Genomic DNA, 72,089 nt, shown 5'->3' with positions numbered 1-72,089 from the left:
CCTCCCTGTATCCCCACCACTGGTTGGCACCCAGAAGCAAAACCCACAGTGCTAGAATTTGAGGGGTTGTGGAGGGGGTACCAAAATTAAATTTAACAACCTGATGCAAAAGACTTTGAAGCCAAATCCTCTTTCTATTGGATTTCTGTGCAGGAAATTTAGCAGGCCCAGGAGATGCATAAAGAAAAAAAAAAAAAAAAGGAAACTTGAAGTTGTAAATGGATGTTTGCAAAACACCGAACTGAATTTTGTGAAAATTACAAAATAAACATCAGTCATGGACTTTTGGCATCAAGACCTACAATCCAATTTTAAGATCAAAATGTAAATTTGTGAAAAGTACATGAAAATAATAGCTCAGAATGTAAATATGAGTTCAAGAAAACAGCAGAAGATGTGTTGAAAGGCAGTGTGTGACTCAATGTGAATTGAACTGTGCATATAATTATTTTGTAGAAATTCAAAAGAGAAAGATTTTACCTCTAAGTAAAACAGCCAGGAAAAATGTTTGATTAGAGGTGAAGTGCCCCCCCTCTGGGCCACAGAGGACAAGGTTGATTTGGATACACAATAGGAAGAGGAAGCAAATGTCCAAGACGGGAGAGACAGTGTGAGAGAAAGCAGAGGGGAGGTGCAGTGTCTTCAGGACGTGGAGGGAGAACGTGATTTGTATAAAGGCGTGGTAGGAAATGAGACTGGAAAACTCTGAGGGTTCCAATTAGAGAGCCGGCCCTAGAACGTCGATCTATGGATTGTGCATTTAACATGGAAGAAGACAGGCACATGTGCTCTTAAACTCACTTGTATCTATGGATCTGAAATGTTCTGAATGAGCAGCACACATACTGGTCCTCGCTTTCTGCCTCCTCCCATATCTTTGACACTCTCCATTGTTATTCACCTCCGTCCAAAGAGGGAGATCTGCCCCAGATTTCAGTAAAGACTTACCAATTAGTCATACTTTGACACTTTGATTTTCAATGTATTCTGTTTTCACAGATCGAAGACATTGTCTTGTACCTGTTTATTTCAGTATCTCTCCCATATTGTTTTGATGTTATTTTATAATGTGAAAAAACTCGATGTATTAGCTATTTAATGTGTGTATAATGCTGAAATTAAGAATAAGGTTTTTTAATTGACTTAATTAGAAACTTCAGCATCATGATATTTCTTTTTTTTTTCTCTCTCTCTCTTTTTTTTTTTTAATTTCTGAAGCTGGAAACGGGGAGAGACAGTCAGACAGACTCCCGCATGCGCCCGACCGGGATCCACCCGGTACGCCCACCATGGGGCAACGCTCTGCCCACCAGGGGGTGATGCTCTGCCCCTCCAGGGCGTCGCTTTTCCACGACCAGAGCCATTCTAGCGCCTGGGGCAGAGGCCAAGGAGCCATGCCCAGCGCCCAGGCCATCTTTGCTCCAATGGAGCCTTGGCTGCGGGAGGGGAAGAGAGAGACCGAGAGGAAGGAAGGGGTGGGGGGTGGAGAAGCAAATGGGTGCTTCTCCTATGTGCCCTGGCCGGGAATTGAACCGGGGTCCCCCGCACGCCAGGCCGACGCTCTACCGCTGAGCAAACCGGCCAGGGCCAGCATCATGATATTTCTTGATTTACACTCTCATATCTTTTTCTAGTTAACGTTTACTATGCTATTCCTAATATTAGCTCATGTTTCCTATTAGAGGAACACAGAAGAGCCACATACTATAGGTTGCAAAAAATCTCCAGTGCAACCCAGACAATGATGGAAACATTAGTGTCCAGAGTGATACAATGCAAATCACAAAGTAGAACATCTCCCTGTCTCATTCTCCTTTTGAAATTTTCGGATTCATTCTAAAATCTTCATTGTTTGGATCAATTCTATTTTTTGTTGTTTGTGCTTTTTTTATTTTATTTTTATTTGATTATTTTATTTTAGACTTATCCAGCCCTGGTCATTTCTCGCTATCAGTGGGGCATTTAAAAACGTTTGACTATATCAGTGAGCAAGACCATGCCACCAGGGGGCAGCACAGAGAACCGCAGGCACAGTCTTCGTCGGGAGGGAGCAGTTGTCAACCCCCCAAATATATTCATTTTTAAAATGATCGGCCCTGTCACATTAGACAAGTGGTTTTGAATCAATATCTTCACTGCAGAATTAACTAAATAATATTTGTATTGACACATTAAATGTTTTCAGGCAGAAATGATCAATGCATTAGAGAAAAACTTCCATGAGCTTGTGGACAGATAATATCTTCAAGTGACTTTTGCTTTCCCCATCTCACAAGCAGATAGCCTCAGCCCTGACAATAGTTTGTGTGTTCAAGCACCTACCGACCACAAAGGCCACTTTGTGCTTTACATAAAGCTATGTGTACAGCCGGAAGAGAAGGCTTTCTAGTTTATTAGGAAAATTTACCCTTTCTAAGCCAACTTTCAAATGCAAGCATTTCACTGGTTATAAAAGGCTTACGCATTCCCTCCTTCTTTTAAAAATATCTTCCTTCAATACATATCTGAGGGACCAATAGGTAGCAGGCGCTTGCTAGATACGGAGTGAATACTTAGGTGAGTAAAACCAACCTGTCTCTGTTCTCCTGAACTGTGTGGTGTGAGAGCAGAGTGCCAGGATATGGGGAAGACCAGGGAGGGAAATAGGGATGTCTGATAATCGGAGGTGGTGAGAAGTTCACATTAAACTTACATATGAATGCTGAAAAGGTGCCATTTCTGTGAAGAGCAAAGTGAAATAGTATCTGCAGAAATCCTGAGTTAGAAAAGAATTTAGCAAGTGTGTCCAAAGGAAGTCCAAGGAGCTATAGCAGAGTGAATGTGGAGCAGAGAGGCATGGGATGGAATTAGAAAGGCAGGCCTTTCCAAAGGAAAGGATCTATTGGCCAAGATATGTAAGTAAACCATAATTCAAATTGAAAGGGAAAATGTATAACAATTTTAAGCATGGATACAAAATGCTCAGTCAACTATTTAAAAAGATGACTCTGGTTGTTATGCAATGAATGGATTGGAGAAGCTAAGAATGTAAACAGGAAAAAGAGTTAGGAAACTTGCAATAGTCTGGGTGAGAGGTGATGGTGGTAAAATTTATTAATTATATTAATTTGAAATACAGATATGTAGACCCAAGAGGACATGAAGATTAATAGAGTTGGGTGATGAGAGAGAGAAAGCAAATTAAGCAGACAGCTGAATGGTGGTAGTCTTTCTGGATAAAATTTGGGAGAAAACAGTATGGGGAAAAAAATTGAGAATATTATTAGGATCTTCTTAACATTGTGATGTCTATAAGCCATCTGATTTGTGAAGAGTGGAAAGTTGTGGGGAAATGTGGCACAAGAAAAGGGTGTGAGCTAAGGGTAGTAAACTGGAGGAAATTTGCCAAGTGCTATTTGTTCAGATTTTTCTGGGCATCCCTCCATTTTCTGACATAATGATCTTCCTTCTTACTAGATAAACCATATTTTCACTCCATAAGATGCACTTTTTTCCTCCCAAAAGTGGAGGGGGAAATGCCCGTGCATTTTATGGAGCAAAAAATACGGTATTTTATTAAATATTTTAACACACCATTTGATTCAGAATATTTTTTTTCTTATTTTCCTCCTTAAAATCCTAGGTGTGTCTTATGGAGCAAAAAATACGGTAGGGAGGACATTTATTACAAGAAGGTATCATGACATGCTTCAGGGAAGACAGGAGAGGTCAGAGGTCCTTCTTGCACCTGCCCTTTCTCAAATTCCTTCTACTTATAATATTCAATATACCAAGGTGCCATATCTTGGGGTAGCACATCCGGAACCTTATCAACACCATTTAACAATAGGGCGATGAATGAGATGGCGTAGGGAGAATTGCAGAACAGAGGCACCAAGGATGAATACCAATGGTATTTTAATTTCTAGATGCTGAATAAAGAAGCAGGAACAAAAGGAGGCTGAGCAAAAAATAGCCAGAAAAATAGAAAGAAACTAGGAGTATGTAGTATCATAAAAGTAAAAAAGACAGGATTTTTTTTTTAAAAAGAAAAGTCATTTTGGGAGAATGTTCTATCAGTAACATAAAGTTAAAAAGATACAGGGGGTGCCCTGGCTGGTTGGCTCAGCAGTAGAACATCAGCCCGGCATGCGGAAGTCCCAGGTTTGATTTCCGGCCAGGGCACACAGGAGAAGCTTCTCCACCCGTCCCCTTCTCCTTTCTCTCTATCTCTCTCTTCCCCTCCCACAGCCAAGGCTCCATTGAAGCAAAGTTGGCCTGGGCGCTGAGGATGGCTCCATGGCCTCCTCCTCAGGCACTAGAATGATACAGGCTGCAATGGAACAATGCCCCAGATGGGCAGAGCATTATCCCCTGGTGGACATGCCGGGTGGATCCCGATCGGGTGGGGTGCATGCGGGATTTTGTCCGACTGCCTCCTATTTCTAACTTCAGAAAAATACAAAAAAAAAAAAAAAAGTTACAGAGAGCATAGGCTGCCCCTGATGTGAGGGTGGGAGCATAAGACAGTCTGCAGTGTCTTGAGGCCTATAAGTGATATTATGCAGTGGCATCATCTTAGCTTCAAAGTCAAACTGAAAAATGCTCCCAAATATACAGAGTTACTTTTCCTGTGGTTATAAAGTGTCCCAAACAATTGGTCTGTTGGTTAATTTTGTGACAAAAGTTCAAGCTGGTTGTTTAATTGAACTTCTCTGCCATTTCTACTTGATAATTTCTTTGTGTGTCTTAATATACACTCCAACACAGACTGGGGCAGATGTATTCAACAAACAAGCAAACAGAAAGAATTCAAGGAAGAGGAACAAAACATTCATTCCTGAAAAAGAAAGAAAGATTGAAATGTATTTATTTCATATTTTCATTATTCAGCTTTTTAAACATTATTGCTTAAATTCAGCAAATAATTGCGAAAGCCTGCAGAAGAGTAACCCTGTGGAGTCTCAGTGTGAAGCTGACCATCCTAACATGTGCAAAACACCCAAATAATGAGAGATTTACCTTTGTCTTTTGAACCTCTCACTCTGTCAGTGAATCCTCATCTTCAAAATAGGCAGGATTCTGAAAGTTAAAATATATACAGGCTGTGTACTTATAGAATATTTGAAACATAAAAGCAATTAAATGCCCCAACACACACACACAACTATGCATACAACACTTCACCCCCTAAGAAAGCCATTCGACTTCTAATAAAAACTTTTTGCCAATATGCAAGGTATGAAAGCAGTGCACATTGTCTGCATAAAAGCCTTCTTTTGACGAGAAAATGACTATTAATGAGAACATGTTCATTTCTGGCATCAGGCTTGAAGAGACACAGGTCATAAATCTTTTTGATCTTCTTGCTAAAGCTAGAATCAAGCAAAGAAGCAAGTTCATTCATTTTTTTTTTTAAAAAAATGCTTTTGATTGAAATGATTTCATTTAGTTACAAGTAATTTATCATGTTTTTCTTTCCCTTCCCAGGTTTGGTTTGTTTTCCATCTCAACCACGTCATCAAAGTTAAATCTCAGCTACAGTTCTGGCTGGGGGTTACGTTAGGGTTTCTTCTTTGAAGGGGGTCAGGCAAATCTTCCAAGAGAAATATGTGTGCAGGGGGGTATAGTTTGGGGGATGAGATAAACAACAATAAGAATTCATAAATTTTGAACAACAAAAAAAATGTCTCTCGTGGTTCAGCCCGGAAGCCTCCATGACTGCCTTAGATGTGCCAACACTGCCCTCTCTTGGTCGTTCACCGTCTACATGGAAACCTTGGTTTCTGAGCACAGACTTACAAATCCAGCCCTTTTCCTATTGCTTCCTGCAAGTCACCATAAATCAGAATGCAGACTTCTTATAAGGTTCTTTTCCAATTCACTTTGTTTTTAAAAATGTGTTTTCTTCCGTATTTCTGTTTCTTGCCTCCCTGGGTACCTGTTCTTGTCTTAATACAAAGCACCTCGAAGGAGCAAGCCTCTCGCTAGCAAAGTCCCTTTGGAGATGTAGTGCAAGCAGTCCTGGCAGGAGAATCGGCATGTCTCCTTCCTGTAAGGGGCCTAATTCTATGTCCAATACCCTCTGAGAATGCATTTACAGATTGCGCTCCTGGATGCAAGGTGAAATCAGGAGTCCTTTATTGGTCATCTCAAACAAACTTTCTTTCAGGCCACCTGAACTTCCCCAATGAGAAGGATGGGTGCCAAAGGTTCATTGTGCAAAGTCAGAGCAGTACCACATGCCTTTTACAACACAGAGATGGCAAAAAATTACCATACACTCCCATCTATGACCTCTCATTAGTCTCCAACAAGCAAAACTGAAAGGAAAAGATTTCTCTCAATTTCTGAAAAATTCCCCATAAATGGGAGATATCAAAGCTGAAGCAATTAACACAGTTATCCCTCCTACTCCCTTGCTTGGCATTTTGATTTGGGTCACATGGGTTGGAATCACCGGACAGAAAAAAAAAGTATTAAAAACAAAATGTTCATCTGAGTGATAGAGTATTAATTTTTTACATGCAAGATTTGGCATTCTCATTCTCACTCGTGGGTTGCATAGTACTGTTTTAGTGCTCCAGAGTATATTAATCCACGATGGGCTAGAGCTAGACTAAGAAAAGTAAAGCCTACAACAAACAGCTACTGCCTTGTAGGTCAAATATGTGGTTTGGAATTTGGGTGGGAAAGGGATTATGGAAAAATTCCCTACCTGCCCCACCCATAAGATATTTGGGTGAACAAGGATGTTAAACAGGTTCCATCTCTCTTGCCTCTTTTGATTAATTATTGGCAGCTGTCTAAACCACCTAGGAAAGAAGTAATCTGATACCCTGACTGAGCTTGGTAAGAGAAAAGAACTCTGGGATGCACTGATTGTGTATGCCATAGGAGTGAGAATAAGGGACGTCAGCATCCTTGATGGTGAACAGCCATAGTCAGTTTAGACTTGGCATTTTTCCTTAGGATGTCTGCACACGACCTGGAAGGCTAGGCTTCATATATCACCTTTAGAGTGGATTGGCTTATTTGGCTAGCAGAGTATAAAGGAGAGCTTTGATGAAGTAAAACATAGGACTGGCTTCTTCAAGGGAGAGAGAGGTGGGGCAAAATTTAACTCATTTACCTGAAGAAAGAGCAATAGATCTTTAGGCTCCTCAACAGCCAAGAAACAGCAAGAAGGTACAAAAACATCACTAGATGTTAAATGGTTGGAGGAAAGATTGGAGGAGGGTGAGGAGGGAGGGAGAGGCGGGTGTCTACTGATTTAGAATGTAACATAGAGAAGTATGTTTTCAATATTTCAGTTTCCATTTACTATCAACTTGCTCTCTTTTTCACTTGCTGTTATTCTTATATTTCATTGTCCAGTGATTTTCTGCTTCCTCTCTTTTTTGTTTATCTAAATCTGTTCTTGGGGAAATCTCTCATATTGGCCATTCCAGCTGAGATATTTTGCTACTATCATTGTCAAAATATACCTGTTTCACCTCTAGGCATTTGTAAATGGCCAGGGGAGAGAAAAACAAATTTGTCAAACGCATACTATATTTTCTTGCCTGACTCCATAGTATAGGCTTTTAGAACCAGAAGTGGTCAACAATGTCGCTGAATAGACATTATCAGCTTCTGTTTGCTTGTTGTAATGGAACAATTATTGAACTTGAAGTCCAAAGGTGTATATTCAAATCCTGTGATTCTGTTGCCTGCCATCCGGGTGACCTTGGCCAAGTCACTTAACCTTTCTGAGTCTAGTTTCCTATTCTATAAAATGAGGTTAATAAATCCTGCCTTGCCAACTTCACAATGTTGCTGTGAAGATCAAATGAGGTACTATATGTGAAAGTTCTTTGAAATACTACAAAACACTACATAGATGCAAGCTATTGTTACAAAGCTGAATCCCCTCGGGTTCTTGTGGTATTTGAGCCATACATGCACATGCTGAGACTAGTCTGTCATTATTTCTAAATATGGCTGCTCTATTGGCTTCCGAAGTTTCCACATGAAATATAGTCTGTGTATTTGCTTAAAGCCTCTGCTTATATCCTCAAATAATGGGCCATTACGTGATACATTCAAAACCAGCAAAACCAGTATCCCTGACTTTGCACCTGTGACCTGCAGAAGTACTATTGTATCTCAGAGATAAACGTACCCGAATTGCAAGGTGCTTAAGAGATATATTTAGTGTCTAGGTATTTCATTTGTCACTGAGCAATTTTACAGGTCTGATATAAGCTGGAGATTTTATGATCTATAATCAAAGGCTTTTGCAGACACATCTCCTTAATTTGGATTGGTGACTACTAAAAAAAAAAAAAAAACGGGACTTTCATCTTTGGATCTATTTCACTTACTTGGATGAAACAGCAAGGCATGCTTTCAAGTGCTAGTCACTTAAAATTTCTGACTGTCCTTAGTAACATAGGAACTCTTGACACAAACTTGTACTATGGACTTAAGGAAAAGAATATTCTATTTCCTGACCCTTTTGATCACCCTGGAATCTTCCTTGCAACTGGCTGTTTTCACTCTGTTAGACTCTAATAGAGTGTTAGACTCTAATATTTCTCTTTAGCCCTTACCCGTTTTACCAAGGGGTATTTCTCTTGCTGAATTCTGTATAGAAGCTCTATGACTGAAAGTCATGGTATTACAGAAGTAGAATCTCGGGATATAAAAGCCAGTCAAGTGCTTTCAAAGCTTTTCTGTAAAGGGTCCCATTTTACTTATGGAAAGCAGAGTCTCAAATAAATTCCCCCTTCCTTCCACAGCTGGCAAAACAAGCGCTAGAATCAATGCCTAGTTAAAGTATCCTTTCTACAGTATGAAACAACCTTTCTTTAATATGAGTAACATATACATCTCTTAAAATTTTTATAAATTCCTACAGGTAATTTAAGCCATGGAATCTTACAATATTGCATATATCACCTTTTCCTGTCCTATTGGAAATGTCAAGAAATAATGAAGATGCCTTTCTCCCTCCTGCAAAGCTGTTTGAAGAGGTTACATCCACATAAGGCCGCTACCATATATTTAGCACCCATTGTATGAATAGATTGAACGCATATACAAACAGAAAAACTAACAGACCTCAATCACAAGAGTCATTCTTCCTTCTCTCTCACAGTGTATTCCTTTAGTTGAGCTAAAATATAAGACCTTGTGATGTAATTAGTTTTGGTTCATCTACCGGCTTTCTAGGACTCTGTTACATGTTCTAAACCTTGCAAGGGGCTAGAAATTTTCTTTAGGTTTGGCCTTGTCAAAAGGATCACCCCTTCCTCTCCATCATCTCATCTCTAGTGGCTCTGGACTCACTTTCTTGGTTACAAATCTGTACTCTTATGGCTTCCCAATTCAAGGGAATTCAACTGTCAGTCAGTCATGTCCCCTATCCATACCCTCATACAAAGTGGAAGGGCACTACCCTAGCATGCAAATATGAGGAGATGAGGATTATCGGGGCCACCTCAGAGTCTGGCTAGGACAACTGACAAAGTTTATATACTGAGATTGGTAGATTCAAAAAATATTTAAGGAGCTTGTTTTCCAGACATCTGAAATACATTTTCTGGTTTGAAGACAAGCAGAGATGCTTTGTATTAGAGTCTGTACCACACTATGTTCTCCAGTCCAGCTACAATACTTTCTTTGGATTCATGTTGCCCCAGGATTGTGTCTAAAAACACCTTGGATGGGGAAATATGGCAGAAAAAGGAAGAAAAAATGGCAGGCACATCAAGATCAGCCCTATACAGGGGGGAGCCCTACAGAGCTATCACTGAAAAACAACTGGTACATAGTGTCACAGCAGATAAACACCTCCAGGCCTTCATATTCTTGGGCCAAGTGTCATCCACCAACACCTATGCCTATGCTGTGCTATCATTGGTGCTTATATGTGCTATCCTTGCCTGAGCAGTGATGAGCCTGGACCACACCCATGTCAAGAATCTCAGATGCCATTTTCTTTTTTTTATTTTTTATTGCAGCATTGTTTATTTTTATTTTTTTATAAATTTTTATTAATGTTAATGGGGTGACATCAATAAATCAGGGTACATATATTCAAAGAAAACATGTCCAGATTATCTTGTCATTCAATTATTTTGCATACCCATCACCCAAAGATGCCATTTTCCAACAGAGCTTTTCCATTCCCTCTGCATCTTACATGTCATCTCATTCCTTGGATCTTAATAATTCTTCTCTTAATATATATTAGACAAATCCAGGGTAAGACTGGCTGGCTTCATAATGACTCAGAAGCCAAGCTCTGTTTTCAGGCTTCCTGTATTTTATGTTATTAGCAACAGCATCTGAATTACTTGGACACAAAAGAAGTTTTCCCCTTGGCTTGGGTTCAAAATTGAGTCATGAGCCAGATTGTGACCAAGCTATGTTGTGTAGATGCCAACGACAAGAGATGGGATGGATCTCCTCTAAAAGGGATCAAGAAAATAAAATTAAAATGAGATTTGGCACAGTATACCCCATGCCTGAACAATTGATAAGCATTTTTATGGAAAACTGAACACAATGAAAGATGAGCTATAAAGACCAAAGAGAAACTCTTCAGGTGACCAGATTCTTTTAGAGTAGTTGGGAAGGTGAGTTGCTTAGAAGATTTTCATCCTGAGTATTCTTAGGTCCAAGATGATTGGATAAAAAAAATAGCAGAACAAAGAGAGAACTTATATAGATATATGTCAGAAAACATACTTCAACTGGCTTAATGTAAGTGGAAGTCTTGCCATGGATCAACCTGCAGGACTGGACTGATTTGGACCTGGCTCTGTTCTACCTTACCATTTGCTTTTATAGCACCAGACTCATCCTGGGACTAAATCTCTCAACGAGGCCAAATTTGTTGCTGCAGTTCCAGGGCTCACATCTATACACCAACCACCAACTCCAAAGAAATACAGAGAACATTTTCCCCCCGAGTATCCATTGTAAGAGTCCTGAAATTGACTCTGGTTAGATTGCTTAAAACAAATACTTAATGCGTGTGGCCAGGAGAATGGAATGTGCTGATTGGTTTGTGTCAACCAGGTTCCCCAACTGGAGAATGGCTGGGGCAGAGTTCTCTAAAACCCAGATTACAAGAAAAAAGGGAGACACCCCAATTAAAGTTTGGTTTATTTTCAGCAGAGATGATTTGGATTACTGGGAGAAGTAATAGATTCTGAGTAGGCAGCCAATAATATATATTTAATCTTACCTCTGTAGTTACTAATACATATAATAACCAAATAAAAATTAATAACAAAATGACTTATGTTGAAGGAAAGTTTGATACCTATATCAAGATTTAACATGTATTTTGCCACAATTCTACTTCTAGCTGTCTACCCTGCAGAAATACAAGTGCTCAGACATTTAAGTTCAAGACTACATCTTCCCGCTTTATGGAAGAGAATCCTGAAGGTTAGAGAAGTCATTTCCCAAAGCCACACAGGAGACAAGGTAAGAAAGTAAGGTCTGACCCCAAGTGTGTCATAAATAATCACCCTCTTCCTCCAATTGTTTTTTGTTTTTTGGAGGTTTTTTTTGTTTGTTTGTTTTTTTTTGTATTTTTCCGAAGCTGGAAACAGGGTGGCAGTCAGACAGACTCCTGCATGCGCCCCACCGGGATCCACCCGGCATGCCCACCAGGGGGCGATGCTCTGCCCATCTTGGGGCATCGCCCTGCCGCAATCAGAGCCATTCTAGCGCCTGAGGCAGAGGCCACAGAGCCATCCTCAGCGCCCAGGCAAACTTTGCTCCAGTGGAGCCTTGGCTGTGGGAGGGGAAGAGAGAGACAGAGAGGAAGGAGAGGGGGAGGGGTGGAGAAGCAGATGGGCGCTTCTCCTGTATGCCCTGGCTGGGAATCGAACCCGGGACTCCTGCACACCAGGCCGATGCTCTACCACTAAGCCAACCGGCCAGGGCTCCAATTGTTATTTTTAACTATATCATATGGTTTCCTGACCTTGACTTTACTGGCTCTCTTTTCCTATTTTGATTAAAGTGATGGCATTACATACTGTAATACTATTTTCTCTATAATAAAAAAGTGCTATTTTTTTGAAAAACTATACATTTCAGCAGTTACTGGTCTGATGAAATTACCAATATGTTTATGTTAGCTGAAGTCAGTAATTAATGCATCTAGGAAACAATAATAAAGGAACCTGAAAATAAGAATTTGCCTGAGATTCATTTATCAATCTATTCATCTATTTACAAATACTTATTGAGTGTCTATTATTTGCCAAGCAATATTCATTCCCACCACCAACCCCATGTGCCAGCACTAGAGTATAGAACTAATGAACTAAAAACCATAAGCACCAAAGACATGACATCAGGGTACTGGAGTCCTTTCTTTCTGCCTCCATACACTATAAAACCTGGACTGCATGCTTAACCCTGCCAGGAAGGGATGAGTGTCAAGCAATATTCCTAGAGGAAGGGAGGCCTTACTACAAGTGTGTTCTGTAGGACCAAAGGACCTGGCACCCCAAATCTAAATGCATTCTAAACAACATTGCCTGTTGATTCCTATGCAAATTAATGTCAGATAAGCACCCAAATCATTTTATTTAGGTTATATAGAAAAAATTCATTTATATACTTAGTAATATATTATAATATAACTATATTATAATTGGACTCATTCTCAACAATGTATTATCCATTTGGGGGACAACTGAACTGTTGGTTCTCTTATCATGAACATCTAAGATTCCTTGTTCATTCTAAACTGATCTTTCAAAATATTTAATTACTTCTTGCTTCTAAAATATATAAACATTTGGGGAGGTAGGAATGACCCTAGGCAATACATATAACATCTTAGAAACCATGACTAACTTTATCGGAAAGGATTGTTGGAAACCATTGCAGAGCTATTGATAGTGCCAGCTATTATGATGCTCAGGAATGTTATCTCTCATTTCTTATTTAAAGAACACTTTCTTCTGGCTTATATATGATAAGTTAAGCAGCCTCTTCTAGCCCTTCATAATGAGGCTTTAGATAGTTACATATTCTGGAATACAGCTGGTTAAATAAAATATTTATTTTTTTCTTTCAAAATACAGACTGGAAATATACCCAATGCCCACTGGGAAGTATCAAAGAAGATAAATTGGGAAAAGCAGATTTTGCCTTCTTCTTCTCTCTGGTGTCTACACTTTACAAATCCAAGCTCTCTTTTCCTTTTTCTTTCCCTTTGGGAGCACTTTAAGAAGATAAATACAGATTTATCATTTTCAGCCCAAATGAATGCTTTCAAAATAAGTTGTGGTTCTGTCTGCAAGCAGTAGGAACCCCCGTGTTCATTAGTAAAATTCTGCCAAACCCTTAGTCCTCATGGGCACCTTTGCACTCTAATTGCCAAAAAGGAAGGGAGAAAGGCCTCCCACTAAGTATGGCACCCATGGGATAGAAAAGCAAAGAATATGCACATGAACAGTGACATTTTTCAAAGAAGAAACATAATTTTCTGGAGCAATGATAGGTGAATGGATTTTTCTACAAATATTCTCTCTAAGCATTAATGACATCACTGCCCTGGCTAGAAGCTTTCACACATGGGACCTCAAAACAGTCCTAAGTGCTGATGCCCAGACACGAATCCTAAGATCAGCCCTAGGCAATTAAGCAGGGTGACCTTGCAGGTTGTGTCCTGCCCAGCTCCACTGCACAGCTCCAGGAAACACCATTCACATAGACTCTGATGTGAATGACACCTCCAGCTTGTGCAGCATGGCCACCTGGCACCTAAGGTCCCTTCTCAGCAAGTCCCACCGTTCATCAAAAAATCATTAGCACCTCAGTCCGACATTCCACCTCCTACCACCCTCCTGTCCTCACCAAAAGTAGCTCTAAACTGGGTGAAAAGATACAAAATGTCACAGTATAACTCTTTCATCCACTTCTTATTTTCGTCAAAGATACGTAAAATGTACTTCCAATTTTTGACTAAGTTGTCTCTCCTCTAGAATATCCACCCTCCTCGAAAAAAAAAAAAAAAGGAAGACATTAACATTTGAAAATATTTTAAAATTTTGGTTTTGAACTACAGTATAAATAGTGGAATAACCAGTGAATAAAAAGGATTCGCCTGGTAAACAATGGATGTTTTCTGGGCTTTCTACAACTCTCCACCGGTGGTGTGTATCTGCAAACAAGATTGTCTTGTCAGTTATAAATTCATGGGGAATTTCCTGTAGTGGTTGGGGGACTCTGCCAGAATGATAACAACACTGTTTATCAAAATTTCTCCCCAACTTACCCTAACTGAGAGACACACTATTAATATATTCCTTTCACTTTTATAGAAGTTATATTGATTTAAATATCTCATTGATGTGAATGTAGTCACTCCACGTTAAATAAACAATGAGAATAGGTACTTAGTTTTATTTGATGGACGAATAAGTGAATGAACAAATGAGTAATTGAGGCTGTGAAACCCTGTGCTAAGAGTTTGGAGGAGCAGCATTTACTGAAGGAAATTTTAAGACTTAATCTCAGTTACTGAGGCTTCTAACATTTAGTTGAGGTTTCAAAACTAGGTACAGTTAAATTAAGACCCAAGCTTATATCAAGGACCAAACAGATAGTAGACTGTAGACATAATGATGCCATAAGAATTCAAGGTGGAGATGTTCAAGTTCTAGGGACTGACTGGTCAAGAAGCTTCCCCTAGGTAGTAAAGTTTAAGTTAACTTTTGATAAATGTGTATAATTTGCTGTAAACCAAATTAATTTATACATACCCATTTATAAAAATGAGAGATCATAATGACTGAGGAATGTTCATTAATACAAAGGCTAAGAGACTCGGGATTTTTATATATAACCATAATATTTACCAACATAAGCACAGTATTTGCTTTCCAAACTAAGAGAAAAGATGACTCCAAAAGCAGATTATATTTTTACCATCGACCTTTGCTTTGAATTTGGAGACATGATAGAAAATTTGGTGGAAATTGGTGTTGAATACAACAACCTCTCCAGGCAACATTAAATATGCATTAAATGTGTGATCTAATTAGCAGAAGAGAAACCTCAGAAATGGTGTCAGCACTCAAGGAAGAGGGTAGTGCTATTGTTCATTGTTCTTAAAAATGGTAGAGTAATAGGCACATATGTGGTGGTCAGTTTAACATTCTTAAATGTAGCATTGGTATAAAACAAATGCATCTTCTTCCAAACCATCCATCTCTCTTCAACCCGTTTTAAACCTGTGCTTGATCCAGGTCTTCAAATAGTGATCTGATTGGATAAAGAAACAAATAAAGTACCTGATTTGAGCATATTTATTTCTTTAAAACAGTGGCTTTGAAGGCTCTATGGGTTGCCCAGGCAATACAAAAGTGTCTAAGTAGTCCAAATTCCAGTAAAATAAAACTGCACAATGTGTGTGCGTATGTGTCTGTTTCAAAACCCTGTCTCTTTAACAACAGTGCTTTTGTAATGATTTAATGATGGGTTCTGATGGTCAGGGATGCCTTTCTCCCTTAACAGTATGAATAAAGCAACAGGGCATCTGTGATATGCAGACTTATAAATCTCAAGACAACAAGGGCTGTTTGGGTTTCCCTATTGCTTAGAAAGCACCATTTATATTTTCCCTATGTTTTATTTATTTGTCTGAGTGTCTCATTGCACTTTTCTCTATTCCCCTTACTTTTGAGGGCATTGACCCATCTCTTTTTTGAACGCATAAAGAATGAGAATAGAGATTAAAAAATAATAATAACTCAACATTAGGCCCCTCACTTCCTCTCAGTTTTCGGTGAAGATTTAATAACATTTGAAACCTCATTCTGTCCTTCATATCAGGAGGGTGTCAGTAACTTACCCTTTTATTTCCCCATCCAATACAAATTCCTTCCTCGATAAGAAAGAATTAGCCAAGAATCAGGCAGAAACAATTGTATCCCACTTCAGAAATGGTCCCTGAAGAGCGCTCTAGGAGAAGCCTGCCGCAGACTGCTCCAGTCCTCCACCTGGTCTTTGGGAGTGAGATAGGGGTAATAGATAATCCCAGGGGTTACCATGCTCTCTATTACTGAAACCTTGAATTCCTGAGAATTCAAGCATATCTTCTTAAAATTTTTTTTTACTTAAAAATTGAATTCAGTGTGGTGACACTAGCTCATAAACACGCATAGGTTTCAGGTAAACATCTCTACAACATTTGAACTGTTGTCTGTTTCCCTTGTTGTCCTTTACTGTTTCTATTCTCATCCTTTGCTCTCTTGGGATTTTAATGATGTGGTCATTATTTGTTGACCAGGATCTCAAGCAGGAGAGACCAGCAAAACTGCTTTACTGATAAATAACACCCTCACAGTAAGTTTACGTGAGGAAGCTGCCTTGATCTTGGTCCTCTGAGTTTCCTCCTGTGTAAAATGGTGATCATACTTGCCCATATGGTTGTGTGGTTGTTCAGAGGGCCTCTGGGCCTGGTAGATATAAAACCTATAACAGATCGTGATATTTATTAAACCCTCAAAAACTTTTGTTTCTTCCCTTCCTCGGGCCCTGTTGTATTTTCACCATAATAGTAGCCATGAAAATCCATGCAAATGTGGGAAGTTCTTTGGAATTAAAGGAAAGTGTTAATATTGCTCACGTGTGACTAATGATACCCCTTGAGCCAAAGCTGAACTCTAAAACCCTTTCAGAACTGTTTCCTTCCTTTTCCATTATTGCAGCAGCTCATATCAGAGCATCTGTCAAAAACTGCAGTGGGACACATTCAGCAGTCTCTTTCCCCCTTATCCACTTAATGTTATCAATTAAGGGGCGACCACAATCAAAGAAGCAGTGGTATAAATAAAGATATTGAGCCAAGTGAAGTTTAAAAAAAAATTTTTTTTAAATGTAAAATCTATTGCCTGACCAGGTGGTGGTGCAGTGGATAGAGTGTCGGACCGGGATGCGGAAGACCCAAGTTCAAGACCCCGAGGTCGCCAGCTTGAGTACAGCTCATCTGGTTTGAGCAAAAAACTCACCAGCTTGAGCCCAAGGTCGCTGGCTCAAGCAAGGGGTTACTTGGTCTGCTGAAGGCCTGCAGTCAAGGCATATGAGAAAGCAATCAATGAATAACTAAGGTGTTGCAACGCGCAACAAAAAACTAATGATTGATGCTTCTCATCTCTCCATTCTTGTCTGTCAGTCCCTGTCTATCCATCTCTCTGACTCTCTCTCTGTCTCTATAAATAAATAAATAAATAAATAAATAAATAAATAAATAAATAAATGTAAAAATTTATTTTGATCATCATTCAGTGTCTATGAGATAAGGCTCGGCGTTAGGGGATGCACTCAAATGTGTGGTCCAGTGGATTTATCATGAGTCCCTGAAATGTGATTTCATTACTAGAAGTAAGTACTAGAGAACGTGTAATACCATGGGATTAACTGTAACTAGGTCATAAAGCGTGAACCCCAAGGATAGTTTTGTAAATAGAAATGTGCAAATGAATGTCCCTGTTTGTGATGCATTAGATCAGCCTTTTCTGTAGTATTTTAGCAAGTCTGCCATTTTGTTGGGAAAGGGCATTTCAGACCATCCACATTCTCTGATCCCCAAAGAACACCCCGCTGTGTTCTGTGAGTGAGTCTGTTCTCACACACGATAGAGCCAATAAGGGCAATGACCAAAGAAAGCATTGCTACATCAGATATCTGGGTATACATATATTAGACTAGTGAGAGGGAGCAGAAGTCACATCAGATTCATTTCACATCTGTTGTACTTCGCAGCATGGATACCAGCAGCACAGTGAGGAAAAGGTGATGGTGCGTGCCAGCCTAGGAGCTGCGTGGGGTACCACCTAACACGGGAGCCCGGGCGTCGGAAGGCAGCCTTGTGGTATGCCTCGTTCTCTTTCCGAGGCTGCGCTCTTCACACGAACAGCACCTCAGCACTAACTCAGAGGGTAAATAACGCTGCCTCTGCCCTGCATAATCAAATGGCAGAAGGAACCTGGCACCAAGAAGTCCGGGCATAAGGAAGTAATAAATATGTTTTGAGATGACAGTTTCAAGGAGCCTGAGTCTGCACGGCAGAGTTGAAGGCAGACAGCTCCAGATGGCGAAAGCTGCGGAGGAGACGTCTCGGAGACCAGCAGTGTCTGAAAGGAAAGAACAGAAAGCGGGCCACGTCGGGATCAGAGGAAAAGCCCCCAGAGACGTACTATGAGACGCGCCTTTTGAAACAGCAGGAGAGAATAAGAAATAAGGAAGGGACGGAGCCAGTTCAAGTATTTTTGTAATAGGAAGAGGTTGCTTTATTTCTGGAGCTAAAATCAGTTCCCTTTCAGCACGTTTCCTTTTTACTCTGCTTTGCTTTCACCCCCGCTTCCTAAGTCCTGTTTCATAGTGCACCAAAGCCGCATGAATGAAACCACTTTGGAAACTCCCTCCTCAGTCATCTCGGTGGCACACATGAGAGGCAATGTTGGTATAACTCAGCCTTTTATATATTTTAAACTACCTGACATAAACCCAGATTTAAATGTCACCAGTAGCAAAGCCAAGAATAAATTCACAAGCATGCCTGCATTTGAGCACAGTAGCATAAGTGTGTGTGCTTGCAAACCCACACACACACACACACACACACACACACACACGTACTGAAAACAAACTTGCCAATTTGCAAATAGGATGTCAGAATTCACTGGGACAAAGGTGGCCCTATGGTTTTAAAAAAAAAGTAAGTAATTGGTTTCTGTCTTGTGTCATGTTTTAATTAAAGATAGCAGAGCAATCTACAATATATCTGGAAATTATTAGAAACCTTTTTTCCAGAGGCAGAAAGGATCAATACCTTTTTGTCTCTGTGGCATAAAACATCTCAGGTTACTTTGTCCTTGTTTAATTTCAGCAACTTGAGTTGAAAGTAAACATTAAAGTGATGAGGGTGAAATCATATTTTGAGAGGAAACGAGGACATTTTGAAATTAGCTAAAATGTTTGCTTCAATAGTTTTTGAGACATCTGAAGGACTTCACTCTAGGGATAGAGACAGAGGAAGAGGTAAACAAGTGTGTGTGTGTGTGTGGGGGGGGGTTACTGTTTTTTGCACAGAGAAGTCAAAACTATTAGACATAGCCACAAGCTAAGGTTATGGAAATGGGTAGTAATAATTCAAGTCATCTATGGGAGGAACTAGAACAATTCAACAAGCACTGTGCCTGTTATCTCTCCATGAAATGGGTTTTCTAAATTTGCTGCTTCTTCTTAGGATGATAAAAGCAAAAATATGATCGGATCCTGAAAGATAAATGCTGCTTCTATGGAAAAATGTTGTGAGAGGACCCCAAAGGCAGCAGCAGAAGCCACATTTCAGATGTCCAAAAAAGCATTTGTCTAGGTTTTTGCCACAGAAATGTAACCATCCTGATAGCATTTTCGCCCACTGTACAGAGTGCAGAGAAGGAGAAAACAGAATGACCCTCCACTCATTATCTATAGGACATTATACTGATAAATGGTGATATTAATGAACCCAAATGAATTTCAATCCCTTCTCCCAGCAATTATTTTGATAATACTGGAATCAACTAAAGTGCATGGAATTAACAATAAAAGGGTGGTAAGCAGACACTTAATACTTGTTCTATTTTGCACAATTTGGCAGTAATGCATCTGCTGTAATCAGGATTTTTATTTCTCTCTGGAAAAAGAAAAGGCAATGTTTATGTTTGGGAGCAAAGCCTCCAGGATCTGCAGCTCGGTACAGACCCAGCACGTAAGTATTCGTGTTGTGTGTGCTGGTGGCTTGCCAACGCGCTGGCCGGGCTGGCTTTCTCCTTTTGCAACAGCGCCACCTTTGGGCTTCTAACGGGAAAAGTCTTTTTTTGTTGTTAAATGATATGAAAACCGGCAACAACTAGAAACATACCCTCCATCCTCAACCTTTTGTTTAGTGAAACTAAAAGATAAAATTATTTTCTCAAAAAGAGAGACACGAACAAAAGAGAAGAATGGAGGGAGAAAAGGAGGTTAACAGAAAGGTAGGAGAGAGGACAGAGGAATGAGAACAGGCAGAAAGAGCAGGAAGGGAAAGGGAAGAATTTGTTTTGACCAAAGGAAGAGGCAGCAGTTCAGGGAATTGTTCTTTCTTGGGTGACCTGCTGCCTGGACGGCAGACTTCTGTAAGGCTCTGATTGGCCCGGGGCCTGGATGCCTGTGTTAGACTTTCTCAGCCATGCCATTTCCCTCAAGCTTGTGTAAAAACTACAGCACCAGCTTAAGGAATGAGAGGCTAAGAGGGGGGCTGGATTTATGTAAAGCCCATTCTTTTTAAAATGAGAAGTAAGTACAATGTGTGTGCTTTGGAAAAGTTCTTACTATTTCTTTCAGAATGCTTAACAGTCTTGGATTCTTTCCAGAGAGATACAGCCTCACTTCCAGAAAGCATGACCTTGGCTAAGCAGGGATGGGGGGAAGAACACAGAGGATCTTCTTATATTCATTCCATGGTCAACTAAATCCCAATCTTCACATGTGAGAGGTTTAGTTAGGGAAGTGTCCTGGGAATATACAATCCATAGCTCAGTCGGCAGGGCTGGAGAGCTAAGCAAATCTTTGTCTAGGGAAGAAGGTCTGGGTCTTTTAGTATGAAAAGAACAGGAAAAAAATGTATGTATGCCCAAAATTCTGTGCTCTGTAAAAATGTAGATTTTTTTTATTATCAAATGTATGAGGTTATGAGAAGAAAAGTGTTGCAAGTTGAATCAAAGAGACATCCTGTTGCCTCAGATTAACTCTGGGATGCAGGCAGGTCCATGAACTTGGCTTTGGAACCTTTAATTCTGACCTCTGGAGCTTCCAATTTGGGTTAGTTCTCATCGTCCTGACAAGTTGCTATCTTGTCTTGGGAAATCGCCTTACCTAGTTCACCCAGATCCCAAATCCAAAAGTGCCTCTTTCAATAAATACTCCCTGTTCAAACTCCTTACAATTTATCACATTGTTCCACAGGTTAAAATTCATACTTCTCAGCCCTTATATGAAGGTTTTTGCAGATCTACTCCCAAGCCATTCTCCCAGTAATCCCATATAGGGACCATTCTTTCCAGTCAGGCACGCATTGGATGCCTCATTTCCAAGACCATTCTGAGTTTTTTCTACAGTATTCTCCTTTACAGTCCACCCTCAATCTGACACCCTGTACAGCGATCTCTGACAAACCCATTCATTAAAACACCCGCTCCCTCTTATAAATCTGTAGTGATGATTATGTAAATTATGAAGGTGTATACTTTATAGGAGATGATGCCAATTTATCTCAATATGTATGTATGTATATATGTCTCATATATTTAATGCAACTGGGTTATAAGCTTTTTGAGGGCACATTTTATGCTTAGTTGAATCTCCCTGTGACAAAATAGTGCTTTATAAGCTAGATGTGTTGATTTTTTAAAAATTATCAATTAGTTGCATTGACAGTAAAATGAATGCTCCAATTTTTTTTTTCACTCATAAACATTGGACTGGCATCATTTTTTATAGTTTAAGGAGCCAGTAATGGCTGACCTTCAGAAAAGCAGGCACTTTTACTTTCAATCTATATTATTTAACATTTAGTCAGTCTCTATAGCAGAAGTAGGCAGGGTCTTTGTTATCTCTTGTCTTAATACCTTCGTTATATTTACATGCATTTTATATTTATTTTAAGTATGTATAAATCTTATATAAGCAGAAATTGGGAAAAATAAGTTATTTTTTGTATGTATGTGTATAACTTTTCATTTAACCTATTTTACTGGAAGAAAACTCAGCTCCAAGAACTCTTAAAAACTTTTACAATTACTCAGACCAGGAAAAGATCCAATAGATGCCCATTGCTCCCTATTATACCTGTCCGTGCTTTATTATTTTTTTTTAATTTGGCTGAAGAATGAGTATTCAAAAATCATTGTTTATATATTCTCTATTTAGAAGGCACCGTTTCCTTATGTTCTGAGAAAATGTTCTTTCCAGAGCTACTGAACAGTGAATTATTTCTTAAGTAGGGTCTTTATGTTTCTATTGGTCACACACATGATCACAATGGACTGCAGAAACCTTTGGATCAAGATGGATAATGCTCTGAGGGCATTTCATAGCATGGATGGTGCCTCTTTTGTCGCTCCAAGGGGTCTTTCCATCTTCTCTGAGGAAGGCAGGCTTTGAATGTTTGTGTCATGGAGAAAAAAACTGTCTTCATCAGTCAAGTAGGACCTTACCTGTGTATTTTGTTCAAAACTCGATGATTGCAGAAGAAATATCAGTCATAGACTCTGCTTGCAAATTCTGAGCAAGGTTATAAAAACTTAAGACTCGCCCTGGCCGGTTGGCTCAGCGGTAGAGCGTCGGCCTGGCGTGCGGGGGACCCGGGTTCGATTCCCGGCCAGGGCACATAGGAGAAGCACCCATTTGCTTCTCCACCCCCCCCCCTCCTTCCTCTCTGTCTCTCTCTTCCCCTCCCGCAGCCAAGGCTCCATTGGAGCAAAGATGGTCCGGGCGCTGGGGATGGCTCCTTGGCCTCTGCCCCAGGCGCTAGAGTGGCTCTGGTCGCGGCAGAGTGACGCCCCGGAGGGGCAGAGCATCTCCCCCTGGTGGGCAGAGCATCGCCCCTGGTGGGCATGCCGGGTGGATCCCAGTCGGGCGCATGCGGGAGTCTGTCTGACTGTCTATCCCCGTTTCCAGCTTCAGAAAAATACAAAACAATAAAAAATTTAAAAAAAAAAACAAAAACAAAAAAAAAAACTTAAGACTCAGTACCTGTGAAGCAATAGTAGTTTGTTACAGGTAAATTGTATGTAAATACCATCCATGCTGAAGGTGCTTAGAGGAGAACATCTTCCAGATTTGAAGTTAGAAAGAGCATGCCAGACTCATGGGTATTGCCAATATCCTCCTTGCTTGGACTGGATTTAATTAACATGGCTCTTTTCCTGAGTACTTCATGCTTTTTTTAATGTATATTTTAGAAAGGTGCTGAATTCATGAATACACAACTTAACACTTTCTCATCTTCATATTTCATTTGTAAGTCTATCTCTTTTTCCATATTGAATTATTCACTTCTCATTCTTGATTCCTTGTATATACCTCTACTTTACACAAATTATTTATTTTGCATGTCTCTCCCTTGGTGGGTATTTATCAAGAACAAGGAGTGTTTTATATATCCATGTATCCAGTTTACCTAGAACACAACCTGGCACATAAAGGTGATCAATAAATGCTTGTTAAAATGTTCCAGTGAATTGTAAGCTGCTCTGAGAGAGGGAATTATATCTTGATCACATTTACATCCTTAGAATCCTTAAAACAATGCTTTGTAAATAGATGGAACTCGATGACTATTTGTTGCTTTAAAGTAAGGAGAAAATACATGAGCTAAACTCTAAAAGATGAATGCTTAGTTAGGGCAAAGCATACCTTATTTCCAGGTTTGGGACTCAGATACAGCACCTGAGCCATTAGTTGATATGAGAGATATATCAAACAACTACATTTATCTTATCCTTCTTTGCATAGTGTATCCCCCAAAAAATATCTTTTAAAGGGAGAAGTTGTCATTTATTATCATAGCATTTCATGTTTACTTTCAAACTCTATTTCTCAGCATCAAATTCAGTATGCACAGTTTTTCTGGTAACTTGTGCCACTCTAATAAGTGCTAACTGCCTTCAATGGGGCAATTTAAGTATGTCTGAGAAATAATTGTACTTGGCCTTTAATCTTAATGCCTTTAAAATGATCCTCTCTTTGCTTTTAAGGATGACTAAAATAGTTTGATATAATAAAGGGCTGAATAAGTATTCAAGACAAATGTATTTCAAGTCAGAGATGGGCTGGCCCCCTACTGTTCATATTATAAATTGATCGTGTGGGTATCTGGAATAAAAATACAATTGTTTCTTGGTGCAGTTTATCTCCCCCCCCCCCCTAGCGCAAGCTCTTTACTTCATGATTGCTCAGTATATCTAAATAAATGTGTCATTCTACTTTTTATTTTCAGAATAATAGAGTAAGGTAAGAATTACAGCAAACATCAGGATATAGGCCTAGATATTGTGGATCATTGGTATGTGGAAACACAGAAAATCCTCCTTGCCTTGTGATCTATAAGAACTTGGCTGAATGGTCAAAGTTACAGAGGCTTGTCATATTAGCCAGGATTCTCCAGAAACCAAACCAACAGAAGAGAAAAAGCAAGAGAAAGAGAGAGAGAGAGAGAGAGAGAGAGAGAGAGATTATAAAGAATTAGTTTGCCCTGGCCAGTTGGCTCGGCAGTAGAGTGTCAGCTATGCATGTGGAAGTCCTGGGTTTGATTTACACTCAGGGTACACAGGAGAAGCGACCATCTGCTTCTCCACCCCTCCCTGTCTCCTCTCTTTCTCTTTCCCTCCTGTAGCCATGGCATGAATGAGCAAGTTGGCCCCGGGTGCTGAGGATGGCTCCATGGCCTGTCTCAAGGGACTAAAATAGTTTTGCTGCTGAGCAATGGAGCAGCAGCCCCAGACCAGCAGAACACCAGCCACAGACGGGAGTTGCTGGGTGGATCCTAGCTGAGGTACATGTGGGAGTCTGTCTCTCTGTCTCCCTGCCTTTCACTTGATTAAAAAAAAAAAAAAAAGAATTGGCTCATACAGTTAGGAGGCTGAGAAGTCCTAACATTGGCAGTCGGGTAGTGGGAGACTTAGGGACCCTATGTTGTAGTTCTACTTTGAAAGCCAGCAGGCTCAAGACCCAAGAAAAATAAATTTTTCAGTTTAAGTCTGAAGGCAGAAAATGACTGATGTTCCAACTCAATCAGTCGAGCAAGAGGCACTCTCTCTTTTTTGGTCTTTTAGTTCTACTCAAGTCATCAATGATTGGATGAGGCCCACCCACACTAGGAAGAAAAATCGGCTTTGTTCTGTCTATGGATTCAAACATTAATCTCAATACCCTCACAGACACACCCAGAAGAATGTATTTATATATATATACACATATATAATATATATAGTATATGTGTGTATATGTATATATTGCTTACAAAAATTAGAGATATTTCAAAAATATGAAGCGATAAAATATCCTCTAATTTTTGTGAGCAGTGTATATATCATGTGTATGTTCTATATATACATATTTATAATTTCTCAATTTAACTATGTATCCTATTATATGGATTTGTATCATTGCATTAAAAATACAATAAACATCTGTTTAGCCTGACCAGGCAGTGGCGCAGTGGATAGGGTGTCGGACTGGGACGCAGAGGACCCAGGTTTGAAACCCCAAGGTCACCAGCTTGAGCACAGGCTCATCTGGTTTGAGCAAAGCTCACCAGCTTGAGCCAAGGTCGCTGGCTTGAGCAAGGGCTCACTCGGTCTTCTGTAGCCCCTGGTCAAGGCACATATGAGAAAGCAATCAATGAACAACTAAGGTGCTGCAATGAGGAATTGATGCTTCTCATCTCTCTCCCTTCCTGCCTCTCTGTCCCTATCTGTCCCTCTATCTATCTCTGTCTCTGTCACACACACAAAAAAATCTGCTTATTGTTTAGCAAATATCTGGCACTCTACTAAGTGTTTTACATGTATGATCTGATTTATTTCTCAAAACAATCCTAAAGGATAAATATTTTCATGATTTCAATTTTATAGAGGTAGAAACTAAGTCTGAAAAAAGGAAAATAAATTTCCCCAAGTCACAAAACATGTAAATCATATGCAAAACTAGATTCTAGGTCTATTTGACACTAAAGCTCTGTATTGCTTACTCTATTTTGCACAACATACTGGAAAATCATGATATTCTGAAAATATGAATTTTATACAAAATCTGAATATTTAAATATAATAGTCCTGTTTTAAGGAATACTCTTTCTGTCTTAGAAGTCAATTTGCAAGAAAATATCATTAGAAATAACTCTTCTTAACCTTTTGTACATGTAAAGGAATAGTAATGAGAAGGGGTCATTTCTGTGGTATAAACCTTGAAATACAGAAGGCTGAATTGAACTTGTGAACACTAGACCATTGCTTTTCTCTGGGAGAAATAAATATGCCCAATACCAAGTGGTTAACTTTCATTTCCCTAAATGACTTCTGGGTCAGGCTTCTCCAATCTCCCTATGGAAAGCACAATTAAAGAGATATGCTATGATAAAATTATGGTGATATTAAATGTAATATGATAAACTTACACTAGACCAACATCAGATTACAGCGGAATAAGCCATCTAAAAAGTACATATGATACACCTGAGTTTATGTTGTCTTCCAGACCTTCATGGCTCTTCCATAGTAGAGTTTAAAAAACAAAAAACAATAAACAGCACATGATCTTTATAATCTTAATGTAATCATGATTCCAGTCACCACATTTTTTATTAAGCCACCTCTTGTAAATTCACTTTTGAGCTCACAAGATTACATGTTCCATTACTTTATTTACTGTAATTCTCTAGCCCTAGATCCCATCACAACCTATGACAAAACATTTTATAAAAATCAATGAAGATTTCTACTTATAGGTGTAATGGAGCAATTGGTACCAGATTAGCCTTTCTAATAAAAAATTTGGGCAAAACATATGAACCATATTGTTGTCAGATAAAGAACAAGAGGTAGTATATGACTACAATCTCAAAAGAAGTTAAACAATAGAAGAGCTCTGTAATTGTCTAGTATTCATTCCTGGGCACATTTTTCAGACCACAGCATGATGATCATACACAAAGACACAACGATCAGAAGTTTGGGCCATGAAGGTAGGTGAATTTTGCAGGGCATGATTCCAGAAAGAAAAGAACTCCAGTAACCTGGGTAGGGCTCCATTGAGTCTTTGAATAAATGCTAATCAGAGCATGTAGAGGATAAAACTCTATAAAGCCAAGTGAAAGCACTACCATAAAAATAATAATTATGGGGGCAGCAGGGATATGACCAAAATATTTCTGGGGCTCATGCTACTGAGAGATTTTGAGCTCTGACAGAGTAGAGATTACTGAATAGCTAAAGCATTCAGTCAAGATTGCAGAAAGACCAAACCTTGAGAGCAGAGCTTCTTTGAATCTTGAGCAAAGGCTAATCTAGATTAATCCTATTCAAGGCTTTAAAGGAGGCTGCTCTACATATAAACTAACTTCCTGTCTGAATGATAGAATACTTTTCAAAGAAAAATAACAATATCCAGATACTCAACAACATAGAAATCATAATACCTGACACACAATCAAAACATACTAGACTTGTGTAAAATCAGGAGAAAATAATCTATAACTAGAAGAAGAAAAAATTAAAAACCAGGACAACTAGACCATAGATGGAACTGGCAGACTGGGGCTTTAAAACAGGCTATTACAATTACACTCAAGAATGTAAAGGAAAAAATAAATATGATGGAGAAACAAATGAAATATCTCAATAGAGAAATAGAAATCAAAAACACATATCCAGATGGAAATTAGACTTAAATAATATAAATAAAAAATAATATCTGAAAATAAAATGTATATATATGCATTAGCTTAAAAGTTAATAGGTACTAATAGAAGAAAAAGCTCAGTGAACTTGAAGACAGGGTAATGGAAACTATTTAAACTTCACAAACTAGAAAAAAAAAGAAACATTTTCTAACTCACTTTTGTGGTCAACATAACCCTGATACTAAATCCAGACAAGATCATTACAAAAAACACAAAATTACAGACTAGTATTTCTCATGAACTTGTATAAATTTTTTCTAACAATATATTACTAAATTAAATCCGGCAGTATTTATTAAGAGTAATATATAATAACTCAGTGAAGTTAATTCTAGAGATGTAGGGTTTGATAAACATTCAAAAATATACCAAAGTTGTACACCACACTAACAAAATTGAAAGAAAAATTAGAAACCATCCCAATAGATGCAGAAAAATATTGAAAATGATTCAACATTCATTTTTTATTTAAAATCTCTATGAACTATATGCAAACTATAATTAAGGGAATTTTTCAACCCGATAAGAGGCACTTATGCAAACCTGCAGCTAACTTCATATTTAATGGTGAAGGACTGAATGCTTTCTATTTAGGCTCAAGAATTTTAAAACTGGAATTTCACTTCTCATCACTTTTATTCAGCATTTACTAGTGATTTAAGCAAATTCAATAAGATAGAAACATGAATATATGGCATATAGGTTTAAAGGAAAAGTGAAATATTTTATTCACAACTGATAATGTGTATAAGAAACTAACTAATCTATATAAACACTACTAGAACTCAGAAAATTTAGCAGAGTTCTAGGACACAAGACTAATACATAATTTAGATTATAATTCTAAGTATTTTAAAAATTGGAATTAAGACTCCTTGGCCAGTCCGACTCCTTAGTGGAGAGCAGGGACACAGAGCTGCTTCTATTGGTTTCCCCCGCCAAGCTGCCTAGGTCAGTATCAGGCCTTGTTTTTCGCAGGGTTCCATCATGGCGTCCCCGGGGAAATTTCTCCTGGAAGAAGAAAGAGGAAAAGGGGAAGAACATCCAGCTGGTGGTGAGATGCAGACCCCTTAGTTTGGCAAGAGTGAAAAGCAAGTGATCATTCTATAGTAGAGGGTGATCATGTGAAAAAAGAAGTTAGTGCCCTGGCCGGTTGGCTCAGCGGTAGAGCGTCGGCCTAGCGTGCGGAGGACCCGGGTTCGATTCCCGGCCAGGGCACACAGGAGAAGCGCCCATTTGCTTCTCCACCCCTCTGCCGCGCTTTCCCTCTCTGTCTCTCTCTTCCCCTCCCGCAGCCAAGGCTCCATTGGAGCAAAAGATGGCCCGGGCGCTGGGAATGGCTCCTTGGCCTCTGCCCCAGGCGCTAGAGTGGCTCTGGTCGCAACATGGTGACACCCAGGATGGGCAGAGCATCGCCCCCTGGTGGGCAGAGCGTCGCCCCTGGTGGGCGTGCCGGGTGGATCCCGGTCGGGCACATGCAGGAGTCTGTCTGACTGTCTCTCCCTGTTTCCAGCTTCAGAAAAATGAAAAAAAAAAAAAAAAAAAGGAAGTTAGTGTACGGACTGGAGGATTGGCTGACAAGAGCTCAAGGAAAACATTTACTTTTGATATGGTATTTGGAGCATCTACTAAACAAATACAAGTTTATCGAAGTGTTGTTTGTCCAATTTTGGATAAAGTTTTTATGGGCTATAATTGCACTATTTTTGCATATGGCCAAACTGGCACTGGAAAAACCTTTACAATGGAAGGTGAAAGCTCACCTAATGAACAGTATACTTGGGAGGAGGAGCCTTTGGCTGATATAATTCCATGTACTCTTCATCAAATTTTTGAGAAACTAGCCTGACCTGTGGTGGCGCAGTGGATAAAGTGTTGACCTGGAACGCTGAGGTCACCGGTTCAAAACCCCAGGCTTGCCTGGTCAAGGCACATATGGGAGTTGATGCTTCCTGCTTCTTCCCCCTTCTCTCTCTCCTCCCTCTCTAAAAGTGAATAAATAAAAAAATTTAAAAAAAAAATTTTTTTGAGAAACTTACTGATAGTGGTACTGAATTTTCAGTCAAAGTGTCTCTGCTGGAAATCTATAATGAAGAACTTTTTGATCTCCTTAGTCCATCTTCTAATGTTTCTGAGAGACTACAGATGTTTGATGATCCCCAAAACAAGAGGGGAGTGATAATCAAAGGTTTAGAAGAAATTACAGTACACAACAAAGATGAAGTTTATCAAATTTTGGAGAAGGGAGTAGCAAAAAGGAAAACTGCAGCAACATTAATGAATGCATACTCTAGTCATTCCCACTCAGTTTTCTCTGTTACAATACATATGAAGAAACTATAGTCGATGGAGAAAATCGGAAAGTTGAACTTGGTTGATCTTGTAGGAAGTGAAAACATTGGCCATTCTGGAGCAGTTGACAGAGAGAGCTCAGGAAGCTGGAAACATCAATCAATCCCTGTTGACTTTGGGAAGGGTTACTACTGCTCTTGTAGAAAGAACACCTCATGTTCCTTACCGAGAATCAAAACTAACCAGAATCCTCCAGGATTCTCTTGGGGGACACACAAGAACATCTATAATTGCAACAATTTCTCCTGTATCTCTCAATTTTGAAGAAACTCTGAATACATTGGTTTATGCTCATAGAGCACAGAACATACTGAATAAGCTTGAAGCTAACCAGAAACTGACCAAAACAGCTCTTAAGGTATATACAGAAGAGATAAAGCGTCTGAAACGAGATCTTCCTGTAGCCTGTGAAAAAAATGGGATGTACATTTCTGAAGAAAGTTATAGGTTATTGATAGGTACGTGAATTCCAAACTGCCCTCTTGATGTTCCACTTATCTGTCAGACCTCACTCTTACTGGACTATCACCCCTGAGACAGAGGAATTCCAAGAAGCTGACAAGCTGCCCCAAGGAGAAGCATTCCAGACATACCAGGACTTTTAATTCAACACCCACTTACTCGAAATTCTTCCTTGCTCTAAATAATTTGTCCCCCTAGCTTGTACTGGTGCCCAGCAGGGTTCCTTTCTTCCTTTCAATACAGCCTGTTACTCTTGGGGGAAAATAAAAATGGAATTAAAACTTAAATAAAGAATACTATTTATCTTAGAAGCAAAATCCATGAAATAAAAATGGATAACTTTAACAAAATATGTGCTATATTTGCACACTGAAAACTATAAAACTCTGCTGAAAGAAATTAAAGAAGTTCTAAATAGATTTCATAGACTAGAAGTCACAATATTGTCACGATGTCTTTTCTCCACAAATTCTTCTATGGATTCAATGCAGATCTCAAACAAAAATCATATCACACATATTGTAGAAATTGACTAGCTGTATCAAAAACTTATATGAAAGTGCAAGTGACCTAATGTGACTAAGGTCATCTTGAGAAAGAATAAATTTGGAAGATTTGTGCTTGATAATGTTTTAGGTCAATTATAAATCTGCATCATTCTAGGCAATGTGGTATCGCATAAAGAAACACAAATAGATTAATGGAAGACAATGGTGACTTCAGAAATAGACCCACCAGTGTTTGCTCAAAGTAATGCAATGCAGAAGAAAAAATAAACATTCCAAACATAGTCCAAAACAACTGCGTAGCTATATGGAAAAGATAGAGACACAGAGCAACAGACAAGAGAGACAGATTGCATCTCATCCTCTACATCACAGTATACAAACATTAAATTCTAGATGGCTTATAGTTCACCATAAAGTTATATCTATAAAACTGTAGAAAAAAGCATAGGAGATTAACAAGTAGGTAATGATTTCTTACACAGAGCATAGCAATCATTAACTATAATTAAGAAAAACTAGCAAATCTAATTTATCAAAATTAAAAACTGCTCATTAAGGAACATTGTTAAGAAAAAGAAAAGTAATCACATATTGGGAAAAGTACTTGTTTTACACATATATGACAAAGGATTTGTCTAGAATAAACAATTTAGAAAAGTCAATATAAAAAGATAAAATATTAGATTTTTAAAATGTGTAGAAAACCTTAATAGGCACTTCACAAATGAAGATATACAAATATATAATAAGAGCATGGAAAAGCACTCGACATTATTTCTTATCAGGGAAATGTAAAATGAAATTTCCATGAGACTATACACCCACTAAAAGAGTTAAAGTTAAAAATACTGATAGCACCAGGCGTTGGTTGATAAAAATGTTGAGCAACCAGATCTCTTAAACATTTTTGGTGGAAATGTATAATTGTTCAAACACTTTGGAAACAGGTCTGGCAATTTCCCATGAAGTTAAACATGCATCCATTCTATGACCCAACAGTAGTTTGTACTCTTCTAAAAGAAATATGTCTATCAAAACCTGTTACAGGCCTTGGTCAATTGGCTCAGTGGTAGAGCATCAGCCAGCATGTATATATTCCAGGATTGATTTCCCAGCTGGGCACACAGGAGAAGGAACCATCTGCTTCTCCACCCCCCCCCATTACTCTTCTCTCTCCCTTTCTCTCTCTCTCTTCTCCTTCTGCAGCCATGGCTTGATTGGGTAGAGCGAGGTGACCTCAGGTGCTGAGGATGGCTCTGTAGATTCTGCCTCAGCAGCTAAAAAAAGAAAAAAAAAAGGCTCAGTAGCTGAGCAATGGAGCAATGCCCTAGAATGGCAGAGCACCACCCCCTAATGGGCTTGCCAGGTGGATCCTGGTCAGGGCACATGCAGGGGTCTGTCTCTCTGCCTGTTTGCAAACAAAACAAAAACCTTGTACAAGAATGTGCATAGCAACTTTAGCCATAATAGCTAAAAGCTAAAAACAATCCAAATGCCCATCAGTATAAAAACCAGTTAAAAGGATACTGTTTTATCCACACAAGAAAATAATATGTAGCAATAAAAAGAAACCACTAATACATGAAGCAAGATGGACAAATCTAAGAAAAAGGATATTGAGTGATAGAATAAGACACAAAAGAATATCATACAATATCATGTACAAGAAATATTAAAATAGGCAAGATGACTCTGATCAAAGAAATCATATGAGTAGTTGTATTTGAAGCAGGATGGGGATTTACAGGGAAGGAAAATTTTCCAGGGTAATAAAAATGTTCTATACCTGATAGAGGCATGGGATATGCAGATGCTTTAATGTGTCAAAACTTATAAAACTGCACTCTTTTAAATCAGTGCATTTCATTGTATATAAATCACACCTCAATCAAATATTCTTGACAAAAACAAGCCAATGGAGAGCATAATGTCTGGTACATAGTAGGGACTCAATAAATATGCATTGGATGATATTTCCAGGAAGAATTCCAGGTCGTGATTTATTCCCTGTGAAGAAGTGCAGCCAATATTGAGGAAACAACTCAAAAAGAATGTCAGTTGCATCATCTTTGTTCACAATGGATATCAAAATTATTTTCACAATATTGATTACTGTTTCTAGTGAAACTAAAACAGACAGATTTGTTCAATCTATGAGAGATTTAGGTAGTGTTAAAGTGGCTCCTTGGGAAAGAAGAAGCCTAGCAAACACAGATCTCTCAGTCTGACCTCTACCTTGATCAAACCCAAGCCAAAGACTGTGGTTGAATCCTTCAAAGTCCATTTGGCAGACAGGAACTGTCAGTAACAGTCACACTTAGCAGAAATTCATTAACCTGCGAACCTTTCCCATTTGAGGAAATATTTTCTCAGTCTATTGAAAGCATATTCATTTCTCTAAAAACAACCTCACATGCATTTCCTCCTTGAAGTCGTTTTAAGCTTTGCAGCCTAAAATGATCTCTACATCTTTTAGATCTTATGGCAATTTCCTATTGCCTCTATTATAAAACCCATCACCTTCCACTTTATATTACAGCAATTTGGGTACCTGTTTTATCCCCTCTAGGATTGCAAACTGCTTTAGAGAAGAGAGATTGCTAACCATTTTGTATTTTCACGGAACATACCACACTATAGTTTTCTACCCACATATTTGCCAAAAACGTCCACAAATAAATGGAAGGACAAAGAAATGTTTTGATCAATGATGAGAGAAAAAAATCTCATAATTACAAAGAGTAAAAAGCTGATTTTGTATGGTAGTTTTTAAGTAATCTTTCTGTTTGTTTTTCAAAGGTATTTATTGAAAACTATCATTTGGCAGACATTGTTCTTGTGGAGCAGTATGGGTAAATGTCACATGAAACACAGACCTTGTCACTAAAAGATCACAAATGGGAAAAGGAAATGGACTATTTATATAAGTACACAATTAATTACATAAGTAAATTATAAAGCACAGTATTAAAAGCTGCAATGGAAGAAAGTTCAGGAGAGAGTAGTAACAAACAAAAAAAGTAATCATATCACATGGAAGTTTGGAAACTTTCTGGGAAAAATTTCAGATACCTTCATAGAATAATAACTACAACTGACTATAAAGAGCAAAGTCGGTTATGTGCAAATCCTTTAGTCTTCTCAACAACCATATAGGTATTACTGTTATTCCTATTTTACAGATAAAAAAACTGAGGTGATGAAATAAAGTATTTTGCACAAGGCCATTACAGTTAATGATGAGATCAGAATTCAGCTATAGAAAGCTTATATCCCAAGCCTATATCCTCAGTCACAGTGATCTAGATCTTGAAAAATAAATGGGCATTGCATCTGGTCCACATGGCTCATATGTGTGAGGATGTTCATGATAAAGTTAGAGTGGTTATATCAGTCAAGGTTCTTCATTGCTTCACTCAAGTTGAAGTAATACATCTTGCTACCTTATGCAGCAACAGAAAATTTACCAGAGAGAAATGAGGATTTCTCAGAGTATCCAAGAAAGTATTGAATAGTCAAATTTCAGGAAGGAAAAAACTGTCAGATTAATGGGTCTTAAGAACTGCAGATAATGAATCTTCTCTTTGCATTTTTTAAATTTCAAATCATGTAAATTCCTAGATCAATCAACTGCAGACAAGGGCAGGGTCATTTTATACCAGGGCCACCACCTGCATAATTATAGGGGAGTACCATTTACATTATAAACTATATAAAGGCAATGTGGAAGATGTCACTTGAAGTTGCACAATATTTACACTCACAGGGCAGTTTCAATAGTAGTCATGTGACTGGTGGGATGTGACAATTTCCAAAAGAAAGGGAAGATCTGAACAGAAACAAAGCAAGACAATACAATGAATATATACCTCAGGTATTTGGGTCAGGGACTATATTCAGAATTCTCAGATATAAATTAGTCTTAGGTATTTTATAGCATCAAAACTTAAGGCATCTTTTTCTTTTTGGTCCCTGCTTGTAAATACTATGCACCATAGTGTTCTGACAAATAAAGCCCCATTGTGTGTGTGTATGTGTGTGAGAGAGAGAGAGAGAGAAAGAGAGAGAGAGAGACAGAGAGAGACAGAGAGAGAAAGAAAGAGTGTATTTTGGGTGTTTTTGAAGTAAAAATTAGTTTATACTCATTTTACCTGGATTATAATACAGCACATTTTCCCCAACTCAACACATTACTTGGAATTGTACTGACCTTTTACATTCTCAGCAATTTGCATAGTGGCACAATGGGGTGTGTAACTAATAAACTAAGTAGTCAATGATTTGAATCAAATTCAAGATAGGAGCTCTGTATCCAAAGATGAGTCTAGATGAAGACGTTCTCTTGCATTAACAGTGTCAATAGTTTTTAGGTGCTTCATCTGCTATGTCTCTGTGGGAAAAGGGAGAATGCACAGAGAAAATAAAATAATATTATACTATCATGTATTTATTAAACACTATGTACTGGATATAGATTACTTACTTACTCTTCTCACTGACATATAGGTTATGTCCCCCCTTATTGTAGAAATGTGAAAACAAGCTGAGAGTGGTCAGTAATTTAGAGTGGCATTGTTAGAAAATGGCACATGTGAAACTAAACTCTATATCTGAGTATATGCCTTCTGTGGCAGGTCCAGTTGCAAAAGCATGAGATCACTGACCCAGATCCTGGCTGCCACCAGAAGCAGAACTCCAGGTTTATTGACATGTGTAACCCATTCACCAAAACCCAAATCAACAGACACAACTGCCTCCTTTCAAACTCAACATTTCCTTCACTTTAAGGACATATTGTATTATTGATGTTCAATCAATTCCAACTTAGTAGGAAAATTGAGGTTATTTGGTAAGCTCAGTTACTAAATGCTGCATTACTTTTCTAAGTGATAGAATTATTATTCACTAATTATAGAATCTCTACCATTTGGTACTTTTCCAGTATACCTGTTGTTACCTTCCTGAGTTTCTCCTTAACTGGAGGTATAACTGGACTTAATAAGCACTTCCATAAAGAGTGACTTCTTTAATCAGTAATATTTAACTGAACTTGAAAAGAGAGACAAAATCAACACATAGTAGAATAAATCCTATCCAAGGAGTCAAGAAGCTCTACCCATATTTATCAGTGACTTATAAGCTAAAGCTCTACAAATAATGCAATCACTCAGGGCTTCTTTTTCCTCATCTACCAATTATAACACATGTTCTAATCTGTAAAAGACAGAGCAAAAACTTCAATGAGTTGATGTCTGTGCAAGGGCTTTTGCTTAATACAAAACACATTGCTATGCTTTATCTTGACAGACATTTTAAAAGAATCCACTAATTCTTCACATTTTTAAAGTGGGAAAATCAGGAAATAAGAGGATGGAAACAGAAGACACATTTTTCAAGGGGTTGGTAGAGAAATCAGAGGCTGAGCAGGGACTTAGGGGCCAAATAACAAAATGGGATTTGTGTTGAGGCAGGCTAGCTGTGTGAGGCACCAACTGTCCAAGACAAAGATAAAACTCAAGAACCCACCAACTTCAACTAATAATGCCTAGGATTATATATCCCCAAATGCAAAGATTCCACTAGACTCAACTCTCTATTGGCCTTTGTCACAATTTTGCATACCAGATAATATTTGGTAAAATCCTCCCTGACTTCCTTCCTTCAGTGCAGCTCTCTAGAATGTGAAGCAACATTGAGGGGAGGGAGGGAATGTGTTATTCTAAAGAATCAGAGGTCAGAGGCAAAAAGCTCTTCTGGTCTACTAATAGAGCTCCTAACTGAGGACTCACACATTCCTTTGAGATTTTGTTTTATGTAAATGTTCCCACCTCCTGGAGCATCCTCCCTTGTGACTTTGTTAGAAAGGCCATTTATTTCCAGGTTTCATTTAGAGAAAACATTTGTTCATTCAGGGAAAGAGAAAAACTCATTCCCTGGGGTGCACTGACATTGATGAGAAATAAAGCCAGAGCCCAAGAATGGTGTGAGACCAGAAAATGCCAGCAAAGTAGAATGAACGTCACAAGATGTTTCAGCTGCACACAAAGGAAGGGGTGGCACCCTGTGAGAAAGTAAACCAGCCAGAGCAAAGTTCCCTTTAAGTGTGTATCTCTGGAAAGGTAGCTCAGAGGGCCTTCAGAGCCAAACTTTTGGTCCAGCTATTTCGTGAAGGAGGGTTAAGTCTGTCTGAAACAGCGTCAGCTGGTTGGAAAACTTTTTGACCTTCATTGGATCGTCAGTCATTCTTTTGCTTGAGTGGCTGAATGAAGAGTGTGTCATTCTGTCATAGCAAAAATCTGGAGAAGGGAAAAAAAATAAATCGATCCTCTCCATCTCAGAAAGGCTTAGTTTCATTGGCATCTAACTGACACAAACACTCTTCACTGGGTTTCTGTTTGCTGATAGTAATTAAATATTTCTGTCTTTGACTTCACAGCCAAATGCCCTGGTTGATGAGTAGGACAATACTCTGTACCCTTAAAGAATGGGATTGGACTTATGCTCACTTTAAATGCCTCTGATTACAGACAGGTACCTGCCTGGGTTCTCTTTTTCTTTCAAAATTTATTCTATTCACCAAATGCTAGACACTATTAAAATGAAATTTAAAACAACAGTAAAATCTACAATGCACATTACATTGACATTTGTAGTCCTTCCTGTCCTGGCTTTTAATTGGAGCTCATATATATATAAATCTGAATTGCAGATGAATAATTAAAGAAATTTATGAACTTACATGTTTTCAGCTATTTATTAAAACATTCAAAAATGCATTTAAAAGGGAGAGAAAAATAGGGTGACACTAAGGCAAGAAAGAGATTTGGGTGACATTACCTAGCATCATTTTGTCACAATGATCCAACATGATACTTTAATTGCTTTATATTTTTTGTTTGCCTACTTGCTTCTCTTTGCATCCCACCAACTCCCTAAAGTTAGAGGGTAGTGAAATGGCACTGTCATTGACCACAGTATGTCCTCCACAACAATGGCAGGATGTGGATTCCTCTCTACCTTCAGAAAAGAGTGAATAGCAATTGTCCTGCGTGGCTTTCAATAACTAGTAAGATTAACCCCAGAGAAACCTCTTGTAGCTAGGACATTGATTGTTCTTTCTCATCTGGGCCAAAGTCTATTTGAGGAGTCTCAGCACCATCTCTAAAAGGGAAGGGGATGAGGTGGAGGTCAGGAGTTACGCAGCCTCATTTTCTTCTTTAGAATTCCTGTGCTCAGGATGGGACTCTTCACACAGTCTAGGAGGGAATTGGGGGCATCACCTAGAGACTTTAGACCCTAAAAATGATTTATTTAGAGGGTTATATATACTTTAGAGAGTTTTCCTTTTTATTTCTTGCTGAAACTTACCTAAAATTACTTTAGGGCTCCTTTCTGCTTTGCTACAATGGACCAGATCACAGTCTTCCTACTTTATTTAAGAAACCAAAGGTCTGAAACTAAGCAGTTAGAAATGAAAGACAATCTGACAAATACTAGATGCTAGATAAACAGAATTAAGATTACCCATGTCTCAAAATGAGCCTCTTTTTTTTGTTCCCTTTTTCCTTTTGTATTCCTGATTTATACCATTTGAGAAACTCCATTTTTGTTGAAAATATGTGAATTAAATTCCTGGAACAGCCAAAGTAGTCCAAGATCATCTTTATTGTCAATATTCAAATAACAAATATTTATGTGGGAACTATATATTATTATTTTTGAGTTCTTATTTAACTTCAGTAGTTAGAGCAATGTAAATCAATAATATAAGCACACATGATGCAAGCCATTGGGATTTGAGCTGAACCTGAAAGAAATTGGTATAAGAAGAAAAGGAAGGAGACACGGATGCAGTCCTTTCCTTTGCCTTAGGTAGCCACACACTTAAATTATTTGGCTACAACCTTACTTCTTCCCTGCTGTCATCATAATAGATTTGTATTTATCAGACTAACTTTTATTCAGATCCTTGGTTCTACATATTGCATCTTATCTCTGATCTTCAACACAATCCTAAAAGTCAATATTCATCAACCTAGGTTACCAAACATGGGACATATCTTGGAATTAATTCATTTTGCCTTAAAGTCAGTGGAATTTCAATGCACCACGCTGCTTCTATGTGATTAATAATAAGGCATTGGAAGTAAACACTGTGTTTAAAGAATACTAAGAACTCTATGGTGGCTAGATTGAGCATATATGTTGGGGACTGAATTATATTTGAATAGATTGATTTGGGTCAGTTAAGGAAGGTCCCAAAACATGACAAGTGCAGGCATCCCCAAACTACGGCCCGCGGGCTGCATGTGACCCCCTGAGGCCATTTATCCAGCCCCCTGCCGCACTTCCAGAAGGGGCACCTCTTTCATTGGTGGTCAGTGAGAGGAGCACTGTATGTAGCAGCCCTCCAACGGTCTGAGGGACAGTGAACTGGCCCCTGGTGTAAAAAGTTTGGGGACCCCTGGTAGAGTGTATTTTGGAAGCTACAAAGAGACATTCAAGAAGGGACTGTTTATGTAGGATACTGACATCATAAAGAATATAAGTATTTTCACTACAACTTTTACTTTTTGTGTAAAGGCTCCTATAAAAAGCCAATAATATAATCGGTATTGTTCATTTTATGAAAGAACAGTAGAATTCAGTTACAAATCCATTTGCTGAACTAATTAAAAATTAAATCAGAAGCCATGATCAGTTCTATTCATGAACTAGACTTCAATGATCAATTTTGATGCTAGAGGCAAGATTTAAACCTAACTTCCTGTTGTTTCTAGACATTCGCTGAACAATTATATGTTAAGTCCTCATTATTTGTAACAAATATCTATTGAGCATTAGCTATTTGCAGCAAATATATATATTGAACACACGCTATAAAAAGAACCAATTTGGTGCTCTGTAGATATGAAAAGTTTACAATAACGCCTCCCTTTCAAAATACTTAAAATCTTTCTAGAGATTAGATTTAATCATTTGAAAGCTATATTAATAATAAAAGAGCAATAACAGTTCACTAGTAAAAATATAGGAAATATATGAGTATTCAGCAAGTAATGGCTGAGATAGTATTAAGTAATTCAACTCCTTTAACAAATTACCTCCCAAGTGTAAAGGCAAGTATCTATACACCTGTTAAGAATGTCAAAATGTTAACTGCATAAGTTATGCAAATTTATTTGTGAATCAGTGTGTTGAGTGTTTCTTACTAAAATATTACAATTGCACAAAACCAGATCTGAAAAATTAGACATCAGCTTGGTGAGCTCCAACTGAAGAGAATGTTAAACTTTTGTTTAGGCAATGACTGTAACCATTAGATCACAAAGGAAATGATTCATGGAAGTGAAAGAGATGACCTAGATGACCCTAACCACATCCTAAATCAAGAACAATCATATTCAATGAAGCCAACCCCAAGGCCTCATGTAGAAGGCTTCTTATTGTTTCATCCTCTCTCTAACTTTACATTTTTCTAAGGTTCATATTTTTCATTTATTGAGAGACCTTCTGATATTTCTGCTTCTGGTTTCCCTTTTGGGTTCAGTGTAACCATTTTGATTAAAACCACCCCTTCCTGGATCTCAGGTGTGTGAATTTAAAAAATGGGGGAGGGGGTTTCTACGGAAAGTAACTTCAGAGGGTGATTTGATCATTTATTAATAGTCATGACCCCGGCATAGAACTTTTTAGTATAAGGTTTATCTTTGCCTTAAGCAATCCTTGTTTATTATTTCTGCACATCTAGGCTAATGCAACCTTGAAATAAACCTTAATCACCCTCAAAAAAAGCACATAATCTTGTTAACTACCCTGTAATCTAATCCCCACCATGCTTTCTCCTATATCCATGTAATCTTCCTTATGTTCCCTCCTTAATTTCAAATGCAGAAAAGAAACTTCAAACTGCTATTCTCTGGAGTATTGAAAATCTTGCTCCCAGAATATATGGTCAGTTTAGTTCAAATAAATTGTTATAAAAATCCTCTAGAGGTTTGGACATGTCTTTTGTCAATGAGTGTTTCCATTACATTTGCCTGTGTAAGCCAGTTTATCCTGCATCCAGGCAGAAAAGTCATCTCTGTTCTCATGGTGAAGCAGTTACTTTACCAAAGAAAGCATCTCACCAATAAAGAGATGCAGAAACACTCCTGGCCACCTCTTTCATTTGTGTAGGTAGGCAGGTTGGTAGATAGATAGATAGATGATCCTACTAACTCACATACTGTCTCAAACCTAGGTTTAGTTCTACATATTGAATGAGAAGGTGGCTGTGTACCATGTGGAGAATTAGAGGCATATCCACATCCCTAAATGATCTGCAGAAGTATAGTTTTCTGTGGCATAAGTGCCTGCATTAATCGCCCTTGCATAAGACACACATTGAAATGCAAATGATCTCCCTGTAGAATGACATCCGTGTGTATCAGCAACTTCAATTATTGGTTGACATAAAACCTATAGTTAGATTTATTCTATAAATTAGAGAAATTTTAACAAGATTGAGGATTAGGAAAGCTATAGCTGGGATGGAAAGAGCTTATTTGAAAGATTTACATTCGGGATCAAGAAGGGTTCATAAGACTATCAAAGTGAGGCATTTTTAAAAGAATTTAGGACTGTAACAACTCAACTTTTTTATTTTTTATTTTAATTCCACAATCTGGATTTCATAGCACTTAGAGACAGTAGAGTAACTGAGCCCCTTCCATTTATTTGCCCTCCTAAAAGATTTTTTTTATTTTAGATTTCTGGATGTTAGATACTTTTCCATCATTAACACCATTAATAAGATCCAGCAAGTCTCATCAATGCAGATGGAACTCAATGAAAACCATTGACTTTGCTATGGATGAATGTTGGTTAAAGGATTCAGATCTAAGTCTGCCTTTTTTATTTTAATTCATTATGTAAATCCTGAAACATTTCTTCAGATATAGTCAAACTCATCTTTATGATGTAATCTATATGATAATGCCATGAAAATCCCATCAAACATTTTATCCTGTTTCATTCTTTGATGATTTATTTACAAACTTGATGGTACCTACCCCGCCAGAGGACATTTTTTTTCAGACATCAGAATACAGTCATTTTCAAGGTGGTTGAATTATAAGTCTCTACTACCTGTCAGCTGACAAAAAGTGTGACTATATATGTGTATGCTAGTAAAAGTATATACAAGCAAAGAGATTAGCATAATTATTTATTCACCAATAATTTATTGGACTAATTTTTGTATAGCACTGACCTACAGAATGTACTTTACTGTTAATGGAAGAGAGAGAGGCTTAATGACATTCTCCATTTTCTTTGTTCCAAGCACTTTAGAAAAATCCTTTTAATTTAAGAATCTTCGCAACCATATAAAATTAAAATGATCCCAGATTTTTTTTTTTTAATAAGGAGACCAAGGCTTAGTGAGATTAAGTAACATGTACCAAAGCCACAAGGTTCATAGTACTGGAGCTGGAATCCAACCAGGTTTGTGATCCTAAAGGCAGCACTGGACACACCACTATAGTTTCCCTTTAAATAGCTCTCTTACCACACCATGGTTCCAATTCTCTGCACAGACTTAGAGCCACCTCTGAAATGGTGAAGATGAAGAAGTGATGAGTGGTCTGCTGTAGCCTCATTCTTCCTGTCTTTGTTTCTCACATGAACTTTATCAACCAGAAGTACCCTAGGTAATCCCAGACCACCCAGGTTTCCAAGCTATTATCATGAAAGAGAAATTGGTCAGCAAGCACTGTCAAAAGAGAGATTTGGCCCTGGCTGGCCGGTTTAGTGGGTAGAATGTTGGCCCGGTGTGTGGACATCCCAGATTTGGTCCCTAGACAGTGCACACAGGATAATTGACAATCTGATTTTCTCCCCCTCTCTCTCACCCTTATCTTCCTCTTCCCTTCCCATAGCCAGTGTATTGATTGACTCAAACATCTGCCCTGAGCCTCAGGTGCTAAAAATAGCTCAGTTGATTTGAATATCAGCCCCAGACAGGGGTTGCCTGGTGGATCCCAGTCAGGGCAAATGCAAGAGTCTATCTTCCCTCCTTTCACTTAAAAAAAAAGTGAGATTTAATAACTTCGTCCTACAAATAGACATAGTGTTTAGATTTCTTTGGAGGCACTTAAAACTGTAGTCTTCCTTCTACCCTCCAGCACTGTATCCTGGTTAAACTTTCAGCCATGGCATGAGTGTCTTGAATCCCATTTTATCACTCTTCCAATTTATACCTCTTCTTTTACTGAGGTTATGCCAGAAACTTTAGCCTGTATAGCTAGGATAAATACGTCATCCTTCCTCATGTTAGTCCCTCAAAATGGAATAGTGCTTCTCACATAACCTATCAAAACTATCAGGTAAAACTGTTGCTTTCCTCTATACTGCCTAACGTATACCCTTCTCATTCTGACTGGTAGGCCTGAATTGGGTTGCAATTTTCTTAGCCTTATCAAGATTTAAGAACCAAATCCTAGGAGAGTCCAGTTTTCACACTTCTAGCTATGAAATTCAGTGATCATGTCACGACTGAAAGAATTCTTGCAACCTTGAGATGTTTATGTCTGATTATATTACTCATCAAGCAGAAAAATTTACTTTGCAAAACTATGTTTCCTGTGGATAGAGCACATCTGTCTTGTTTACTGGTATACCTTGAAAACCACTTAATAAAGCATGGCACATAATAAGTGTTCAATAAATATTTGATTAATTTGAATCAGTGTTAGAAGGCTGAATGAATGAATAAGTTACATGACTGTTGGCTGGACTATGCTGTTCTTTTCCCTCACCATACATACATTATTTCAAAGATAAGGATAACAACGCTAAACTACTCTTTAAAATCAGGGTTTTGTTAAATCACATCACACCAGTTTATCTCCTAGGACTCCTGGACCAAATACCTATAGAGAGATCTATAAGCTAGGAGACTTTTAGCCAGATTAGATAAAATATTATGGCCTCCTCTTCTGAGAATGTGAGTTTATGTGTAACAACATATTTATGGAAATGACATTCAATCACACGTTTGTTTAATCTCAGTTCTAATTGTTTTGTTTGTCTTTTTCCATTTAAAGTCCTCATCCATTTGCCCCAGCTTAATTTTCACTTTTAAAACCTGATGAGATTTTAGCTAAAAGTGGCATGGTCATAGGCCAGAGTATATATATCCATAAGAAACAGTATTACTAAGAATACAACTTGGGTTTTTACAATAGTGAATCAGAGTTTCAATGACTTAAAAGTTTTCTTAAAATGTGTACTATGTGCCTAAATTTTTTTTTTGACATTTATAAAGAAAGTTATTCTATGCCTGAGCTCTTTGGTTATCCGGCTACTAGAGAATATGATGCAGAGAACACTTACTACAAAGAAAATGTTCTTTTATAGCATCCTTTAGTATGCATTATAGCTGTAAATGAAACAGAAGCCAAGATTCCAAAATATATTAGTTTCCTAAAGTTATTACTCAACCATATTTGACACAAGGAGAAATGATAGGTGAAGTATACACAGTCCTTGTTAAACCCTGGGTTTAATGATTTTTTTTTCAGGACAGTCATATTAAAATGGGGTCATTAAAAATATACTGCCATTCCAGCAGCATAAAAAATGCATACAATAAGTTCACACAATGCATACCGATAATGACTCAACAAAATAAATGGCAAGATGAAACCAGCAGTGCTCACACTGTGTTTAAAATAACCTTTAGGCATTTGGGGATTTTTATTGGTAACAGTTTGGTGGCAAAATGTTCAGTGTAAAAGAACAGTTTAAAAGCTAATAGAAAAAATCTGGCATTAATAACGTGGTAGATTACAGTGAGGACAACAGTGAGGTTACTGCAGAGAGCAATGTATCTAGATAATTAAACTTAAACCATTTTGGTCCAACAGCAGTGCAAGATATGCCTGCTGGAAACATAAGAGGTCCCATATGCAAAGCTGATTCCGCAAATAAAAAGTTGGCTTCCCAGTGACACCAGTAGATTGAAATGGAGAGCTGAACAACATAAAGGGAACGAATTGCTATCATCCTTTTCTAGTTTTATTTTTCTTTAATTTCAAAATTATTATCATTTGAAGGTAAATACATTAATTCTTTCTTAATTTAATCTTTTTTTAGAGTTATGAACAAATAATGTAAATGTATTAAAAACTTTGGGGAGTCACACCACAAGGAGCTATAAATAGAATTAACCATAGTTTGAAATTAAAGTTTAAACCCTGGTGCAGTGACTTCTTCCAGATACCTGTGAAGAGCCCAGTAACAACTTTGAGTATCGGTTTGTCAGTATGCATGACAGTGAAGCAAATGATAATCATGATCTTGTGATGCAGGGTGATTAATTAATAGTGATTAGGTATTATCACATCTAAATGATTTTGTTGGCAGTCTTACATATATGTTTCTTAGAAGTCTACTGCTGTCTGAGATTGATTCTGACAACTACTATAAAAGAAAGGACAAAAAAAGAATTATAGGATTTTAATGACCAAACCATAACAGGAATGAATATGGCTTAAATCAATGCTCAGAATACTACCCCAGATGTTTAGATATTAATGTTAAAGACAGCTCTTAAAACCACTGCATTGATGATGTGCAAGAATAATGACTGTGGGGTCATCCTATTTATTTTATTACATTTGTTCTTTTAAACTGGTTTTTATTTAACTTTTTTTGTTTTGCTTTGTTTTTGCCTTTTTATTATTTTAACCTTGCCTAATACTAGATGAAAGACATACTGTGTTGAACACATTTTAAATTCTGGGAACCTAAATTCCAAGATGGCAGCAGAGTAGGCAGATGCACAGACTCCCAGCTCACACCACCAAACTGGATTACAAATTAATTTAGGAACAATCAGCATCAAAAACAAACTCTGGACTACAAGAACAGCTCTCAAAAACCAAAGAGCAAAGAAAAAGCTACACCGAGCCTGGTAGGGAGTGCTGAGGAGCAATGGGTCTCTCCTGCTTACAGGAACCGAGTGAAATAAGTAAATCAGAAAAAACTAAGAACTATATAATTCCATTCACAGGTGGGACATAAAAATGAGACTCAGAGACATGGACAAGAGTGTGGTGGTTACTAGTGGTACGGGGAGGAAAGAAGGAAAGGGAGGGGTGGGGAGAGGGGAGAGGCACAAAGAAAACCAGATAGAAGGTGATCGAAGACAATTTGACTTTGGGTGATGGGTATGCAACATAATCAAATGTCAAAGTAATCTGGAGATGTTTTCTCTGAACATATGTACCCTGATTTATCAATGTCACCCCATTAAAATTAATAAAAAATAAATAAAATAAAATAAACTCTGGGAACCTAGAACTTCATAGTTAAGGAAACAAAGAATACATATATTAATAAAATAAATATAAGGAATATATATAAATAAAATATATAAAATAAAAAATATATAAATTAAATAAAAATAACATATATATGTTTTAATAGGTAAATACAATTTATTCCTCAAAAAAATTAGTAATTGTTTAAGATCTAACTTCTCATATAAGCTATAAGGGTCATGAAAACCAGAAGGGGCTACTGCACTGCCTTTTTTAAGTTTTTTCAATTATAGTTTACATTCAATATTATTTTGCATTAGTTTCAGGTGTACAGCACAGTTATTAGACAATCATATACTTTACCCCAATATCCCAGTACCCACTGGCACCATACATAGTTATTATAATATTATAGACTATATTCCCTATGCTGTACTTCATATCTCCATAACAATTTTGTAACTACCAATCTATACTTCTTAATCCCTTCACCTTTTTCACCCAGCCTGCCAACCTCCAACCCTCTGGCAACCATCAGTCTGTTCTCTGTACCTGAGTCTTTTTCTGTTTAAGAGCAAGTATTTTGTGATTCAAGTTTTTTTTATTATTTATTTTTTACATTTTATTTATTCATTTTTTTAGAGATAGGAGACAGAGAGAGAGAGAGAGAGAGAGAGAGGAAAGAGATAGAAAGAACAGAGGGAGGAGCAGGAAGCATCAACTCCCCTATGTGTCTTGACAAGGCAAGCCTGGGGTTTCGAACCAGCGACCTCAGCGTTCCAGGTCGACGCTTTTACCCACTGTGCCACCACAGGTCAGGCATGATTCAAGTTTGTCTACATATGCTTCCAAAATCCTGAGTTCAAAAGTTGTCAGACTCAATAATTCCTCATAGCTGAAGATCACATGAAACTGTCCTTATGTGCTATGCACATTTAGTATTTCACTTAGTAATCACAATAGCCTTATGATGCTGCAGATGCCAAGTCCCTGTGAGCTGACAAAAAAATTAAAGCCTAGGTTACTCAGGAAATATGTTTACCTAGAAAGCAGAGGTCTTGAACACTAATAATCTGCATGGTTGAATTAAACACAGTCAGCTGTCAAGACATAAGGGAAAGTGTGAATTTAGGTAATCAGTCTGTGTTACATTTTTACAACATAGCTATGAAAAAATTTCAAATAGAGAAAGATGAAAACAGAATTCAAACTTTTGGACCCCAGATCCACTACAGCACCCCCACAACACACACAGTCATCAGCAAACCTGGACCACTCCAGGAGGAGGCAGAAGCTACGGCTTCACTTTAACATATGACCCTAAATTCAGATTTGTGATGTTAATTGTCAATACCTTTATACATAGAGTTACCAGCAAGAAAAAAAGTGTTTTGGATGCCTGGGTGTTATTTTCAAATAAACCAAGTTATTTTACATCCTAGAAGTTCTCTCCAAAGAACCAATAAACAGGAAAACAAAAAAAGAAGGAAGAGAAGGAGGGGAGGAGAAAGGGATGGAGGAAGGGACAGAGGAAGAACATCTCCCAGTCCCCTCTATGTTCCTGACCTTACAGCCACAGTCTTAGCACCATGGCCTCTGTAGATTCAATTCCACTGGAGTTTGCTTTTTAACGCAAGAGACTCAGGAAGTGTTACGCTTGTCGAAGATGGCAAAAATGGGTAAAGATCACATCTCGATACCATTTTCCTTTTTTATTCTTGTCCTCTGCCTTTGCTTTCTTAAAGCAAGAGCTATCTGAAGGAGGGGGGGGTAGGGGCAACTGCTAGATGGGAGAAGAAAAAAAAAGTAGTCTGACTGTAGCTTAGCTTTGTGAATTCAAGATGTGTGTGTGTTTGAAAAATGAAGGTGCATATGTTAGCGTAGCTCCAGGGCACCGGCTTCCCTAGTGTTAGCATAGCTGACACACTGACAGTTTATATGGAATTTATGTGCCTATTTCCTCTGCTTTTTATGGGAAAACATGTTGTTACCTTACAGCTGCCCACATCACATGCTGCCAATCCGCCTCTGAGCCACAGAGCACCTTGCTCAAGGAAACGTACATACATCAAGGGCTTATGTATTTTTTACAATGTTGTAAGGGGAAAATAATAAAATATGGGTTATTGTGTACACCATTCCATGGCTTAATTTTTTTTTATTTCACTGATTTAATTGACTGACCATTTTTATTGCCCTTTTCCCCCACCTCATCTTGCCATTTTAATTGTTTATGTGTTTGTGTACAATTGGATCACATCTGGAAGAGGGCGGGAGCTGTAACCACAACTTAAAAGCCAATTGTAGAGCTTTAAAAGTAAATAAAGCATTTAAGCTGCCACATCAGTGGGAAGATATATGCAGATGTAAACAGAAGGAAATGTACGTTTTTAAAGTAAAATGTTTCAAAATCGGCTCTTCTTTTCAATCACCTGCAGGAGCATTGGCTTTCTTGTGCTCTCTGGTGGGTAGAAGGCAAATACACAAGGAAACAGGGGTCTCATTCTGCCTCCTCCCATGGGCTACAAGGGCTCTACAAGGTGGGCGCAGGTGTCCTCACCTGAGCACACCTGAGCGGTACACCCTCTTGCCCACATTCCCAGGGCCTCCCATCAACCACACTGATAGCCTCCTTGTGGCATTGTCGCATTTCTTCCCATTCTTTCAATGAGAAGATAGGAGAAACAAATAGTTTATAGTAATTTATGTTTCTCAGAGTTATCAACACGAGGAAATATAACCTTATTATTATAAATCGATCTTTAACTGGGCAGTGAAGAAATATAATTTAACTAGAGAGAGAAAATGGGGACAGGTTCAAAAATCCAAAGCGTGGGAGGTACCTTACTTTTTGCAATACACAGAACTGGCTCTGGACCCCTCAAAAGGCAGAAAACAGAAAAATGATTCAGCATTCATCCTGTCGAGCTCCCCTCCAACTCATCTGTTCTATGTTTTGGGTTACCTCTGCTTACGGGCATATTACTAAGCGAAAAAAATGTGAGGGAGGTTTTCTCTTCAAGGAGAAAGATAAAAAGAAAATGTTTGTGGACTTAGCCTCTAATGGGTAGATTGGACACTGAATGATGTAAATTATTCTCTCACTTCTCTAGTGTGTGAGTGTGTGTGTATAGATACAGTTTAAACACCCCTGTTTGAAAATCTTGCTACAGTCAGTGCCCAGTAGGTTTTTATTTGGCCGATTCATTGAAGAAGTAGAGATTTCAGCTCCAGATAATGTACCTCTCTACCGGCCTACCTTTTGAAAGAGATACTGTCTCAAGAAAGAAAAGCCATCACCTAAGATGCTGGCACAAGAAGCAGCACCTCACAGTGGTGAGAGGCAGATGATCTGCTCCTGTTGAAATGTGCCCACTGATACTCCCTTTCCTCTCAGGGTGCCTAGCGAATTAGGACAAAATCAATGTCCTTTAGTGTTTGTTCTTCTTTCGGTAAAGCTCTACCCCCCAAAATGACATATCACCTTCCTTTCGTACTTTGAACCAAAACTAAGATAAGGCAAAACTAATTAGTGTGTGTGTGTGTGTGTGTGTGTGTGTGTGAAGAATAATCTGCAATAAGGTATTTTCTTGAATTAAGTTGTCCATTTTCTGAAATGCCTTTGTGTCCAGCCCACGCTGGCTTTGGCCCCCTCTAACTCCTAACGTGCCTCCACATGGCAGAAGCTCTCTTTAACCCTGCTCAGTGGTTGTCCTCAAAGTTAATATCAAGAAAAGTCAAGAACTCTAGGACAGTCAGCTGCAAATATATGTGATCTTATCATACGGAAGAAAAAATTGACTTGCTCTGTTGAGTTCTGGTGTGTGAAATTATGATCAGTGAAAGTGGCATGGGGTTTTAGTTCAGCCAAGGATGAAGAAAATCCTTCTAAAAAGCAGCTCTGAGTTACTTTTGGAATGGAATGAGATGCTTTAGGATACTGAGAATCAGAAGTAGATCTTGAAAGACCAGCAAGGGCGTAGGACACTCACAGGTAAGGGCTGGAGTAGTTAATAAAGCTGACTGGGGCAATCACTCCCTTTACCTGAAGGTCATGGACTCTATCATGGTGTCAGTCTAGAGTTAGATTCCTAAAGAAATAGCTCCAAATGAGGAGGCTTCATACTGATGTAGCTCATCGTACTGTTAGAGATAGCATTTACCAAATTCTAGGTCTGAATGAATGTCTCAGGTGGGAATAAATGCTAGGAGGACCCAATTACCTGCAGCACATAAGTCTTCATGATATCAGAGACAGAAGAGGTGGTATTTGTTCCCTCCTGCAGTTATTTAGATAATGTTTGGGATAAGTTCTCAGTTCGGTTTTATCTGTTATTGGTTTTAGGTTTCATGTATGCTTATCCTATTTATAAAAGCATTGTGTATGTCCTACACCTTACAGCTCTCTTAGCCTTGTTCCTAAGGGATTGAAAAATAGTCTGCATTTTTCTTGCCCTATAGTTGTTCCTCCAGACCAGGAATATATACAAGAAGAAATATGACAAATGTAATCTGGTCTCATGCCAACTGGCATTAATTTAAAGTGAAAAGCCAAAGAGATCAGGAAGTCTATGTACCAAAATTTGTACAGTCCGTGCCACCTGACAGTAACACAGAGAGAATGGGAAGCAACTTCAATTTCCTGCAATAAGGAATGCGATAAAGAGAACGCAGCTCAGGGCACGCATGTGTGCGTGCTGGAACTTCACTGAAGGCACACATTCTACAAACAACTCATTTCGCTAGATTGTTTCCTGAATTCCCTAAACTTAGCCTAAAAATGAAAACAATAAAAACACAAAGAGGCCAATCTGAATGGATTTCTAGGGAGTCTTTTATCCAACTTTCTCATTTACTGATGGAAAGCCCAAAGTCCAGGATGGGTGAAATGTCTGGTCCACAGTTGCCCCGTCTGTTAATGACAGAACCAGAACTTGGCAGCAATTCATTGATCTTTCTCCCATAACAGCCCTCAGGCAAGCCACTGATGGGTTTCCCAGTGGCTGGAGTGGATTGGTGGTTTAATCAAAGATCACTATTGAAGTTAATTTTGTACATCTATCATAGTGAATTATGGGTTTTACGAGATTGAGAGCCACACCTACAAAGTTGTTGCTTTTCATAGAATCCTAGTGTGCTTTTGTATGAAGCACGCTGTTTTTTTTGGTGAAGGGTGAGACATAATAAAAGGATTACTTATATAACAAAAACTGCTCACATTTATTGAACGCTTGCTCTGCTGATCTCAGTTGTGTTTTTATGTACTAACCTTAAGTGATCCTCAATACAGAAAAAGTATGTAATTAACATAACTATTCTGATTTACAGAGTGAGAAGACTGAGTCTTAGATATGTGCCCAGTGTCAGTTAGGAAAGACAAGTAGAATGACAGTCTAAGCCGTGTGGTCCCAGGAGCTGCTCTCTTAACTGCCAAGTTATATTGTTTCCCTGCAGAATCAGTGTACCATAGATGGTTGGTTACCTATGCTTTGTGATTTGAAAAGAGAAAAAAATAAGCCCCAGCGTGTGTTTTCTCTGTCTTTAGCAGTTCCTGAAATTTCTTCTGAATCTAGGTAGTGTTCTCAGAAGAACTTTATATATATAAAGTTTGAATATGTAACATTAAAAAGTGCTATTTAAGCTTATCAGCACTGCATACATGATTGTAAATATTGCCACTTTGGAAAACAGAGCTCTAAGAAAAAAAAAAAGAATTTCAATGTGTCTGGTTGTGGCACTAGAAAAATTTAGACTCTACGAAGACTTATCTTAGAAGGCCAGAATAAGATTAAATGATACTATTAAGAAGCTTCAGGAATTTAGGGGCAAAAAGAAGACACTGGAATTCTGAAGGGAAGAAAGCCAGAAAAACGAAAGAAAAAGAAAGGAATTTACCAACATATGCCTATATATACACACACAAATATGGGTATATTGCAGATGCAAATAATCTACCTCATAACATGTATGTATATATAACCTACAGCATTATTTAGTCTCCCGGACACAGTTGCTCAATGCTCAGAACTGAAGGTATAGAGCATGTCCACACCTCCTATTCATGTGGGTTGCTTATCTATTTTACTTTACAGTAAAATGTGGAAACAAGGGCTTGTCTCCCAGGTAAAGGATCTGCACTTTAAAAGTTCAGTGCACACTGCTACATCATCTGCCTATTCACCCTCTTCCTCTCGCCTTCATTTTCTTCTTGTCCATTGAATTCAAGAATTAGTCTGCATGCTCAGTTCCTTGTCACTTGCTGCTTAAGAAGCCTTAACAAAAACACCTTCTAATTTCCTAATTAGGAAGAAAGAGGGAGAGAAAGGAAAATAAGTGCAGTGTTGGAGAAGAGAGAGAGAAAAAGAAAAAACAACTCCCTATCTATATTGTGTCTTTGTTCATAGCTCTCCCTACCATGGGTGAGAGGAAGAGTGAGCAGAGTCTTAATGAAGCTGTTTATTCATTTATTTTCCAAAAGCAGAAAACTTTCTTCCTCAAACAACTTTAAGGACAATTAAAGCAATGATGAAATGTATTGATCAATTCCAAATTTTCTCACAGGAGTGATTAATTGCATTTTGGACTTCGAGAAATTTCAAAGGAGATTGTAAGAGAAGAGAGTCTTGATTTTGGGCTGTGTCTGGCTTATTTTATTGTTGCTTTTGTTGTTCCTTCTCCCTTCTCACTGTTATTAAAATTATAGCTCTGGACACACAAAGACAGGTAGAATGTGACCAGTGTTTAAGAGGTTTACAAAGATTTAAAGAATGACCCCCACTGTGTCACTGCACATCAGTAGACATTTTACAATGTGCTGGAGACACCCAGTCAATAATTTAGGAGAAAAAAAAATCAATATGTGAGTGCTACTTAAGCCCACAGCCAGAGTATCTTATGGACATGTTGGCGCTTTCTATAATGGCATGAAGTGATGTGATTAGAGTAACTTTTTTTTTATTTTGCTTCTTCTGAGTACTGCAATGGCATTTTTTCTTTTTTGACAGAGAGAGGAACATAGAGGGATAGACAGACAGGAAAGGAGAAAGATGAGAAGCATCAATTCTTCGTTGTGGCTCCTTAGTTTCCTTAGGAGTTCATTGACTGCTTTCTCATATGTGCCTTGATGGGGGGACTACAGCAGAGGAACTGACCCCTTGCTCAAGCCAGCAACCTTGGGCTCAAGCCAGTGCCTATGGGGTCATGTCTATGATCCCATGCTCAAGTCAGTGACCCTGCACTTAAGCTGGCGAGCCTGTGCTCAAGCTGGCAACCTCAGGGTTTTAAACCTGGATCCTATGCATCCCAGTTTGGCGCTCTATCCACTGTGCTACTGCCTGGTCAGGCTGCAATGGCATAATATAATTTTACATGACCAACATCTCAATCTTCTGCTGGTAACGCATCAGCTAGGTTTTAAAGCATGTGTTCCAAAGCAAGGGTTGTTAGTTTGGGGAGAGAAACAAGTTGAATCCAGAGGAAAGGATGGACTTATCTTCCCCTGGAACTGTGGCCCTTGTAGCACCGTTAGCTCTTTTCCCTGGCCTTATGTGAGTGTTAGGTCACATCCCCAAAGCAGGTGGACTCCAAGTGTGTAGGTAGCTAGGACCCTTCTCTGTATCATAAGAAGAGTGACTAACAATCAAGAGCTCTAATATGCTGGGCACTGTGCTAAGGCCTGATTGAATCCTCCTCACTAGCCCATGAAGGAGGTCCTGCTGTCCTACCACATGTAGGTAAAGATGCATAGGCTTAGAGGGCTTAGGTGACCGGCCTCAGTCAGACACATAGAAGCTTGAGTTTTCAACTGTGAGGAACTCTGAAGCCCATGCTCTCAAAAGCAAACTGTCTTGCTCTTTATGATCCCACCAAAATTGCAAATTGTTCCTTGTCACCCAACATCACATAGGTGAAATGCTATCTTGCCAATCTGTGAGATGATACCAAAGGGGGCAAAATGAAGAGGAGGTATCTGGCATTGGACATGAGGAGTTTAAATTCAGGTATACAAATTTACTGGCTCCATGATCATGAACGAGGTTCTGATCCTCACTGGGCCTCAACTTCCTCATCTATAAAACGGACACTTTCCTCATACAGTTGAGGTGGGAAAGTGACACAGCACATGAGAAAGCTTATCTTATGCTACTATGGGTCAACAGAATATGAGCTGTTGTCTCTGAGGAGGAAACCGAGGTCAAGAAATACGAAGTGGCCAGCCCAGAGTCACACTACTTGAGTTAGTTATGGCTTGTGCCAAGAATGCAAGTCTTTTCACATGCATTTATAAACCTTCTTTCTAAAGGCACACCAAAATTAAATTGAATTAATACCTATTAATCTTAAAGCTTTTTAGGTAAAAGGTGGATATTAATTTATTAGCACTGTGCTCAACACACTATACTTACTGTTATGAAGTAGCATACCTTAATTCCGCGGGTTATGTAGAGAAAACCAAGGCAGGATACAGAAGAAATTTTAGGAGGAGATTTATTAATAAGCCGGTTATACATGACTTACACAAAGTACAGCTAACCCAAATCGTGTAGCCTCCAATATAGCCCTGAGGCTAGTTATATAGACTTGATCACATACAGGTTGGGGGGAAAAGGAGGGGGATCATGACACAATAATTAATCATTAACAAGCTTACAACATTTGTCTATAGCAGCGGTTCTCAACCTGTGGGTCGCCACCCCGGCGGGGGTCGAACGACCAAAACACAGGGGTCACTTAAAGCCATCAGAAATACATATTTTATTTAAAAATGTATTGTATAATAAATATGTATTTTCCGATGGCTTTAGGCGACCCCTGTGTTTTGGTCGTTCGACCCCCGCTGGGGTGGCAACCCACAGGTTGAGAACCGCTGGTCTATAGGATCTATTAAAAGAAAAAACATGTCTACATATTAAAATTTACAAGGTAACACAATAGCGATAAATGTCATTTTACATATCAACACAGTAGCGATAAATGTCATTTTTACCTATCAAAGACATTCCCAAATCTTCTTTTTTTTATAATAATTTTACTTTTTTAATGGGGTGACATCAATAAATCAGGATACATATATTCAAAGATAACAAGTCCAGGTTATCTTGTCGTTCAATTATGTTGCATACCCATCACCCAAAGTCATATTGTCCTCTGTCACCTTCTATCTTGTTTTCTTTGTGCCCCTCCCCCTCCCACTTTCCCTCTCCCATTCCCCCCTCCCCCCCGTAACCACCACACTCTTATCAATGTCTCTTAGTTTCACTTTTATGTCCCACCTACGTATGGAATAATGCACTTCCTGGTTTTTTCTGATTTATTTCACTTCGTATCATGTTATCAAGATCCCACCATTTTGCTGTAAATGTTCCGATGTCATCATTTCTTATGGCTGAGTAATATTCCATAGTGTATATGTGCCACATCTTCTTTATCCAGTCATCTATTGATGGGATTTTTGGTTGTTTCCATGTCCTGGCCACTGTGAACAATGCTGCAATAAACATGGGGCTGCATGTGTCTTTATGTATCAATGTTTCTGAGTTTTTGGAGTATATACCCAGTAGAGGGATTGCTGGGTCATAAGGTAGTTCTATTTTCAGTTTTTTGAGGAACCATCATACTTTCTTCCATAATGGTTGTACTACTTTACATTCCCACCAACAGTGGATGAGGGTTCCTTTTTCTCCACAGCCTCTCCAACATTTGCTATTACCTGTCTTGCTAATAATAGCTAATCGAACAGGTGTGAGGTGGTATCTCATTGCCGTTTTGATTTGTATTTCTCTAATAGCTAAAGAAGATGAGCATCTTTTCATATATCTGTTGGCCATTTGTATTTCTTCCTGGGAGAAGTGTCTGTTCATATCCTCTTCCCATTTTTTTATTGGACTGTTTGTTTGTTTGTTGTTGAGTTTTATGAATTCTTTGTATATTTTGGATATTAGGCCCTTATCTGAGTTGTTGTTTGAAAATATCATTTCCCATTTAGTTGGCTTTCTGTTTATTTTGTTATCAGTTTCTCTTGCTGAGCAAAAACTTCTTAGTCTGATGTAGTCCCATTCATTAATTTTTGCCTTCACTTCTCTTGCCTGTGGAGTCAAATTCATAAAATGCTCTTTAAAACCCAGGTCCATGAGTTTAGTACCTATGTCTTCTTCTATGTACTTAATTGTTTCAGGTCTTATGTTTAGATCTTTGATCCATTTTGAGTTAATTTTGGTACAGGGGGACAAACTGTAGTCCAGTTTCATTCTTTTGCATGTGGCTTTCCAGTTTTCCCAGCACCATTTATTGAAGAGGCTTTCTTTTCTCCATTGTGTGTTGTTGGCCCCTTTATCAAAAATTATTTGACTATATATATGTGGTTTTATTTCTGGACTTTCTATTCTGTTCCATTGGTCTGAGTGTCTATTTTTCTGCCAATACCATGCTGTTTTGATTGTCGTGGCCCTATAATAGAGTTTGAAGTCAGGTATTGTAATGCCCCCAGCTTCATTCTTTTTCTTTAGGATTGCTTTGGCTATTCGGAGTTTTTTATAGTTCCATATAAATCTGATGATTTTTTGCTCTATTTCTTTAAAAAACGTCATTGGAAGTTTGATGGGAATTGCATTAAATTTGTATATTCCTTTGGGTAATATAGCCATCTTGATTATATTTATTCTTCCTAGCCAAGAACAAGGTATATTCTTCCATTTCATTATATCTTTTTCGATTTCCCTTAACAATGGTTTATAGTTTTCATTATATAAGTCCTTTACATTCTTTGTTATGTTTATTCCTAAGTATTTTATTTTTTTTGTTGCAATCGTGAAGGGGATTATTCTTTTGAGTTCGTTCTCAATTGTTTCATTGTTGGCATATAGAAAGGCTATTGACTTCTGTATGTTAATTTTGTATCCTGCGACCTTACTGTATTGGCTTATTGTTTCTAGTAGTCTTTTTGTGGATTCTTTGGGGTTTTCGATGTATAGGATCATATCATCTGCAAAAAGTGATACCTTTACTTCTTCTTTTCCGATATGACATTCCCAAATCTTCTAATGTTTAACTCTCATCCCTGTGCCACAGCAAAATGTTAGCTTAGGATAAGGAGAAAGGCCAAATGAAAATACCCTTCTAAAAGTGCTAGGACTAGCTTTTATTAGGAAACCTAATAAGCTAGTCCCCCTACTTGTTTAGTTTACAATTTTTTATACATATAAAGGATTTCAAAAAGGGATGATTATTAGAAAACATATAAAATGTTACAGAATGCAGGTTTTTCAGGCAAGGGGAGTGGCCTCATGATTCCTTTGTCTAGAGGTATATGTTACTCTCAGGACTCCAGGAGGGGAGGAAGAGTTAAAATCAGTGTAGGATATGCAAACATTGTCTCCTAAAGGATCTTATTGAAGGGGAAGAGGAAGTTCTTTGTTTTCTAGCAAGTAGTGGCCTCAGTCCTTCCAGAGAACTATAGTTAAACTATGATTAGTTACTAACTTTTGCCCCTTTAATCTCTTTTTCTGGGGTTTTCTTTTTTCTTTTCAGAAAGGAGGGGTAAGGGGCCTGACTCTTCCTTCTAAAATACTAATGTTAATTTTTGCAATTCTTCGGCACCTTATCACATTACATAATAAATATTAGGTATTATAGTTATGAACATTACTTTCAACTTTGTGGTGAAGACATTAATTGAGAAACAAGATTTTTACAAAACAATATATGATTATAACGTCAGACAAAGTTAAGAAAGTATGTTCAGTATTATGCTCAAATATGGAATAGTTCCTGACATCATTTAATCATGATGCCATGGGAAAAAAATAATTGTTCTCTTCTGTAAAAGAACTTACCGCCTGGACCGAGCCAGTTTTTAATCTGAGTATGTCTCATAACTCCAGTCAATGCAGATCTCCAATACTTTTCTTATCCTACACTAGCCAATGTATGTTCAAAAGTCCTCAAAGAGGCCCTGGCCGGTTGGCTCAGTGGTAGAACGTCGGCCTGGCGTGCAGAAGTCCCGGGTTCGATTCCCGGCCAGGGCACACAGGAGAAGCGCCCATCTGCTTCTCCACCCCTCCCCCTCTCCTTTCTCTCTGTCTCTCTCTTCCCCTCCCGCAGTGAGGCTCCATTGGAGCAAAGATGGCCCGGGCACTGGGGATGGCTCCTTGGCCTCTGCCCCAGGCGCTAGAGTGTCTCTGGTCGCAATAGAGCGACGCCCCAGATGGGCAGAGCATCGCCCCCTGGTGGGCAGAGCGTCGCCCCCTGGTGGGCGTGCAGGGTGGATCCTGGTCGGGCGCATGCCGGAGTCTGTCTGACTGTCTCTCCCCGTTTCCAGCTTCAGAAAAAAAAAAAATTAAATTAAAAAAAAAAGTCTTCAAAGAAATTCCAGTATTCTCACCTCTTTTCAGAACCGTGATTGCATCTCTGTTTGAATTCTGTTTCAAACTCTGGGAGAAGGTGCCAGCCCAGCAAGCTTTGGTTTCTACCAAAATGAACAGCTCTTTCAATGGTTCCCTGAGCCAAAGGCCACTTTTGGGAGCAACCTGCCAAATCATTCCAGAAAAAACATTCACTCACACTCCACCTGCCCCAGTTGGCATCATTGTTGTAAAACCAGGTCAGATGAGCAACATAAGTAGATACTGGGGTGTTCTATTAGGTGGGCAAGAAAATAGTGATTAGTCCTGCCATTTAGGGTAAAGGCGGTTTTCATTATTTTGCTGCGAGACGTTGGCACAGGCAGGGTATGGAGCTACAATGCGCTATTAGTCCTCTTTAAATTTTTGCTGCCACCTCCTCATGAAGTTCCCTAGGGTGACTTGAGTCTCCTTAGATCCTGCTCCTCACGTGGACCCCCAAACTGTAGATGGAGTTGAATTGTCACCTGGCAACTACCCTTTCTGATCTAGCTCATGGTGCACCTGAGCTCCAAATAACTGCTGAACTCGTGAAGCAGACACATGAGTCTAAACCAACTGGCCCGGCTCCTTTCTCTGCAGCAGGAAACTGTCCTCTCTCTCAGGGTGCACAAAACAAAAGCCGGTGTCAGGTGCATGGCTTCTCCCTAGATAGGAAATGGTCCTGTCGCTGGTGAAGCCAGTGACAGTCTCTCCCTAGAGTGGGGGACTTTTCCCACTTGTTTTCTTTCTTAATGTGTCCAGTTAAGCGGTTTCTCTGCCTTTTGAAAAGGACAGAAGAAGTCTGGGCCCAGGGAGCATCTCACCAGTGGTGCCTGCCAAGAACAGAAGGGCCAATTAGCAGGGTCTCCTCTCCGGATCTCTCTTCCTCGGCCCGACTTGCTGGGGACTCATAAATTACCCACGCTGAGGCAGATGCCGAGACCCTGGCACCTTCTCCAGTGCCCCTGACACCACACACTGAAGGCGAGCTCCCTCCGAAAGGACTTGCGGGACTTTCACTAAACCTGCCTCAGTGGGGAACAAGCAGTTAACTAGGTCACAAGCAGCTGGTGAAAACTCTAGATGGAGTGAGTCTGCCAGGGACCGGCTCTCTTAGAGAAAAAAATTTGTTCATCAGATAAGGAGGATGGTTTGGAGAAGCTAGAAAAGGGGCCTACAGGACTAAAAAGGAGAAGGAAGGAAGAGGAGGAGAAAAGGAGGGGAGAAGGGAGTGGGGAGGGAAGGAAGGAAAAGTTCTACACTTTAGCTGCCAGCCACTTCCCAAAATAAACATGTTTTGGGGATTTGGAGTATTAAAACCTAATTTCATATCAGTACCTGATTGTGCAAGAATCTAGATATATAAATTTACAAGAAGCCATCTTATGTGTTATCTTCTCTGATTACAGATGGATAACTTCTCTGTGATACTGGAAGATGAAATGTGTCTTACTTCATTTTAAGATGCTAATATAACACTGACCATAAACCAGATAAATGCAAGATTAAAAAAAAAGAAAACTATTAATGAAATTCACTTCTAAATATAGGTAGAGTATAAATAACCTAAGTTTAATATTAGCCAAAAAATGCTTAGTGAAATAAAAAGAAACTGTTTTCTAAATATGATACAGAGTATTTCAAACAATGCTAAAATATATATAATGGTAGCTGTTGTTACCAGCATTAAAAATATTTTTCTTTGAGATAAGAGTACAATAAAAGAAGAATAAAGGAATAGAAAAATTAAAAAGATGATGTGATTGTCCATTTAGAAAACCAATTTGAGAACTATTTAAAACAGCATTAAAAAGTACTAAATTTAATTGTTAAAACTATTAAAAATATATACCTTTCTTTTATATCCTATTATGCCACTAGAAAATTCAAGAAACAGTATGGCTTGCTCAGTGCCCCACACTCACCTGCCCTCTATTAAATGCTGGACTCTGCCTTCCTAAGATCTCAAACACAGGACCTTTTACTATGAATTCAATCCCTTTTCCAAACCACCAAACTGATATATTAGTCTATGTTTTCACATCTCAAGTAAGAATATGGACTAATTTTTTTTCAGTGTTCTTTGTAGCTTTCTAAATAAAAGCTTAGATTTCTTAGGATATAAACCTCAAATTCAAGATGCTTAAAAGCTAACTTCTCAGCTTCTCCCTCACCCTGTCCCTCTGCCTGTATTCTCTCTCAGGAAGAGACTCACGTTCTGCTCTGTGGCTCAGTCCTTGACCGAGGGACACCTGGGACTTCTTTCCATTCTACCCGGTTATGAAGCATGTGCTGCCAAGTCCACGTCTTTGCTACCCCACACCTGCTGCCTCCATTCTCACTTGGGCTACCTGTGCCAAGGCCCTCATTTCCCCTGGCAGGCACTGCTGAGAATGTCACTCACTGGCCTTCCTGCTGTGGGTTTGTGTCATTTTCTGTCCATGCTACACACTACAGCCAAGGTCTAATTCAAAAATACTCTCAACAAACTAACATGCACATAAATACAGTCATGAATCATCAGTTTATCACTTAAGGTCTGCAATCTTTGTCTCTGTTGGTACTCTTCCCTAGGCCCCACAAACTGCCCACTTTAGCCAAGGTGGACAGCTTGCGTTTCCGTCTCTTTTCCATCCCTTTATGCTCTGCCCACTCCCTCTGATGCCTTTCCTACTATCTTCCTCCACTCTTACAGGCACTGCTGAAACACCATGTCCTCCGAGAGAATTTTCCAGGGTCCCCAACTTCAAAAATTCCTCTCCACCCCTTTTATTCTGTTACGTGTTAGTTGCAACCATGTATAAGCCTGTTCTGTCTAGCACAGTAGCCACTAGTCACATGGTGCAATGGAGCACTTGTATTACTACTGATCCAAAGCAAGGATGACATTATTAAAAGTGTAAAATATCTCATTAGTAAGTTTTATATAAACTATATCAAAGTAATGAGATTTTGGACAATTTTTAAAAGTATTGGATTAAGTCAAATATATTATCAGAATTAACCTCACTTGTTTTTCTTTACTTGTTTAATGTGACTACTAGAAAAAATTAAAATTTTATATATAGATTACATACATAATAATAGACAGCATTGCTTCTTAACAGCTGGCATTTCCTATTGGATTTTCTTACTCTTCTCTTACTATTAATGTGCCAAGTCTCCCCAGTAAAGTAGGGAAAGAAGCAAGTCATCTTCTTGGTTCATTTTGTTTTTTTGGGTTTTCATTTATTTGTTTGTACTGCAATGCCACCATTTTAATGTATCAACTTATGTGCTATGTTTCCAGCACAAATGTAGAGAAATATTTTATAAATTTTCATATGGTTACATGTTTTCTGCATTAATTTTTGTTGTTTATTTTGAGTTGTGTTTTTGGAAGATCTTAGTATAGATCCAGACAATGTCTTGTTTTTTTTTTTTCTATTCAACTCAAAAATAGAGTTTGGCAAATATTTATTAAATCAGTATATAATTTTCTCTCTTTAATTTGTTAAAAGACTGAAGGAGTTATATTAAAATTTCCCACTACAATAATTTTTACCTTATACACTTTCTTTTTATTTTTATAGTAAAAAGATAATCATAAGGTAAATTGTATATTTTATAAAAATGATCTTCTTTGTCACACAAGATTAAGTCTCCCAGATTTCTAACATCTGATATTTTATAACAATTATTACTTTTTCCTTGTTTCCTCTTTTCTTCCTTCCTTCATTCCTTCCCTCCTTTTTTATCTCTCCTTCCTCCTTTGTTTTCTTATTTCTTTCAATATTTACTTTATATTTATCTTTTTGTACCTTCTGAATCTCCTTATTTAGGAATGTCTCTTGTCAAAGGTTGTTTTTTTTTCCTTATTTTTACTTATCTGAAATCTAATAAATCAGATACCTGTCTTATTAGCTGTACTGGCCAAATGGTTATGTTGAATTTACATCAGTCTTCTACTGTTATTCTTTGCTCTTGTTATACATCCTTGAGATGGCCTTGCTTTTCATCTTTGGCTAAATTAATTCTCTCTTACCTCCCATATCCTGACTCCTTTTCATAACTTAAGAAGTAAAAATTTAATTTTAAATTATACTTATAAATATTTTTAAGTTTTGAAAAAACATTAGTTCTTTTCATTACTACCAATTTGTTTTACTGATGATTATTACAATTTATCTAAATATATAGATGCATCAGGTTTACCAAAGATGTTTTGTAAAAACAAAAGTAAAGGAAAGCTTTTTCCCACCAGCTACCAAAAGTTATTAAAAAGTGCAATACATTGAAATATGTGGTTCTATTGTAGAATACAAGTCTGACCGGTGGGATGAGGAAAAAATTAAGAAACTGTCTCAGGAATTCAAGAAAATTTAGTAGATGAAAAAGTTAGCATTTCAAACCAGAGAAAATGATGGATTACTCAATGAATGATGTTGAGGAAGATAATTGTATATGTGGAAAATGTAAAGTTAAGTCTAGGCGCTATTCTAGGAGTATATCTCTCTTTTTTTTTTTTTTTTTTTTTTCTTCATTTTTCTGAAGCTGGAAACGGGGAGGCAGTCAGACAGATTCCTGCATGTGCCTGACCGGGATCCACCTGGTATGCCCACCAGGGGGCGATGCTCTGCCCATCCGGGGCGTCGCTCTGTTGCGACCAGAGACACTCTAGCGCCTGAGGCAGAGGCCAAGGAGCCATCCCCAGCGCCCGGGCCATCTTTGCTCCAATGGAGCCTCGGCTGTGGGAAGGGAAGAGAGAGACAGAGAGGAAGGAGAGGGGGAGGGGTGGAGAAGCAGATGGGCGCCTCTCCTGTGTGCCCTGGCCAGGAATCGAACCCAGGACTCCTGCACGCCAGCCGACGCTCTACCGCTGAGCCAACCGGCCAGGACCTAGGAGCATATCTCTTAATGGGAAAATACAAACTGACAAATAAGATAATTTGAGTCACTTCCAATAAAAGATAAAGGAATCAGTAGAAAGTGTTTTCTGGGGTAGGAATGATGAATTTTAATAGGATGATGTAAAAACTTTTGAAGGAGAAATATCTAGGAATCAGACATGTAAAATTTGGGGAAGCTCATTTTGTGCCAAGGGTTTAGCAACTGTAAAGGCCCTGGGGCAAAAATGGATCAGGGCACATACAAGAAATAACCAATGAGAACACAACTAAGGAGAACAATGAGTTGATGCTTCTCTCTTAATCTCTTCCTTTCTCCATCTCTAAAAAATATATTTCTGAAATTCTTCAAAACTGATACTTCTCTAAACCTGTGTCCAAAGTGGTGGTTCTTTCATGAAGAGAAAAAGCAGAGCATTATTGCATACATTTTTGACTACTGGTAAGTTTTGGGTTCTGGAATAAGATTCCATTTACTGCTTAATGGCAGTGTGCATTCAAAACATTTTGAACATAGACTTGCACACTTAAAATGATTTAAAAAGTTAATTTTATGCTATGTATATTTCACCACAATAAAAAAAAAATTTAAGCTTTTGTTTTATAAACTCGATAGATCCAAATTTGATATGCCTGTTTTTTCGGTTTTTGTTGGTTTTGTGTGGAATAACTTTATAGGAAACACTCATCTATATTTGAGTCCTTGAGGTTCACATGCATTAAAGACTCAGTCCTTTAGTCTGCCCATTTCCCTCTATTAATTGTGCTCACCTGGCAACCTCAATCACACTGTCTCCTCTACATTGCTGCCTTAAAATTCTACTGCCTCCCAAATACTCACTGCAAATGCACAGTTTTTAAAAGACATTTTTTTATCTTTATTTTTATTCATTTTTTAGAGAGGAGAGAGAGAGAGAGAAGGGGGAGGAGCAGGAAGGATCAACTCCCATATGTGCCTTGACCGGACAAGTGCAGGGTTTTGAACCAGCGACCTCAGAGTTCCAGGTCGACGCTTTATCCACTGCACCACCACAGGTCAGGCCACGCAAATGCACAGTTTTAATGGAGTGGCCACCTGATACACATGTGAACCAAATGGGATTTTATCACAATTAGGAAACTGTGTATGTTGAAATGAAATGAGATCTTTTTGTACTGTTGCTACCACATAAAATATAAGTTTCTGTTTCATTTGATCAAGCTTTTATAGATTTTACTATATTTCCTCATCTTAATCTTATCTGTTTATAGCCAACTGTGAGGGGTTTTTTTTCAACTAATTATTTTTATTCCAATAAACCTTCTTTTCCATAACTGTCTAATTAATCCAGAGTTAGGTCTTCTATGACTTAGTTCAGATAAATCTACTTACTCAGTTACATGCCTAATAATCTGACCAACAACCTATTTCTTTGTTTCTCAGGTAAACATCCACTGGTCATTCTCAAATAGCATTCATTATCCTAGGCAGTTCTACTATATTCTTCTTACCTCAGAGACATCTCTTAAATGGCTAGCTAATGGTTCTCCACAGAATCTTATAACCTTCTCTTCACTTTCTGGGAGAAAAAGATGGGAGTCAATGCTTTCTTATCATAATCAATGTACTTATTTAATTCTCCATTGTTAAACACTATTTTAAATCTTACAGCACTAGCAAAACTGATTATAAAGCCAAACTTGTTACTTAAACAAATTTGACTTTAGCTATATTGCTATTTAACCATAGTGTTAATTTTGAAATTCCATTAACTTAATATGACTCTAAGGAGTAACTATTAAGAAAATATATGCTCATAGTAAAAATGTGTAAAAGCTAATTTCAATAAATATAAAAAGTTTTGTTGTGACAAGAGACCCCATTATCATAGCCAAAGTATATAATGTGAAAGGGACATAGGGAAAAAGAAACAGGGAAGGATTCAAGGGAAAAAATCAGCCTTAACAAATTAAATAATGCAGTAAATAAATCGATCAGTACATCTGTGTTATTAGGTATATGATTCAAAGACTTAGTCCCAAAGGTTCTTAAAACATAGTAGAGGAAATGAAATAATGAGAGCCAGAGGTCTGCCCTTCATAATCGCTACAGGGATCACAAAAGAAACCTCTGACTCAAGGCACAGAAAAGGCTCTGTTAATGTGTTAGGTACTTGGGCGCCATCTTGAAAGGTGGATACAATTGGATAAGTGTGGACAGAGATTCCAAGGAGTAGGGAAATCTACAATACAGTGGGGCCTGTGGCATATGTGACTGAGGTGATCAGAAGAATATAGCTGATAGGAAGGACTAAATGGACACTGACTAGAGTAGCAGTAACTCAGATATAGTCAATTGTTGGTGCAGGCAGCCTGTGGATGGCTCTGAGGACCCGAGTGTGTATGTGAACAGTGGAGGCTCCACTGTGGAAGGAGCATTTTAGAAGGACAAATCTGGTGACAACATGCAAAGTGTTCTGGAGAGAAAGAGACCACAGGGAGAAAAAAAGGGAAGAAAGAGCAAAATGAACAATAAATAGAGGTTGTGTCCTCATAACCATGACTTTCCTGTAGGGTAAAGTAGGTAGAGGAAGGCATAGCAGTTTCCCGCTGTGGGGGTCAGAAAGAGAAAAGCACATCTTACTATTTGATTTGTTTTAAATTATACTATTCACTGTGAGATTTCATAAACTATAGGGTTTATGGGGGATTTTTTAAAGGTTAAGATCTACTGATAAGATAATGGTTTGAGTTTTTCTTATTTTTGTTAGTTTGCTCTTTATAAGCATGAAGGAAAATAAAAGTTACAAATAATTATTTGAAATTATAATGCATATTTAGAATTAAGTCAAAGAAACAGTATGTAAAACAACAATAACATAATAGTTAACCTTTACTGCATTTTTGGTATGTGCCGACTAATATTTTAAGTTCTTTCTCAAGAAGTCTTTTTAATCAGCACAAAAATCTCTATAAGGCATGGATTATGGATGGAAAAGAAAGTAATAAATAGAGTAAATTTGTAGAAAATCTCAGACCTAGAACCTGATAGCATCAGGATGAGATCCTGGGCAGTCTGCTTCCAAGCCCATGCTGGTAACTACTGGGCAACATGGCCAAAAAAGCAATAATAAAGGAAATCTAACACCAACCCTCAAACCATAGTTACTCCACTGCACTACTACAGACCTCTGAAACTAGTCACCAATACTGCATTTTGTACTTGAAATTTGCTAGGAGGGTAGAGTTTACTTTCTTTTCCATTTTTAACTGATTTTAGAGGAGAAGAAATGGGGAGATGGAAAGAGAGAGAGAGAGAGAGAGACTGATCTGTTTCTATATGTGCCCTGACCTGGGATCAAACCACCATCCCCTGTGCTTCCTCTGGAGGATGCTCTAACTACCTGAGCTACCATTCAGGCCTAAGAGGTTAGATTTTAATGTTCTCACCATTAAAGAGGTAACTATATGAGGTAATACATTAATTACCTTGGATGTGGTAATTATTTTACAATGTACACTTACATCAAAATATCAAGGCCCTAGGCAGGTACCTCAGTTGGCTAAAGCATCAGCCCAAAACATCAAGGTTGTAGGTTTAATTCCCGTTGGGACACATATAAGAAATAACCAAAGAATGCATAAATAAGTGGAACAATTCAATATTTCTCTTTCTCTCTCCTTCCTCTCTCACTAAAAAATCAATAATAAAAAACATCAAGTTGTAGATGTTATATACAACAACAATTATATACAATTTCTGTAAAAGGGAAGATATAAAACATAGTCACCCTATTAATCAATAACAATAACAGTGATAATCAGGATCCTATAGAGTCTTTTAAGGACTGCTTTTACCACTCCGTTATTGTATAAAGTTTTCATCACTTGACAAGAGAAACTAAGGCACAGAGAGATTATTTTAGAGAATAATCTAGAAGCACAGGATCTCAGCTTGAGCATTTTTCAGAGAGTCCACTCTTTACATAGCACATATACAATTACCACTAAAATTCAGAAAATACCAGAAAAAAAGAAATAAAATGTCCCCAAAGAGAGGAAAGTTTCCAGCAATCAAAATTGAGGGGAATGTCAAAACTAACAAATAGCACCTGCACAAAATTAATAATTGGATACTTATAAATGCTTTATTATTTTAAATTATGGCACCACTTGCTGAGCTGAAAATTTTTTTCCCTGGTTATTATATCTTTAAAAATATGAATTTCATCTCAACTGCCTCTTAAAATAAGATTAATTCATCGCATTTCCCATTTAATTGCTTTATCTGTTTTGGTCCATTAGATTCTATTCGAGAATGTAGCTTTTATGATAAATTAAATTCTAGGGTTTTATTTTGACATCTAAGTTAATTTTTAATTCTGGAAAATTTTCTTCCCTATGCAATTAGTCCTTTCAGAAGTGCTGAAAGAATGAAATTTGGAGCATTGTAAATTACCCGTGAAATAGGTATTTCATAGGCAACCTATCTGGGCTTTCTTTGAGTTTTCTTAGGCCGGAGCCTCTCTTGTGAAAGTCTTCTTCAAGAGATATTTGCATATTAGCTTTTCCTAAGGTTTTCTCTTTTTTTGTTTTTTTTGTTTGTTTGTTTTTGTTTTTTTTTTTTTTTTTTTTGTATTTTTCTGAAGCTGGAAACGGGGAGAGACAGTCAGACAGACTCCCGCATGCGCCCGACCAGGATCCACCCGGCACGCCCACCAGGGGGCGACGCTCTGCCCCTCCGGGGCGTCGCTCTGTCATGACCAGAGCCACTCCAGCTCCTGAGGCAGAGGCCAAGGAGCCATCCCCAGCGCCGGGGCCATCTTTGCTCCAATGGAGCCTCGCTGCAGGGGGGGGGGGGGAGAGACAGAGAGGAAGGAGAGCAGGAGGGGTGGAGAAGCAGATGGGCGCTTCTCCTGTGTGCCCTGGCCGGGAATCGAACTCCGGATCCCTTGCACGCCAGGCCGACGCTCTACCACTGAGCCAACCGGCCAGGGCCTTCCTAAGGTTTTCAAAGAGAAATTTTATCAGAGGAAGTTGCCTGGTTGGTTGGTGTACACCTGGCTATTGGAATGGAGTTAAATCCCCAAGCTGTCTTTACTTGAAGAGCTGAAAAGCATCTGAGTCATATGGGTGATTCCTTATCAATTAGTCTAGGTTTGGCCATAGAATCAGAACCTCTCTAAGAATTACAGGAATAAAAAAAAAATTAATACAGGAATTAGGGCTTACACACATGTAAGAAAAACTGGAAGAATAGAAGGTCAGAATGGCTGTAGTCACAAGGATGGCAAAACTGTAGTCGATGACTTCATCCAGACGTATGGAAGTGGGTGGGTGGCTGGCTGAGAAACTGCTCCAATTTCCAAGTTTATAGAAAGATTTGACTACAGTCCCAATCTATTTCATCAGCGTGGGCTCACAGATGAGTCTGAGAAGCCACTCCATTTGGTTTTCATGAATGTTCTCTGTTCTCTTTTCACTCTCTCAATTCTGGAGCTATACAGAAAAGGTGATCCTGGCTTTACCTCAGCAATGCTGATGAGACATTAGGTCTGTGCTGGTAATACCCAGATGACAATAACACAGCCTCTCCCATAAGGCACAGAATGAATGTGCTGGAGTCTAATACTCTTCCATGTCTTCAATAAGACATTACCATAAAGTATTATGCTATATTAAAAATCAACCCAGTCAGTTTTCAGTTTGAACATCTATTAGGCAGCTGACACTGTGGAAGACACTACAAATAAGGTGAATTTGTCGTAAGGCACAAAATCAAATTATGGTCTGAATTTTTATTGTTCTTCTGCCTAGGGGTTTGAAACAATTTGTTGAAATATAGCCATTGTTTTTGGGGCATTTTAATAATCTGTTCGAATATGGAACCTGGTTATTTGAAATCAAGATTGATTTAGAAATTTTAAGACATTTGAAATCATAATTGTTCTATATATTTAAGACATATGGTAGGTATTAACCAGGAGGAAGCAAGAGAATAAAAATTCTACCACTTTACATTTGAACTATTTGAACTTGAACAGCTCATGGAAAGTTGAACCTTCCACTGAATACAGCATACCATTTTCTGTCTCAAAACTCTTTTTTTTAAGTTCTGAATATGTAGAGTTCTCTACAGTAGCCATTTGTCTCCAGAATGCCTTCATTGACAAGTAGTCTAGAAGTCTTTGGAGGAAGATACCATATCTAAGACACCTATTATTCTCACTGACTAAGAAAATGCTAGGAACATGGTAGAGACTCAACCAATGTGTATGGAATTAATATTTATAGCAACTCAAACAAGATAGTCCCAGACAATACTGAGGATGTGTGCAAGTGACCTCTTAAGAAAGTATCTCTTCCAAAATACCTCACAGGGTGGCATTTATTTTCTTGGTAAATTTTCCACAATGACTCAGCTTGTGGCCCTTATCCTTGCAGCCTCAGTAAGCTACCTTTGACAGCACATTGTGACTGCATCCATCTTTCACGAACATATTCACTTTAACTAAGCTTGAGAATAAATCCAGGATATCAACTTATTTGTTTATTGGAACCAATACCTTTCAACTGGGAGAATAAATTCACCTCATAGGAAATGAAACATGCAAAGTCAATAGGATCCATTCTTCTTAGGGGAAAGGTATATGTAAAAACCAGATAATAATTGGAATTGGTGAATATTCAAGTCAGTCAAATGGAATTAATATCAGCCTGAGATCAGAAGAGGCTTGTCAGTAGGAGCAGTGCTCATGCCATCTATTGAGATTTCATGAACTTTATCTAAAGTTCTTTCTCCTCTGAGCAGTATGGAAGGGAATTGCCAATATATGCTCATGTAGTTCTTGGTTGTTATCCCTATCCATCGATGACTGATCTGATTCTTTGCAATTCTATGTTCTTTCAGGTCGTATGTAATGGTTGCAAGGTTAGGAAAGAGTGTTTCTTTCAGGAACACTCAACCTTTCTGATTCAGTGCAAAATGTATGGATTTTGCCATTTAACTTTTGGTGGGCATTCTTATTTTTCTCAGAGGCAAACTCCCCAACATCTAAGTATTTGCTACAATGTTAATATTCATTATTTATTAATAGGTGCACCTTGTGGCAGATTTCATCTGGGTGCTTTATCTCGTCTTGTGAGACAAATCATCAACACCCTTTGCTGAGAAGGACTGTTAGCTGAACTCTCACACTATGAAAGTGGCTGATGCCATTCCATAATATCTATTTCATTTACTTCTGTGTCTACTCTTTTAATGAAATTTGAGCAAAAGAAACCTGTGTTCACTACTGCACAGATATTGCCATTACCCAGAGTCTTTGCAGAGAAATCCACAGTCAGAACACCTGACCTTCTTTCACCAATAAGTATCCTTAACTAAGTTTGCTATCAACTGAATGTTTGCATCTTCCAAAAAACTTCAAATGTAGAAACACTGACGCCCCCACCCCATGTGACAGTATTAGGTGGTGGGGGTCTTTGGGAAGTGATTGAGCTTAGATGAGATGGTAAAGTATTCATGATGGGATTAGTACTTTTATACAAGAAACCAAAGAGCTTTCTCTCTCTCTCATTTACCACACACTGCTCCCATAAGAGCAGCACTGTTTACAATAGCCAAGATTGGGAAAAGCCCAAGTGTCCGTCAGTGGACAAGTGGATTAAAAAGTGGTGGTACATATACACAATGGAATACTATGGGGCCATGAAAAAGAAGGAAATCTTACCTTTTGCGACAACATGGATGGACCTGGAAACTATTATGTTAAGTGAAATAAGCCAGGCAGAGAAAGAAAAATAGCATATGACCTCACTCATTTGAGGAATCCAATGAACAATGTAAACTGAGGACCAGAATAGAGACAGAGGCGAAATCAAAGGGACCAGAGGAAAAGCAGACAGAGGAAAAAGGGATGATAGGATGGGTTCAGAGAAGGTAAAGAGATTGGTGAAATTATATACACATAACACAGCATTATAGAGAGCAGAAAACCAAATCCTGGAGGGAAGGGGGGAAAGGGGGATGTTGAGGGAACACAGGAGGGGGGATGCATTCGGGGGGACACTAGAATCTATGTAAACACAATAAATTAAAATCAATAAAAAAAAGTAGAACAACAACAACAAAAAGATATAGCAAGAGGGCAGTGGGCCATCTGAAACCCAGGAAGAGGGCCTTCAATAAAACCAGATAGGCCAACACTTAATCTTGGACTTCCCAGGCTCCAGAACAGTGAGAAATAAATGTCCATTGTTTAGTCCATCCAGTCTATGGTAATTTGTAATAGCAGCTCAAGCTGACAAAGAAAGTTCTTAAGAAAACCACAGGGCTCAATGCCATGAACCACCGATGACAGAAACAGAATCCAGCACTAAAAGTTCTGTTATATAATCTGGATATTTAACTTGACACAATCATTGGAATTTCTGCTAATAAGGCTTGGTTTCTTCCAGTTGAATAATTTATCTTTCTTTTTTTATCCCTTTATAACCTTTTTCAAGAATGATTGCATTATTTTCCTAACTGCAAATGGTATGATTTCCAGAATTAAGAGAAATGGTCTCAATTCTCCTTCCTCTGCTATATATTACCTTCACATTAACTTAACTCACAGTTTCTCTTTCTCAACCTCCGCCCTCCAAACCTCACCCTGTATGACCGCTTTCTTTCCTTTAATTTTCTGGGGCGATTTGATTCTTCTCTGGTCAACTGC

General features: G+C 38.4%; 1 non-coding gene and 1 pseudogene across 1 annotated transcript; one reads left to right on the top strand and one right to left on the bottom strand.

The window, feature by feature from the left end:
• Positions 1–12,279: 12,279 nt before the first annotated feature.
• Positions 12,280–12,424, bottom strand: LOC136383644 (small nucleolar RNA SNORA57). The gene has a single exon (XR_010747462.1). It is a non-coding gene; the product is annotated as a small nucleolar RNA SNORA57 (small nucleolar RNA).
• Positions 12,425–18,097: 5,673 nt separating this feature from the next.
• Positions 18,098–59,473, top strand: LOC136382882 (kinesin-like protein KIF11; annotated as a pseudogene).
• The last annotated feature ends 12,616 nt before the right edge of the window (positions 59,474–72,089 follow it).

Source organism: Saccopteryx leptura, chromosome 11, assembly GCF_036850995.1.
Source record: "Saccopteryx leptura isolate mSacLep1 chromosome 11, mSacLep1_pri_phased_curated, whole genome shotgun sequence".
Classification (NCBI taxonomy): Eukaryota; Metazoa; Chordata; class Mammalia; order Chiroptera; family Emballonuridae; genus Saccopteryx; species Saccopteryx leptura.
Note: the sequence above shows the minus strand (reverse complement) of the source record. Positions and strands in the feature narration are given on the sequence as shown.